We start from the raw sequence: 72,089 nt of genomic DNA, 5'->3' as shown, positions 1-72,089 counted from the left end.
GCCAAACGCAAGCAGTCTCGTTGGTCACCCACACAGTGAGAGTCAAAGGAAAAGAAAAAGAAAGTCCAACCAGTTGGGAATATTATCCTGAACTGCGGAGTCGGCAGATCATAATTTGGCTTCATTGATAATCTTACCGTGCGAAACGAAGGTTATGGAATTATTTTTTTTCCTTTCCCTCTCCAGGAGATCGGCTTCCTCGCTGGGAACCTGCGTGTGTGGTTCTCTGAACGGATCTCGTGACCAGTGAATATTGTCGTATCCTGCAGCTTATCCTTCGTGCCCCCTGCGTGGTTCATTGTCAAAATATTTATCTTAGGAAATGGTAGGGCAATGCAAGCAGGAACGAGTCGGTGACTGGGTTCTAGTTTATTCCAGGATATGCACACACGAAAAGCAAGCTGAGTAATTTAAGAAAGAACATAGTGCATAAACTTTCGACTTTGGATATTTTACTTTGATTTTCAACATCTCTAGGTTAATCGCAAAGAAGAGATTCAATGATGACCTGGTCGAAGATGTGATGGGTCAAACACAAAACCTATGACTTCTGGCGTTCCAACTCCATAAACTACAGACATTTCGACAAAGAGTGTGAGATGAAAATTCTAGACTCAATCTAAATGTACTGTCAGAAAAAAAAATCCGTTGTTAGGAACTTATTGAAAAAGAGGATGAAATACTTGCACCCTATTCTGAGAAACAACCTTGAATTGAGTGTTGCCTTTTGATTGTTACCGTTATCTGGGTTGTTTGCCAACTAAAACACAAATTATAGGAATGTTAAGACTGATTCCATTACAATGGTAATTTTCTCCTGACTGCATTCATAACTGCATTTAATTCATAACAAAATACATCTAAGTTAAACCTGATATGAATTATTAGAATGCATAAATTATGTTGTAAAGAGTCAAATATTGTAATTATATGTCTATAAAAAGTACTTTTAGATAGTTGATTCCGTACACTCCTGTCCACATAAAGTGGCACATTTTATAAGGTTGGACAGTTGAAGTATGTGAAACATTATCTGAACAGAAGTATACATTATACGTACAAACACATACCTATTTTTGTCTTCCCGATATGTGTAGTGGTAACGCTGTGGCATTGTAATCAAGGGGTTCAGGGTTCTATCCGCGATGGAAGTTCGTTGCGCAGTGTAACAAAATGCCAGGCAAAGACATTTTCATTATGATTTGGCACACAACAATGTAGAGATTTTCAGTTTGAAAAATATGTATAGTCACGGATACTTCTTGGTTGAACCATTGATTTGCAATGCGGTTTTACAATCCAGAACTGTAGGTTACTGTACAGTCATGGCTGAAGTGAGAGCACCGAGAGGGTGGAAGAATTTTATTAGTATGACGTATTGAGCAAAACACCCCTCCCTCTCTCTCAAAAAAAATAGTCGAATTGGCAAGGCTGAGGAAGTGCAAGTTTCACTGGAGTAAGCTTGTTCGATTATAAATACTGCTATTGAAGATATAAATCAAGTGAAGAGTTCCTTGTCGTCACTTGCCATTAACTCAGGCAAGGCCAAGTGCATAGCAATGCCTTTGGAAGGTGACTATAAACTCAACTTGTCAATAAATAGGTATTCGACGACTAATCAGCGTAGTGAGAAGTTCCTTGCCTCACAGTTTTGATAGAGATTGTGATTGAAACGAGTTGAATCTAAACTGGCAATTATTCTTAAACCAAACATACATTGTATTTTTCGCGTGCTTTTACGTTCAATTACAGTGTTTACAAATGTAAGAAATAATTATCAACTTTATACCTTTGCGGGAATTTTATGACGATCTTGTTTTGCCATCTAGGAACAAAAATTACAATCTATATATCTTTCGAGCGTAATTTCACTGTCAGTGTGTGTCTTATGTTTATATGTATTAGATATAATAGTATAAACTAGGCTGTTCTAATTGCAAGGTATGACGTGAGTGTATCTTTTCAACGTCCTAACGGAATTAGGGTGAACATGGACAGAGGACGTACCGGGATTTTGTTCGGTCTGATGTACAGTACATTAAATATTCAAGAATTGATTGATTTATGCACTTTATGCACAGTAAGGCTAATCGGGACTGGACCTACAGTTTGAAGTGGGATCCGAACCACTTGTGCCTCCACCGGGTATCGAACCCGGGACCCCTTGATTACAAGGCAACAACGCTACCACTGCGCCATCGTGGAAGCCCTAAATATTCAAGTAAAATGACGGAATAAACTAATATATATTAAATCACCTGGAAATGTTTGTGCACGTTGATGAATTTGTTTGTAGCGATTGAAACCGTTTTTGTGTATTTTAAAATCGTAAAAATATGTTACGTTTTGCAAGCATGTCTTACGATGTGTTACAAATAAGACTAGAACATTTCGATTTGAAGAGAATGGACCCCTCGCAAAAATAATATGCCCCAAAAGGGGGGAACTGCAATCTTAAAATGTTTCGAAAATATTTAAAATGGAAGAAAACGTCCCAGTTCGTTGCAGCAATGGTCTCTCCTCAAAGCAAATATTTTCAAACGCTAAAGTGATAGATGCAGGTCATTTTCAAATGAACACTGGAGTTTCAAAATTACCAATCTGAAATCTAAGTAATGAATGGTGCACACACACAGATGGCAGAATAATTCACTGTGCAGATATGGCAACACTACGGAGGAGACAGAATTCATGTTTTCGTCATATTATCGCACCAAGTTTGCCGTTACCCTGATGACCCATCGCAAGGGGGTGGCATATGCACAAAGCCATCCCTTCTAAAAAAGAAATGACTGACTGTCTGGCGATTTTATACAGTAAGAAAAATCAATGAAGCAGGAAAAATTTATGACACAAATCAGCGGTCTCTGCAGCAGACGTATGTGTGCGTCGAGTGTGTCTATTGTAATGTGTGATATGGTTTTGTAGGTGATGAATGAGCCTTCAATGACTTGGCAACATCAACCGATGTCGTTGTCGTTTGGGTTATTGATTCATTAATTGTATACGCTGCACGTCCTCACAGTGAAGAGAGGCAGATAAAAAATATAATACACGTAAAGTGATACTCATAGCTGTAGAAAAGCACAGCTGATTCACTGGAACTGCAATGTAATGATTGGAGAGGGTTCCTCCTTAGTATATCTTTGAGACCCTCAAGTGCTAAAAGAAAAGTATGCAGGAACTGAGGTTACTTTTGCGTCAATTGTTCACAATCATTGAAACTGCATTAACGACACGTAAATGATTGGCATTGGCTTATTCCAAATTTACATTTGAAATGGCGCAATGTATGTGCGCTTTTTCGGTAGGATCGGATAGTGGCTTCCTTGTACAATTCTAAGTTGATTTGATTGATTGGTTTGGATTATTTTATTTCGCTTTTCTGCCACGTTTGGCTAATCGCGAATATGAGGATGAGTGATGATATGATGAAATTGATAAAGGGACACTTACAAAGAACACCCATGACCAGGCCGGGATTCGAACCCAGGACTCCTGGCGTCGTAGCGCGCTGTGCTAAACATTTCGCCACGGAGGCCGGAGCGGAGTATAACATTCTAAGAAATGAAACAAATACGGATTACGAATAGGGATGATACCGAGACGAGATCTGACAGAGCCTCGGTTCCGTCTCGATTTATAAATATCCATCTAGTTCTCGTCTCCTTCCCGGTCTCGTCTCGTATCTTGAGTTATATAGTGTAAACAATATTTCCAATGTGTCACAGTACAAATTTTCGCAGCATATACATGTCATCAAGCCGCTGCAGTTCACAGCCAAACGAGTGCACGAGTGGCTCCAAAAGAGCTAAGTTGGCAACAGTGCTCCGAGCAGCCGCTGAGGAGAGAATCTCGCGGAAACCCTCCCTTATGCCCTTAACGGCGTTCTTCTCTTTGCTGCCTCGCTTGAAGGTTACTAAGCCTCAAAAAACTTAACTTCATCTTGGATATATACAACCCCGAAGCACAGGCACACAGTTGGCACTAATGGATTGACTTCGTAAATACTACAAGTATAAACAAATTAAACGACTTCCCCATATACCTATAATCAGGCAGATATCCGCTTGGCATGTCTGATGGAGTCTCATAGTAAAGTAAATTCAGTTTAGGATTTTTTATTTTTTATTTCAAATATCCTACGAAAGTCTCGGACACTAATTGTCAGCCGTGTCTCGATTTTACAGAGGTTAGTCTCATTCTCGATCTTGACAGGTCTGAAAGGGATGGAAACGTAAAGCGGAGATCTATACTCTGTCCCAAGATTGTGTGGAGCAAGCGAAAGAAAACAGGTCCTCTGCGCAGGTAGTGACTTGTGAGGACTCGACCCGTGAACGCGCGAGAGGAGGCACTGCGACTGCATCACCCTGCTCTATCGTTATTCACGGTTTTCACAGACTGTCAGGGCTTTTTTTTATTTTCTTATTTTACGTCGCTTCTATATCACCAGGTTAACCGCGATGATGAGTGTGAATGATGAATGATGTGTGAGACAGACGAGGGGAAAGAGAAAATGAAACGTTCCTGCTTTACCAAGGACTTGTACATAGGCCCTCCGGTTTCATAGTGCGCTACGCTAACCACTCTGCCAAGGAGACTGGAATGAAAAAATAAATTAAATATTAAAATAATTAGGATGAACTTGTTGAAGAGTAATAGAATCACTTTTTATAAATTTATAAATTATCTGGCCTCCAAAACCTTAATATAATAACAACCTATAACAAATGGAATCTCCATTAAAAACCTAGAAGATAGATAAGATTGATTGATTGATTTGCTTTATTTTACGTCGCTTTTTGTGCCACTTTTGGCTAATTTGCAACGATGGGGATGATATGATGAAATTGATGAATGGACGTTCACAAACATCCATGCCCAGACCAGGATTCGAACCATCCCTGGCGTCGTAGCGCGTTGTGCTTAGCACTCAGCGACTGGGGCCGACGGAAGATAGATAAGAAAGGAATCACATTGATACTAATATATTATAAACATGTAAAAAATGAGTAAGTACTAAATAAAAATTTTGTGATGTTATATCCTAATCACACTCTAATATAAAATACCAACCGCTGCTCCCATCTTCAAATGTAACGGAAGAACATAGATAGAAAAAATTAATAATCTTAAAAGTGAATTTGTTTTAAAAATTACACGAATATGGAAATAGAACAGATACAATAAAATGTCCTGGGCTGAATTTCCATTCCGCAGAAATACTCTTCCCCCTCACCCCCCCCCCCCTCTGTGTGTATCAGGTTTGATCGTTCCTGTATTTCTTTTGTTTCCAGGGTTAATAAAAACAAAAGCCGCCCGTTCATGAATCATCTAAACTGGATGCTTTGTTTTTATGCGTTCCAGCATTTTGTGCAATAGGCGACCGTATGAGGTTACCAACAGCGGAAGTAGACGGGGGACAGGGTAATGTTTCACCGAATATCTAACTGGAATTTCGGCAACTGTACAACATTTAGCACGTGAAATGGTGAGGCAGGATTTGTCTCTCCGGGGCCGTATTTCTTCCTCCATTGAGTAAGCCTTGCCTGGATGAGGCTACTGGGACGATACAGGCTGAACTTTTGGGTAATACCACATCTGGATCTGTTCATCTTCCCCAGAAATGGCCCTAGTGCGAAAATACGTAGATGGTTTTGTCACTGGCTTTGATCTGGAGATTTTTCCACGCTTTCCTTTCCTCCTTTTATATTCGCATCATTTTGAAAGGAAGGCAGAAAACTAACTCAATGTGGTTTCCCTGGCCCTGATCTCAGAAAGCAACTATCGTCAATAAGAATTTGGAGGAGCCTTTTCTCTATACTGCAGAAAAATGGGAAAACAATATCAATTCAAAAGAAGATTGTGCACAGCACGCCTCTTTTCTCTTCAGATTTTTTTGGAGCCACAAAGATAGATAGGACTGGATCGTACTTCGTCTTGAAAGCAAGTACTTTGAATTTACTTTAAGGCTTGTTTCATGAAATGTTTACAGTATCTGCCAACGTAGATACACATAAAAGTATAGAAATACTCTTATACAGAAATATAAATCTTACTCCAGTCTTTCTACTTTAAAAGAGTGTAAACCATACAGTTTTTGGAGCCTCTCGGTGTAGAAGGATTGAGTGTTACATAGCACGAGTTTTACAGCTCATATTCCTTGAATTTACTTGAGTATAAGGACAATCCAGAGGATAATTGAGTCACTGAACTACATTCTCACTACTTATTAACCTGAAAATTCGCACATAAAATCACAAAATCGCGAGTAAAAACCTGAATTTTTAAAAATCAAAAGCGCCATTATATTTTTAAAGGTTTAATTTACAGCAAAAAACATGAAATTCATAAAATCTGTATTAAAGTTTCATATTACTTCTTATAAACACATCTAAGATGTATGACACTTGTTCATCCATTGTCATATACATAGTATTTGGGTCTTTAAGCTTCCATAGTTATATTTGCATCAAGATTGTTCTTTTTTCCTTGGAAGCGTTTATAAACAATGCACAATCGAATCCTATTTTGAGGAATACCTTTTTGGTTGTTTTTTTGTGTACTTGAATTGATACTTTTACGGAGGAATAGCAACAATCTGTTGTAACATGACAATTACAATAATTCCACAACATACTTTGATTACCTGTGCCAAAAAAAAATACTGAAATCACTTACGCCATCTTTGAGTCCCCGTTTCCAACCTTCGGATGCACCTTTCAAAAATAACTTCAAATAGATTGATTGATTTGTTGTTTTAAGTCCACTTTATGCACAGGAAGGCTAATCGGGACTGGACCTACAGTTTTAAGTGGGATCCGAACGACTGTGCCATGTGCCTCCACCGGGTATCGAACCCGGGATTGATTACAAGGCGACGACGTTACCTCTACGCAATGGAGGAGGCCCACAACTTCAGATAGGAACGAAGATTAACATTCATGTAAGGAACAAGAGAACAAGCACTGATTCGCAAGTCCGTTAAGTCGTGTGCTTGTACATATTTTGAACTGGAATCACCAAAAATGTACTGGATGCAGTTTGTTATATCTATTTATGCACAACAGCAGCAACTATTATTTTCGACATGCTTGCAGACTAGAGAGGTTTTACCATCTAGTCTCTCATCCCTGTGTGGGGACAGTGTTGTGTTTGTCCATGTGTGTTTGTGATATTCCCTTCATCCATGTTTTCTTATCACAATTCATCTTCACCTTCGCAATTAGACCAAAGTGGCAGAAAAGCAAAGCAAAATAAACCACATCTATCAATCAATTTTTGCCAGGCTTTGTAGGTTGTTCGCTTCAAAATAATCTACACAGGAAATAAATACTTCCAACAATTTCATTGAATACACGTTTCAATTACTTATTTATCCGTTTCCCATTACATTATTGTACAGTCATTATTATGATGCATCAAGTCGATATGGAACTCTCTACCTAGACACAGGTGTTCCTTTGTCAACTCCATATAATAATGATTCATCCACATTGTTTACTTTTCTATCAAGGCAGAAAATGGCAAGAATTAATGTTATACAAATTCAAATTTAACAAGGATTGATGCACACAACGACATTTCACATTCAATTTCAGATTACAATGTTATCATTTTAACTAGTCATTTTACGGTAGTAAATTTGTTGGAAATAAACAAGAAAGTTTAATTAATAACATCATTTGTGATGCTTATAAAAGTACTTTTCCTGAAAATATGTTTATGAATGCATATGATTCTAATTGGTTGGTTTGTTTTACTTTACATCGCCTTTCTGCCACTCTTGGCTAATTGCGAAGATGAGGATGAATGGTGAAGATGAAATTGATGAAGGGACAATTGCAAATACAAAATGACAGAACACGAGGCCCGCCCGAGTCCAGACGCCAGAGCCTCACTAGACTGCAAAATGTAGTCCAGGGTGTACTATGTGTTAAGGAAAAGTCCCCGCATATGATTATAATAAATCCATGTTTTCAAATGATCCATTCTAAAGCACATCAACAAGTGAAATATAAAAAAAGTAAACAAAATAATAACGTAAACATCATGAAGTTCAAGACACTCTGTTTAATTTAGAGGTCAGGTTCCCTTTTGCAGAAACGTCAAAACATGAAGATGACAAACATAGTTTTGAACTGGTGCCATTTATCTCATTTGGTATATTTTACTTAAACGAAAATCGATTTTCATAAACTTCAAACTCTCCTGCACACTTATCACGAACGCACACGCACGAAAACGCGAAACGTGATAGAGTTGTGTAGTGCTCCTAATATCACGTTTTATCGTTTCGAAGCTTACGTATTTTTCAAATGAGGAACAGCATCGCTTCTTCGACGCTGAAGTGCTTACCAGTCAGCCTGTAACATCAGCAGTAGAAGAAGGGGAAGAAGAGAAATGTAATGTGGTAGAAGACTCTGCATTGCATGCCAGCCCCCACCCTCGCAAAGCATCCCCTTCTCAGTCTGTGCTGGAACGTCAATCTCGTCCATCAGCCTTGGTGGGAGTTTGGTCTAGTGTTGCTAACCCTCGAATGTTACCTACAGATCTTGCTCTTCCTCTTGTTATTTATCATAGTAATTTTAGGCTGGTCGTTGGTTCTTGTACAATGCTACGCCATTGTAAAATATGCCAGAAAGAGAATGTTGCCCCCCCAAATAGAAGCTACAACTGACTAGTGAAGTGTCTTTTCTATAATGTAGCGGTTAACACTGCTGCCTTGTAATCAAGGGGTCCAGGGTTCATGGGTATTCTGAAGGGATGATTTGGGAGATGGGCCCTGTGATCTTTCCTTTAAGGTGCTCCAGGCTCTTAATCATCTTAGCGTAAGCGATGGCCTTACATGTGCCACAAGTAAAAATCCAAGGGCGTTAGGTCTGGCGACCGTGGTGGTCATTCAACAAACGAACAATATCACCTACGTAACCTGACTTTTGCCTCTCCCTGTGATCTTTCCTTTAAGGTGCTCCAGGATCTTAATTGTCTTAGCGTAAGCGATGGCCTTACATGTGCCACAAGTAAAAATCCAAGGGCGTTAGGTCTGGCGACCGTGGTGGTCATTCAACAAACGAACAATATCACCTACGTAACCTGACTTTTGCCTCACCCTGTGATCTTTCCATTAAGGTGCTCTAGGCTCTTAATTATCTTAGCGTAAGCGATGGCCTTACATGTGCCCACAAGGAAAAATTAAAGGGAGTTAGGTCTGGCGACCGTGGTGGTCATTCAACAAACGAACAATATCACCTACGTAACCTGGCTTTTGCCTCACCCTGTAGAGAAATGACAGCCTAAAATTATGTTTCACTCATGTACCTTCATTTCAGTCACAGTAAGTACAAGTAAGAATGGTCATAGGTCGTCTCAGGAACGCGATGTCTCCCAACGGGAACAGTGTGTTTTTGAGATCCCAAATATGCCTAGATTGACGTCCATTGGAATATGTCCTTGCAAGTCCACTTTGGAAAAATATCCTGCGGACGTCCAGGTATACAAGACTTGCAACCTTTTTTATAGTAATTAAATAATAACGAATCAGAGCCCATAGTGATGCAGACATTCAAAATAATTTTGGTTTGTTTTACCTAGCTGCAGGCTAACAAATTTATTATTTTGTTTTCCATAGAGTGTTATAGTTTGTTTCATTTTGCCTAGTTGTAAAATGCTACACTTAGATATATATTTTTTAATAAATATTAGTTGGTTCTATCTTTTGTTTGTTTTGTGTACGTGTACTTATATATTTTCCCCTGTATCCTAAAAGAACCATGCAGAAACGTATTGTATTTCTTTATAGGTAGCCTAACTGTTAATAATAACCCGTGTCCGACAGCCCTCGAAGTGAAGGGCCTTTGCATATCTCACGACCGCCAGTCTCCCTCCCACAATCCTAATTAAAGGTGTGGAGATCTTCAACCAGTAATGGGGTGACGTGGGGTCAGCACGTCGAACCCGCAGCCGTTATAGGAGATATCCGTGACGGGGTTACGCTACTCACTCATAGCTCCCCAATTTCCTCACGATGGTGATTGCCACCGGTCCTATACACAGGCCGAAAACCCAGAGACTGAACCCAGACGGACTCGAATCCATGCCGTCCCGCAGTCGGAGTCCAAAGTACAATGCCTTAGACCGCATGGCACGGAGGACAGCTGTTAATAATATTTCTTGCAAATCATAAGGTCAATTCAACTGCCTACATGTCAGATGATGAGTATTTAATGCTTCAACTACTTGCAACTAGATAATAAAAATGTACCAAAAAAATTTTGTACATTAACGTTATTGAAATTATGCATATTTTTTGTTCAGCGATTTGCATCCTAAAAAGGTTGCTGCACGGGAACTGTAATTAAGTGCGATTTACTGATTTATCAGGGCATATTAATTGGCCACTTACACCACATGTGTTTACTATTATTAAAAATAATAAATACGAAATGTTATAAGTGGTTAATATTTTTTACCATGATCAGAAAAACAAAGTTTCCAAGAAAGTATGAATAAAAAATCTTTACTTACGCAGATTTAACCAATAGTTAACTAAGGTTACTTAATTGGATGCTTTGTTAATTACTGATAAGAAATATAATAGATGTGTCAGCACAGACAATTTTGCACCCCACTTCGAAATCACATGTAGAACAAAAGCCACTGTGCCATTGATAAAGTAGCACTCAGCATACACATTGACAAGACATAAGACAACACAAAACCCAACAGCAAATTATGCATTGCATGCCAGGCGCCAGAGCCTCATTAGCTTGCAAATGGTGGAATACGTGGACTTTTGAGCGCCTTCTCATTTGATTCTTGAATGTCCAGCAATATTTAGGTGCAGTACTTGAATGTAAATCGTTGTTCTGAAGCAGCTATAAGTAATCATGTAATTAATATGCATGATGTCCTTGTAATCAAGGGGTCCCGGGTTCGATACCCGGTGGAGGCACAAGTTGTTCGGATCCCACTTTATACTGTAGGTCCAGTCCCGATTAGCCTTACTGTGCATAAAGTGGACTTAAAACACCAACTCAAAATTCAATATGCATGATGTGGAACTAAAATGATATACCCATGCAAAAAATTAATAAATGAAATGAAATGTTGCAACAATGGCTGTTACAGTTACTCTAATATTCTACGAATAAAATCCAGTCATAAAATAGGTAATTCAGTAAGTCTTAAGCCTGGCGTTTTTAACCCTAACAAATTGGAAACACTGCTCGGTAAGGATGCGGAATAGTAGTACTAGGTTTAATATTGCGGGATCAAATTGGGATTTCTTTTCATGCCATTTTTTACAGGGAGGGAGGGGGAGGATGCCAAAACGCTTGTCCCCTGCCTTATCTGGTTATTTCCATTTCAATTCATCACAAGCTCAGTCCAGTGATGTACGACGTGCTTTATTTCTGAACAGCATCAAATGGAATGGGTTGGTGGGCTCGCCCGCACGTCACTCAGAGACTAGCAAGGGGAACGACGCAACCCAGCATTACACTTCCCGGACTCAAATAGTGTGCGCCGCATGCTTCCACGGTGGGCTCTCTGCAGTTGAAGAGAAGAATGGCGCACCCAAAATGAATCCAGTCTCTGATAGCACGGGAGGGTGCCTTGCTGGAATTTCATCGTTTGCAAAGTTCAGTGTGATTTTATATTCAGCGTGTGCAGGGGTTAATGAAAAATGTGTAAACAACAGTTTAGCATCAGCAACAGGAAACACAATAACAATCAATATCGCAAATGATGGAGCAAGTTAAAGTAAGCTGTGCCCAGTCGAAATGGGGTCACAGGACACCTTCTTCCAAATCCATATATGTGCACACACACACACACGCACACACACACACTGAGTCAGTCTATTCGCCGATCAAAATTCAAATTCAGGCCTGAGCATTGGTGTTCTTTGCGAGTGGTTGATTGAGTTGTTGTTTTAAGTCCACTTTATACACATATAGGCTAATTGGGACTGGAAATACAGTTTAAAGTTGGATCGGAACCAATGTGTAATGTGCTTCCACCTGGTATCGAACCCGGGACCCCTTGATTACAAGGCGACGACGTCACCATTACGCCATCAGGGAGGCTCTGTTCTTTGCGAGTGTCCTTCATCAATTTCATCATACCATCACTCATCCTCATATTCGGGTTTAGCCAAAAGTGACACAAATGAGAAGTAATATATACCAAACCAATGAGTCAATCAAATCATCGGTATTCTGAACGTCACGGGTTGAATCCCGTCACCTACCTTTCTTCAAACATTATGACTAAATGTACCTTAACAGTATACCTTAAACCAACGTATACTCCTATTAAGAGGCAAAAGGTGTAACTGTACCGTCTTCACGCAAAAAGAGCATACGTTAATTAGTCAATTAAGTTCACTTCATGCACACATAGACTAATTGGGACTGAACCTAAGCGAGATCCGAACTGCCTGAAAAGGCTCCTGTTATTACATGTCCAGCATTTCTCAAGAGTTTTTTAATATTACATAATTTCTCATTGCCATTCTATTCTATAGTGCATATGTGAAATAACTTTTATCTGTTATATAAATAATAAATAAGGGATTCATGCGTGGTACTACTTAGAGTTATATTGCTAGTCCAGTGAAAGTATAGAAATATTACTCTCAAAGAATGTTATACCTATCCTCTCATATAACATGGTATGGTCAAGTAGCGTGCTACAATGCCAAGGGTCCAGGGTTGTAATATGGGTAAGACATGGATGTATTATTGTGTTTGTCCGATCAACATCATCGTTCATCCTCACATCACGATTAACCCAGGTGGTAGAAAAGTGACACAAAATTACCGAAATAGGCATAGATCAAGAAATTGTTGAATATAAGTTATTCCAAGGTAAGCTAATCAGTCTTGATAAGAAAAACAAAGTGTGTTTTTGTAGATTCAGAAGTTACTTCTACTTATACATTTAAATTCTATCATTTGTGACATAATTTGAGTCCATTTGACTTTACAATACAGTGTGTGATAAAATTTCAGTGTTCGTTAAATTCTTATTTGGAACTTTTGTATTGGATTGCCATTGTATTTTGGTATTTATCGTCACATTTTGCCACTTTGGGCTACTCGCGACGATGAGAATGAGTGATTACTAGTTGAATTGATCAAGGGGCATTTACAAGTAACACAACGGCCCAGGCTGGGACTCCTATCAAGGAACGTCCATGGACAGAAATTCGACCGTATATACACTGTGTGGCAATTGAATTATGACCACCGGTGTTTAAAGTGAAAGTCAATTGTTGACAATGTGTTTGGCGAGAGGGCGCTGCTAGACGATGTGTGGTGCAGAGATAAGATGTCGCAAGTTCAGTACGTAGTGTGGTTCGAAATGGAGAAACGGAAGGACCTGACAGAGTTTGCCAAAAGTCAGATCGTCGGGGCCAGAATGGCCGGTGCATCCATTTCACAATCTCCTGTGATGGCCGTAGGCCGGGAGCGCACAAACAAACGGCTGCGTTCGCTTGTGGTTAAAAATGTATACCACGAGCGTACAAAATCCATGGCGATGTTGCCACGTTTTGTCAACTGTTTTTGCCTTTCAACCTAATATAACCAGTAATTTCATCATTTTTCAAATACTTAACTTAATTAAATCTTTTCAGCGCTAACAAATAAGTTACAAACAAAGTCATTCATTGTATTTATGAAAGTTTTGTTATAATAAACATGTGTAATACTTCTTGATATTTGACTTTTTAAGCAATTAAATGATCCTCTACACAGGCCAGCCATTACACAATCATAGATGTGGCAACGCAGCATTGGATGTTGTGCGCTCGTGGCACCTTTCATGGACCACGAGCGCACACTTTCACATTTTTGTGCGCTAGTGGACTGCACCCGCTGTAATGGTGGGGTGTTACAGATCGGCGGTAGTGAAAGTGTTCCAAAAGTGGTGTGAACAGGGTCAAGTAATGTCCCACTGACAGAAATGTACTGGGCAGTGGATGATTAATGCCAGAGAGGAGTGGAGGATACAACGACTCATCCAAGGCAACAGACGCACCACAGTGCAACCACTGACATCCGAATACAACACAAATCAACTAGAGACAGTATCTATCACAACCATATGTCGCACACTGTCGGGTATGGGGTACGACAGCAGATGACCCCGTCGCCAGCCACTCCTGATTCGAGAGCATAAGTGCAAACGGCACTTGTGGTGCAAAGAACAGGTGATTTGGAGTGTGGAAGTCTGGAAGGTCCGACAAGTCTCGGTTATTAGTGCAGGCCGGTGGCAATGACTGTATGGTGTTGGGAATGTTCACATGGAAAGAACTTGGACCCATGGAACATGTAGAGTATTGCTGCTCTGGCAGTCCTATCATCGTCTCCTAGCAGACAAGGTAAATCCCACTATGTTGCATTTACCCCCTGATGGTTCTGGTATCTTCCAGGATGATAATGCAACATGTCATCGGGCACGTGTGGTACAGAATTAGAATGAGGAACACTCATCTGACTTCCAACACATGGAATGGCCTCCGAATTCGCCCGATTCAAATCCGATAGAGCATATCTGAGATTATATGGAGCGACACATTAGACGCCAGGATATATCAATCACGTCAATCTAAGCACTGAAGGTTGCATTGGACTCAGTATGGCTATCAATACCTGTGAACTACTCCAGACATCTTGTGGAATCCATTCAACGTAGGATATCTACTGTCATAAAAGCAAAATATGGTTTAAAACACTAGTAGGTGGTTGGTCATAATTCAGTGGCCACACAGTGTATATATCAACAAATAATCATACACTTGTTATTTGATTATCTGCAATAATTGATTGATTGATTTGGTTTATTTTACTTCGCTTCTCTGTCACTTTTGGCTAATCGCGAAGATGAAGATGAGTGATGATATGATGAAATTGATGAAGGAACAAAGAACAACCACTCCCAGGCCGGGATTTGAACCCGGGTCTTAGCTCGCTGTGCTAACCAATGCGCCACTGAGATCGGCTGAATAGCTGCAATGAATATTCGATTTTTATGTAAGTAATTAATGCATCTTACGTAGTGAAATATTAAAAGTGACGGCATTGCGAACGGTGACTCAAAGCAGCCAATTAAATGTGTACCTTTCAAAATATATTTTTCTTACTCAATGAAAATCCGAATACCATGATTAAAAGTCGATAACATAAAAATGCTGATCTATCAGGAACTCCAGATTCTTAATAAGTTGGTGAATCAAAATGTCAAATGTTCTAAAGGTCAAAAAAGTTAATTTTTTTTTGCTTTTTTTTGTCCTCTTGTTTGAATCATTTTCATTTATTGAATTTGGTCTATACCAAGGTGGTTATTGTTTTCAAAAATGTGGCCTAGTGTTATCTGTAATTAGATATCCAAATATAAATTACTTGAAGACACTTCAAGCTTATCCAATGACTTTTCTTTGCAATATGTCATTGAAACCTCATCTGTCTGGGTGGATTTGCTTCATTGTTACGTCAACCGCTCCCACAATACAGAGCCTCTGGCAAACACGAAAGATAGTCGAATATGCTCCCCGTACACAAATCCGTGGGAATGTTTACCCTTGCTTCCGTGCAATCTGGTCATGAATTTTTTTCGGCAATTTTCATCAATTGCAAAGAGAGAATAGTGGCGAGGTACATTTAACAAAGACCGCAGGGATTTGCCTCTAGTGTTTACCGTCATGGTTCATCAATTTTGAACCACTGTATCTGTGTTGTTTGGTTCGTTGTTGAGGGGAGGGAGGGAGAGGCGATATGAGAGGAAACGGACAGTTACAAATCAATGCCACGATATACGTTGTGCGGCGAAGTATGGCAAACTTATTGATTGGTGAGGCTGACAACCAACTCATTAGCAACCTGTCGATAGAGCTCTTATCTCCTGCTCTGGAGGTGCGCGATTCGGGTTTCCGTTGTGTCACGTGCGATGTATGCCACCATAATCCAGAATTACTTACTCATATTACAAAACTTAATTGTAAACCTATGAAATTAAGTTCTACTTTTCTTTCTTCCTTCTTTTTTATTTTTTTTTATTTTCGCTACTTTTTCATATTAACAATTTGGTTGTTCCTGCCCAGAGTAATAGTTAACACTGTCTCTTACAATCAAAGTACTCCATGTTCGACTTGATTGTCAATGTTTAAGGTTTAAATTTTTGAATTTTGAGAGAGAAATAAAGGCTTTTGCAAACTTTGAAAATGCTCAAGCGAAGGGTTCAGAGCACAATATTCAAGAAAATTAGTATAACTTAGAACTGTGAAATAACTACATTTCAGTGCAAGAAGTAGGTTTCAAATTCTTGCTCATAGAGGCACCATTATGTTTGTGCTCCAACAGCTAAACATAGTACTTACTATGTTTATTTATTTATTTGTTTATTTTATTTTCACCTATAACAGAGGTTTGGCTCCAATTACAATAGGCTTACATAGATTAAAAGCAATTCAAAAATTACAATTTCAACAAGACAAGACAAAAGAAGAAGAAAGAAAGAGAAAGCAAAACTACACTAATCATTGGGTAAAGAATACTAGCACAAATTTTATATAAAGCATAAATCTAAAAATGATATTTACAGAAGTACAACAAGATACATATCAATATGCAGACATTCAAAACTATACACAAGTATATATTCATATATAAACAAATATACACACATACGGACATAATTATATTTACAATCATACCCATGTACACAGAAACATTTATAATTCTTTAGGAGCTTAATTTGTTTATAATGTTCTTTGAAGGACAGACAGGAACTGCTTGAATGGCATAGCGAAATCCAAGTCTTCACAGTTTCTGACTATTTCGTTGTGTTTAATACATAGTTTTAGAATGGGCGAATTCTGTTGAGTTGGATTTGCCGTAATAAAAAGGCTGTTATTTATATGTACCTTTTTCTCAAAACCGTATTGAGTGGAGTTACGCCACTTGTGCTCTAAACCTCTGAAATGTCATAACAGTGTGTTTCGAGTACTTTGTAAACACATTTGAATTCAACCATGTTTGTTCAATTAGAAAAATAATGCCTGGATTCAGCTATCATATCATATGTAGCAAACAGCTAAAGCCACGAATTTATTAAAGTTGCAAATAGTACAAAATGGTGTAGCGCCTATTATTGAATACATTCTGTAGATTCTATAGGATCCAGGGGTTAGACCCTTGACACGAACACCTCAAGACAGCATAGAGAACTTCCTTGATGAAAGTTCGAGAACATCAAAATCCACTCGTCACCTAAACGGGGACTGATAATGGAGTTAACTTTCGTTATAGTTAATGGAATGGGTTTTAAATTATTATTGTTGTTACTGTTGCGTTTCTGTTAGCATGGATTTTCTTGGAAAATGTGTGTATTGTTACATATAAGTTCTTTTCCGACGGTGATGAATAAAGTGGATAATGAAATTTTAAAGTATTATCAAAAATATATGTGTAAAAATAGAATATTAATATGCATATAATACAAATGAGCCCAGGGTTGGAAGAGGTGACCCTTTCTGACCCCACTTTTACACAGTACTCCTGGACTTCGTTTAGCAGACAAATGAGTCTCTGGCGTCTAGACTCATAGCCAAGATAATCCTCTGTGGAGCTTGTATCTTGTGCTGTCCGTATGTGTTTGTCCTTTCATCAATTTCATTTTATCATTATTATCATCATCATCATCTTCACCTTCGCAATTAGCCAAAAGTGGCAAATAGGCGACGTAAAATAAAACAAATCAAATCATCAAATGAGCCTGTTATTCCTGTACATATGCATAAAATTTTCAAGTATAATAATTCTTGAGAAATATGGCCATCATTTATGCAATAATATGCACTTACTACTGAGTATAAAAGCAGCAATAGTTATGTAGGGAGAAAGTGGATAAAAAATAAAAAAAATAAAAACAAGTGAACTCTGCATTTTATTTCCATGTATTTATTGTTCTATGATATCTTCGGGTTATGCTCCCTGGACGTGCTTGCCATGACAAAATGCATATGCTGTCTGCCACATGGGAGTTACTCAATGATGAATTACACGTCACATAGTATATGACTGATGGCCGGTATGAAGTTAAATATTCCACCGTACACGGGGGTGGAAGGCTCCTTCAAAGCAGCTGTATGACGAGTAAGTTTATTTTGCTGTTTTCGTTGTTCATCCTGTCACTCATTATTACAGACAAGTGACCCACTAGGCAGTTTGTGAGGCCCGCCAGACACCAGCAACAAACACAGCCTCAACCAAAGCAGAGGGTACGCATTCTTACGTGCGTGAATGACAAATTGTTCATCTGCCATAAATCACAGAGCTCCTATGTGTAAATGAACGGGCTTTAAACGCTGTGGAATTGCATTTTAAAAAGTCACATGCAGATGAACGCAGATATGAATCGAACAAAAACGTTATTCGTTCGCTGAAAAAGTGGTCTTTGTTCCAAACGTATACATTAACTGCGAAGCAAAAGAGGAATTTGTGTAGTTAAAATTTTGACAGAAATATAATCTTGTCATTGGAAAAGTTATTTTAAATGTAGGCGATTACTTTAACTTTATACTATAACGTGCATGATATAATGCATTAATTGGGTCCAGAATAACTATATTATCAAACCTTTACAACAGCCCACTATCCTCTTGTAAGGGTAGCTAAATCTTGGGTTTTAAATACTTTTGGTGTGTAATTTAAGATAAATATTTACAGCCAGTTTAGAAAAATTTTGAAGATTGTAGATTTAAATAATTGGTGATTTTTTTAAAAATGTTTTAAATGTATCCAAAATTAATAAAATTTTGAACTAAAAATAATTTGAGCTACAATTATTAAATTATATTTTAAATGGGATCAACAAAATCATATCAAAATGAAATATGGAAAAATAGTTATCAATATTTTGCTTTCACCACAAAGAAAACTTTTAAAAGTAGTTTCTTTGCAAGGGTGATGATAGTAATAAAAAAGGTAAAAAAAAAAAAGGTAAAGTGTTCCCCTGTGCTTAGCACCACGCCATGAAGGCGTATAGGGGGTGTGGGGGTAACGCCCCACACTTTCTTGATCCGGTCGTGAGTGGGGGTGATGTGATCAGCATCACGCCCCTGACCGCCTTTACCCCCCAGGGTTTCCCCCAGGTACCCATGTTATTCGACGCTGGGTGTGCGCCGGGGCCGCTTCCACCGTTAGAAAAGTTCCCGGATTTGAACCGGCCGGGGATCGAACCCGGGACCTTTAGCATGGTAGTCAGACGCGTTACCGACTGAGCCACCGCGGCCACATAGTAATTTTTGTGCAAATTCAGTGTATTACGAACTCACGATTTTATTACAGGCATACAAAGAGAAACTTCTGTTGCTCCAACAGGTACAATATCCATTTCTTACACGATCCCATGCAATCTCCCACAGTTAAGAACTTATTGTTCAGATTTTCTGCTCATAACACGCATGGGAAGCCTTTGTTAGGAAAAACAACAGCCTGGACGAAACCTTCTCGTGGGGAATAGATATTTCATGGAAGGTCATCGATGCAACACTTAACGATTTTCTCTGCTCCTTCCTCCCCCCCCTCTCTCTTTGTCTCTCCATATACTTTCGGTAAGCTTCCAGGTGCAAATAATTATTGGAAAACCTCAACAATGTTAATACCTTTGTCGATATTCTGGATCCGTTAAACGACTTGAGTTTTTTATTATCTTATTAAAGATTTTTCGCTTCATCACTATTAAATCGTAATGGTTGTACGCAATAATCTTCAACTGTATCAAACAAAATGTATCCCATGTTTTCATGTTGTTGTTTTATTCATAGTTTAACATAATCAACGGTACAAAAGGGCTTCCCCGATTGATTAGTTGGGACTCGCCGATAGCGTAGTGGTAACGCCGCCACCTTGTAATCAAGGGATCCCGGGTTCGATACCCGGTGGAGGCACATGGCACAGTAGTTCGGATCCCACTTTAAACTGTAGGTCCAGTCCCGATTAGCCTTTCTGTGCATAAAGTGGACTTAAAACAACAGTTCAACGTATTGATTAGTTGTATCACTGTCAATTTGTAATCAGGGATCCTGGGTTAGATACCCGGTGGAGGTATATAGTGGTTCGGATTCTACTTTAAAGTGTAGGTCAAGCGTCGATTAGCCTATCTGTGCATAAAGTGGATTTTAATAGAGTACAAAAATACATAAATTATTCAGTGTAGTTTTTCTCAATTGTTACATTCGAATTTCGAAATCAAGTTCAAGATCAGGTTGAATGATTTTCTATGATTCTATTTTTTCTCGATCAATTGTCAAAATGGTTATTGCAGTTCGATGTTTACGTGTGATATTCATAAACACCTTTTTTAAGCTACACATTTTGAAAATGTCAGAATTACAGCAACCATGTTTCCTGGTAGCTCCATAATACTGAAATAAAAAGCTTATTTCCAGTCCTGTATGTAATTTCCAACATACTGATACTTGAATAAGTTTTATGAGCTATCAGATCTAAATGCAACGTAAGAGAATATAAATATGTCACAACTACACTCGTGTCCAAAATTAAGGTGACAAATGAAAAATGCAAGAGAACAACAAAATGATGTATAGAACGGGGTTGTGGGTGATAGAGGAGACAGAAAACAATAAAGAATAGAGAGGATGCACCAAATGAACAGAAAAGAAAGAGCATTTAAGGAAAAAAAAACTGTATTACTGGATTGGGTACAAAACTCATACAAAGGAATACAACGATTTAATTCAATCCTGGGCATTCTGGTGACCAGGCACTGCCCCTTAATAAGGAATATGGTCACCACGAACAGCAATACATGCCGCAGAACGGTTTCCCATGCTGTTCATGAGGGTGTCAATAAGTTCCTGGGGCAAGGCATCCCATTCTTCCAAGAGACCACATCGAAGCTCGTTGAGGGTTTGTGGAGAGATAGGACGTGCTGCAAGCCGCCTTCCCAATGCATCTCACACATGTTCGATCGGATTTAGGTCGGGTGAACGTTCGGGCCATGAAATCCGTCGAATATCCTCACCTTCCAGGAACTCATCCACAAGTTGAGCACGATGTGGACGGGCGTTATCGTCCATGAACAAGAATTCTGGGCCAACAGCCCCTAGGAAAAGTCGCACTATTGGTTCCAGAATGTCATCCCTGTACCTCTGGGCAGTGAGTGTGCCGCGGTTTAGCACATACAGGGGCGTACGTTCACCACTCATTATCCCTCCCTAGACCATGATGCCTGCCACCACCGCGGTATTGGTCAACCTCGTGGATGCGAGATCGATGAAAACGCGTCCCAGGCTCTCGCCATACACACATTCGCCGCGAGTCACTGTGGAGACTGAAGCGCGATTCATCTGTGAAGACCACTGTTCTTGGGTCCATTGTCCGTGTTCGCGACACCACATGTATCGTTCGCGTCGGTGATGGGGGTAAGGGGGATGCACACCACTGGTCGTCTTGCAAAGAGTCCTGCCGCATTGAGTCGTCTGTACACAGTTTGACGCGACATTGAGGCTCCAGTCGCAGCATACAGGTCCTGGGAGAGCTGAGTTGCAGTTCTGCTTCTATAGCGACGGGCCGTAATTGTCAAATAACGGTCATCGGCTGGTGTTGTCCGTCGTGGCCTCCCTTGCCCTGGTCGTCTTGTTATGGTTCCTGTCCTCGGGAACTGGTTCCACATTCTGGAGACCACTTGGCGTGACACATTCAACCACCCTGCCACGTCGGCCTGTGACTGCCCTGCTTCAATTCGACCGATTGCTCGCCATCGCATTGCATCGTGCAGACGTTGGTGATGAGCCATCACGCTCGTTCGCTCACCTACAGCTGTCTACTGACGAGGTTTCTGCCGTCTGCAAATTGCTCACCTGCGGCGCAGCTGTTCCCTTTCCAAAATTGTGCAATGACGTCTCGCACTATCCTTCCCTGGAGTGTTTCGATAGAAGTGTTGCGACGTGTTGCATATTTCCCGAAAGTGTTGTCCATTTTCATGCACGTATTTGCGACTTTTCCCACTTTCTCCCTTTGTCACCTTAATTTTGGACACCAGTGTAGTTGCATACAATATACAGGATCACACTAACCGTTAAAGAGGTTATGAACCATATTCCTTAACATAACATAAACGGTAATTGTTAAGGTTTAAGTCCACCTTTATACTGAAATAAGCTAATCGAAACTGTGAACAACTCTAAATTACTGTACTTTAAGTACGTTTTCATGGTTACTGTAATCTTATTTCGGTGTTTTATAATGTAATTTTTAATGCTGAAAGTAGTAGTAATGGATATACAGGGTGTTTCCGGGCTGATGATACAAACTTTCAGGGATGATGGAGAAGGACACATGTATCAATTTAAGAAAAGGAACCCTGGTCCGGAAACGACTTAGTCGAAAGTAATAAGCGAAAATCGGTGTATGAAGATGTAATACTTTTATTACCTGCACAAGTTTCACAAGCTTCTACATTCACAACAGTTGTTCAAAGTGGCTTCGCTGCAGGCATGACATCGTCACACAAAGTTCTGGCGTACCCGTTGGAACAACTCCGGGGTCGTTCGAACAATGCCACAGGAAGCGAGAATCCTCCAGGAGATCCTCTTCAGTCTCGACAGGCGTCTCGTACACAATCATGAGGGGTGGGGACAGGAAACTCCACTACTGCACTGCAGATGGCGTGATGTGTACGTCTCAGACATGGCCAGTCCCGATGTGAAGGTCGGTTGACTGCAGTCTGTGTTGAAAGGAACAGATATCATGAGGGGGTCCTGTTCCGCGGCCAGCTCGGTCACCTGATCTGACCCCACTTGATTTCTTCTTGTGGGGTCATGTGAAAAGTCTTCATACACCGATTTTCGCTTATAACTTTCGACTAAGTCGTTTCCGGATCGGGGTTGCTCATCTCAAATTGATACATGTACCCTTCATAATCCCTGAAAGTTTGCCCGGAAACACCCTTTAATTTTGTGTGTTGGCCTAAGTATCCTAAGGATCCTCACCATATCGGGAGAGAAAATAACACTTCATCTGAAGATTAGAGAAAAGATGTTTTCTCGAAACGAGGAGTATGAAAAGAAAATATTACACACACTCACTGACATATATAGTATATGACCCCCTTGGAATAAGGTAAAAATGCATAGTCCTCCTTCCTCCCTCATTTTTATTTGTAATTCTTTTGTCTCTTTCTTAACTTGTATCTTCTTCCTATCTTTCGACCCCTTATCAGTTTTAGTACCTATTCGTTCCTGTTTACTTCCTCTCTTGACCATTTCTTCTTCTGTTTTCCCTCTCATTTTCTGTCGCTTTCTTCTTAATTCTTTCTCATTATCGATCTTCTGATACTCCTCTCTCTCTCTCTCTCTCTCTCTTTGCCTTTCTTTTCTAAATTCTCTTTGTTTTCGATCTCTTTTCCTTTCTCTTTAAATTTCACTTTTCTTTTTTCTCAGCCTCATTTCTTTGTCTTTCTCTCTCGCTTCTCTTTTTCTTTATCTTTTCTCTCTCTGGCTACTGTATTTCTTTCCCTCTCCCTCCTCTCTCTTTCTATCTCTGTCTGTCTTTTTAGTTTCTCTATATCCTTCTCTCTCTCTCTCTCTCTCTCTCTCTCTCTCTCTCTCTCTCTCTCTTTCGTTTCTTCCTTCTTTATGTCCCCACTTTCTCTCCATCCCTGCGCGCGTGTGTTGTCCGTTTCTTTATTTCTCCATTATCTGTCTCTCATTTATGTTTTCTGCTCCTTCCTTTTAGAAGGATTATCTTCCTTTCTCCCATCCTCTACAGCTTCTTTAATCTCTTATTTTAATTCCATCAAAATACTTCTCTCTTATCATGACATGTGAGCATGATGTCAATATATCTAACTTGAGGATGGAAAGTTTATGCGACGATTATGTAAGAAGTACTCAAAATATTATAGTGTGTTCATAAATGATCGTGCATTCATGTAGCTACACGCACACACACATATTTATTTTGTAAAAACGTGATTAGTTTTATTCTCAAATATGAAAAGGTTTCGGTACGACGTACCGTAACGTACGGCCAGAAAAAAGCACAGTGGGGATAATTTTTCTGTTCATTTTTTTCTATTCATACATCTCGTTTCGGGACATCATTTCTCATTTTTCTCCAGAACTTTGGGAATAAATTCGCAATTCGATGTTTACATGTAACTGATTTATAAATTCCTTTTTAAAGCGGGTCTTGGAAGATATCTATACCTACTGTAGAATGCCTACAGCATATATAGACAATGGGTATTCATGCTAATCACAGTGACGTCAAAGGCTTTCCAGAAAGGAAAACTAAAATACTGCCGAGTAGTCGTTCGGGCCGTTAAGCAGTTCAAGTCTGGAAACTAGTTTGATTACGAACCGTAGCACCTAATGAGAGTTTATGAGGGACGGATTGTTAAGACGCCTTAGTTAAATCTCCTGACGATACCTTCCGGCGAGATGCGACGGTCAAGACGTAGAGAGAGGGAGAGAAAGATGCTCGGACCCCGCCTCCGGTGACTGGAAGATTTCTGGAGTCTGGCCTGCCTGGAAACACAGTGATGTGAGACCCACGCTTCCCTCCCTCCAGCCCTCTTCCCTCCGCTGCTCACTGCTCCCCAAGTAACAATAGGCCAAACCCCCAGTATTGATCGTAGGGGTGGAAAACGAGGGGGAAAGTGGCAGGAATGGTAGGACGTTGAGTGGAGAAAAGGGGTGGTCGGAAGAAGGGCTGCTGCCACGGGAATTAGAGTAGTGAAGTTGAGGCAGGTGTTTCCAGAAAGAAACTTTGAGTTGAGATGTGAACAAGGATGCTCCTGAGCGCCAGAAGAGACGAGATAGACCTTGCCATTCCTCTGACGGGTCGCCAAAGATGGAAAGCAATAATACAAGTAAATAATGGAATCCGCCTACTTAACTGCAATTAGCAAATTATGAGCTTCCTGTGTCGAGTGTTTCCAAATATGCTGCGTTAATGAGGTATATAGTTTGTTCAATGAATGAATGAATCACACCCAGCACAATAGTTTCGTGTGTACGTAAGCTTATTACACTATTGATGATGTCTAGACAACAGCGAAAGAAAACCACGCGAAGATTCACGTGAATGCTCTAGAAGGGATTTTAATGTATTTTTAATTTTTTAGATTTTGGAATATGGTAGCGGTTCGAAAGGAGAGGAAAACTCGAAAACAGCTGCCCTGGCGTCGGCCAAAGAGCCAGCTGAGCCTTAACTAACCTTAGTTTATGATTGATTGATTGATTGATTGATTTTGTTTATTTTACTTCGCGTTTCTTCCGCTTTTGGCTAATTGCGAAGATGAGGATGAATGGTGTTAAGATTAAATAGATGAAGGGACACTTATGGACCGCACACAACACAAGTCCCATAGAGGATTATATTGGCTATGAGTCCAGACGCCAAAGTTTCGTTAGTCTTAAAAATGGAATCAAGTAAGTGCTACGTGCAAGTGAGAATGACATTTGGGTGCTTAAACCCCCTTAGTTTTTTAATAGTTCCAGCTATATATGTAGCCAAGTCCTTGCAATAGTTTATTAAAAATTATCATCCGATCAGGGATTTATCCACACACCCCCAAAACCCTTCTAACTCCACCCCCGACAAAATATTCCTCAACAATCCCCTAAAACTTTTCCCAAAGGTCCAATTTATGCTCATTTTGGCTCTAAATATACCCTTTCATCCCCCTAAACACGAACTTACATCCCCCAATTGAAAAACTCTGGATAAACCCATGTATGCAAGTCTTAGAAACGGTTGAACATGTCTGTAATGAAAGATCAAAAAGAGGACCACCACAAATGTAAATAAAACAGACACAGAGGAGAGACAAAGTAGGAGCCATTGGGAATTATTATTCTGATAATATTCTACTTCTCAGTGTCCATTTAATCTACAATGGCGCTGTTACCCCTAGAAAAGCACTTGGTTTTTAAGTGCCCTTTGCAAGTAGCGCTCTTTGGAGCTCTTGTTCACTGGATGTCACAAAACGAATCTGCAGTGCAATTGTTAAATTAACACGTTCTCTCAAACAAATTACCACGCATCCTAGAATCAACACACACACACATACACACATTAATAATTTTGCCAAAAGGCAAAATTAGCATGTGATACAATACGAACTGATTTGATGTAATTCGCACATTCATATTAGCTGTCATGAATATCGATATATTTTTTCTACCTGTGAATCAGCCTAACATATGTAAAGATATAATCAGAGACTAGAAAATAGGCAAAATCCAATTTACTTCATCAGAAAAGCAAAAAGATTTCAGCGTAAAATTAAATAAAGTTATTCAAGAACTGTTTTAAAATATAACATATATTTCAGCCAAAAATGCCAGTTAATCAAGAACATGCTCCAAATTCGCAAACCTCTGATATAATAATGCACAATTCTCCACGGGGATGTAGTAGAGAAGTACGTAACATTCAGTTTTTATATTCAAAAGACAAATCAAACTATCTAAACAATTGTATTTCCGCCGTCGAGCAACCTTTCTTATAATTTTCAGAGACTAGATTTTTTTCTTCTACCTAGGTATAATAGTAAACAGCTTCTTACTTCCGTTTCCATAAATCGTTGCTAGTGTTTGTCTCATCAGAACTCTTTAATAAATATTAATATTATTCAGCAAATGTCATTCATAACATAGTAATAAATCATAAAATAAAATCTCTTTATAATTTTATAAGCAAAAATTGCCTTGTCCGGAGGTGCATTGAAGAATTCATTTCGGGGTGCTATTATTATTATTATTATTATTATTATTATTATTATTATTATTATTATTATTATTTTATTTTTAATTATTTTTTTGTAGCCATGTCTGCAGTTCGCAAAAAGTACGATTGTATTCCAGTTATCCCTCATGACACTAAATATGTGCTTCATGAAACGAATACTATAGTCAACAAGTTTTTAATGAAAACCACATATTTTTCTGTTCGATGGAATTTTGGTGGGGAAAGCTAGATAGTCTCCTTAAATACGCTACTGGGCTTGTCTCCAAGGCAAAGGTTAATTCTGGTAATGCCTAACTACCTGCGTTTTTTATTTAATTAAATTTATCTTTGCATACGTAAAACATTATATCCTCCGAATATAGTAGCTCTTATAAGCACTCGTACCTGCTCACAATAGAGAAACCACAATATAACAATTATGCTTCTTTCTACTCGAGCATGTAATTCTTCACTCCAGTGTAGTGTGAACGCTTCCATTGGTTTCTGCAGTTTTTAAAATGAACATCATTCGGTGTACACTAGTGGAAAAAATATTTCCCCCATAGGACGAAATGGGAAATATTTTTTCACCACTGTACGTCCATATTGCACGCAACATGCTGTATGCTACTCTAGTCTACGTGGCCAGTTTACGAAGAAAAACAAGAACAAAGGGAGTAAATAAGGGTACAGTGCTTAATTATTGTTTCGAGGTATCCCCTTTTCTGTCTTTTGGCAGTGCTGTACAATTTGGCAACGCATGAACACGGGAGCAATGCAAGCAGATGATTGCATCCCCAAAGATTCCTCCGCTCGCTTACGGTTGAAAATACAGTCCCACAGGAGCATTCGTATCTTGGTCAAGCTGATCAATCTCAGCTATCTCATGCGAGCTTGGATAAAGCTCATTCAGGATTGTCAGGATTCTAACCGACGACCTGCAGAATACGAATCCGCCGCCGTTACCAGCCAGATTTGTTATTCATTACAATACATTCAGTACATTTCTTCTGGAAAGAAAGGTTCAGGTATTCTTCAAGTTCGTTTGTTTTTATGGTCATCAGAACTACTTACACCATTGTGGTATGTTCATAAATAATCACCTATAAAAAGGTGCCGGTAGGACGTACAGCCAGAAAGAAAGCCCTGATTGTATCACTTCATCATTTATCCCCATCGTTGCGATTAACATAAAACGTGAAAAACGAGACGAAAAAGTAGCTGAAGTACAATACAATATACATAACTAAACGGTCGTATACTTTGTGTGTGTGTGTGTTCAAAATAAAATCATCCTTAAAAAAATATTTGGACCTAGAGATTACATAATTTAGAAGTGCATAATTTGTATTCATGTCCAGATATTATTAGAATAATTAAATCAAGACTTAGGGAGGCAGGCCATGTGGCACTAATGGAAGAGGAAAGAAGAGTTTGCAGGATTCTTGTTGGGAAACCTGATGGTAAGAGACCTGTAGGAAGGCCAAGACGAAAATGGAGGGATAACGTTGAGATGGACCTAAAGGAAATCGGTAAGAATGGAAAAGATTTGATTGATTTTGCCCAGGATAGGGACAGATGGAAGGCTTGTGCTCCTGCAGCCATAAACCTTCGGGTTTGGGAAGGCTAGAGAGTTAGTTAATGTGTGTGTGTGTACGCGCACATGCTTCTATGTCTGCAAATTTAGTTCGTATGTGTATGTGTATGCCAAGCGTAGACGGACGACGCTGCGAGCATAATGGCAGGACCTAAGCCCCACGTCACGTTTTGACGTTCCAAGGTTTCAACGAATGCCATTTCATAAATCACCACCCGTCAACCCAGTAAAACATTTAAAGCGTTAACTCATCCATTTAAAGCTAAAAATAAATAGGAGGGTCAAAAAGAAGGAAATGGGAGTTTGAGGGTAGGGGGAGTCTACTATTGCATTGTGTTTATAGCCTGGAAAGACTCTTTCAAAACTTGTGAACACGGCTGCGCATTTAATGCTAAATGAGTGATTAATCGCCACTCCAGCACAGTGTTCTTGTTACGTGTAAATGACATTGATTTGGCAAGTGTTCCGATCGGTGGTGTACAGCACGGGAACGACCCTTCCAAGGGCTGCGCGGTTTTGTGGCATCAAAGGCTTTTAGTTTCTCTATGCATGATTCACTGTGTCTGGGTGCGGTAGAAGGTTCTCGCTAAGCCGCCTTGTGCGCCAAACAGAACACACAAGGAATAAGATTGATTGATTTGGTTCTTTTCACATCACTTTCTTTGTTTTTATTAGGTTATTTTAGCTCGCGTTTCTGCCACTTTGGGCTAATTGCGAAGATGTGGATGAATGATGAAAAGATGAAGTAGATGAACGGACAGTCACAAACAGATATGGACAGCACAAAACACAAGTCCCATGGAGGATTATACTGGCCATGCAGCTAGACGCCAGAGCCTCGCTAGTTTGCAAATGCAGTCAACGGTGTACTACGTGGAAGCAAGGTTGACGCTTGGGTGTCTTGAGAAAGGATCATTCCATTTTACATCACTTAGCTGCCACTTTTGGCTAATCGCGGATATATAAGGATGAGTGTTGGTATGATGAAATTCATGAAGTGACACAAAGAAGACCCATACCAAGAACTGAATTAGAACCAGAGACCCCTGGTGTCATGGCGCGCTGTGCTAACCACTCCGCCACGGAGGTCGGCACAAACAATAAGACTTGCAACTTCCCCGATGTCGTATTGGTAACGTCGTAGCCTTATAATCAAGGGGTCCCGTGTTCGATACTCGGTGGAAACACATAGTGGTTCGGATATATACATGTATTCATTGTTATTGCAATGTTTTCATAAGTATGTGGTGCAGTTTTTTAGTAGAAATATAAGAATAAATACAGGGTTGAGATCTAGAGTGGGTGATGTCATTTTTGTACTACAATAACGCTGTGAATTTTATTCAGCTGAGCGCTCAGAAATGTTTGCTGTTCCCGCCATTAACTTTGTGCGCTCTCTCTCTCTCTCTCTCTCTCTCTCTCTCTTTCTCTCTCTCTCTCTCTTAACCCCTTGTGGGGATGTATAGGATGTATAAAAAACATACACGAAAAACAAAGATGAAAATATCGGGAGATACGGTGGTCCGTGCTTGGTTCTAAATCTGGGGGGAATATTCCCAGTTCATATTTCATTCCTGTTATTTGTGGTCCGGAGGGTTATTTCCACCAAGCAGATTGAGGCGATAAGGTGCTAAATATGTGCAACGACGTGAATGAAATGAGGCAAAATCAGAAACATAAACAGGGGGAGGAAGTGAAGTTAGCAGAGAGATTGAGAAGGGTTTACACAGTCCCTTGTCCGCACCACAATCTTAATTTATGGGTTTGGTCAAGACTGACCCGACACAACCCAACCGATCCCTATACGCAACTCCAAAGCATACTGGGTCCAAGTCGCCAATTTTGGAAATCCAACTGCTAGGTGTTTATAATACACCTGGTCCCAGAGAGAACATGTAGTTAATTAACCTCGTGAGTTACTTCGTTAATTACAGAGAAAATAATGAATACAGAGAAGCTATTCTGGGTTAGACTTCCTGGCATGGGTTTCGTCGTATTTCTTCTGTCTTTGCAGAAGTGATGAGACGGTAACAATTAAGTGTAATCGACTTCATGGCTTACTTCAAACCAAATGACGTATTGTAAACACAGAAAAGACAAACATGCTCACATGTTGAAATCAAGTGTTACGTGATTATCAAAACCTAATTATAGGTAACACCCTTTTTGGTATGATTTGATTATTGTTATTTAGCACAGCTTTTCTGCCACTTTTGGCTAATCGCAACGATGGGAATGAGTGATGATATGATGTAATTGATATAGGGACACAAGCAAAGAATACCCTCCGCCATGGAGATTGAAATTGCAAAATTTAGTTTTTTATACGAAAAAAATACGTAGTCATAACATTAACAAACGAAACAATATTGAAGATGGAATGCAAAGTAGACTTAATTTGGGTAATACATACTGCTTTTCAATTCACACGCTTTCCTCTCATTTAATATCTAAAGGTTAAATATACAAAATAGTAATTTGCCAGTAGTTTTGTCTGGATGTGGTCCGTGGTTTTTCACATTAAAGAAGGGAGTTTTTGAAGTTTAAGATAGATATTTGGATCTAATAAGGATGAGAAGGGTACCTGACACTGAACTGCACAAATTATATTTATCCCCTGATATTAGAATAACTAAATCAAGAAGAATTGGGTGGGTACATCATGTAGCATGTATGAGAGAGGATAGAAAAGATTACATGATCCTTGTTGGGACAGCTGATGATAAGAGACCTGTAGGAAAGCAGAGACAGTGTTTGGAAGTAACTAGTTACAAGTAACAGTTACTTTTTATGAGAAAATGTAACTGTCACTAGTTACTTTTAAAAGTGAGTAACTGTAACTGAGTTACTTTTTACGATAGAAGTAACGTTTTAACAGTTACTTTTACAGTTACTTTGCGATAGTTAAATTGTTATGTAAGTGACATAAAGTATTGGCGATTTTGGACTCAAAGTGAGATGGAATATAGTTTTTGCTGTGATATAAAAGCCCATTCTTTGATACATTAATTCTTGCAAACAATAGATGAAGAGGAAAAGAGAAAGTTGTTGTACTAAATTTATTTCCTGGCGGTGGTCAGTCGGTAGGCTCCAGCCAGGTGCTAGAAATTTCAAGGTTTATCGTATGTTTCATCTTTTGTTTGGCAGACCTAAATTCCAAAGCGATGTACAGTCAGAGAAAGAATTACCTGGGCCACGTGACCTAGAATTTCGTAACGTCTTAAAGCCTGCTTTTATGCAACCCAAATATCTGAGTTCTCGGGAAGGATTGGGCATTGGTCATGCCCCAGCCACAACAAACAACAGCTTGGTGCTACGTGGCCTCAAGAAGAAAATTTCAGCAATTGGTTTCTTAACAAGAGCTTCTCGTAAGGAAACATTCTTTCGAGTGATACTAGAGTCACTGTCAAGAAGGTTCACTGAAATGATGGTTCTCATCACCGACCACATGCCACACGTTAATTGTTTAAGTCTAGTATATGCAATGGACCTAAAGGAAATCGGTAGGGATGGAAAAGAGTATATAGATCTTGCTCAAGATAGGGACAGATGGAAGGCCTGTGTTGCTGCAGCCATGAACCTTCGGGTTTAAGAAGGCTAGAGAGTTAGTTAGTTTTAGTTATATGCACTGGACCTACAGATTAAAGTGGGATCCGAACCAAATGTTTCTCTATCTAGTATTGAATTCGGAAGCCTTTGATTACATGTCGAAGACGTTATAACTACGCCATCGGAGAGGCAATGGAACGCGTTGAGAAAGAGACGAGTGAATCCATATTTGGCGTAAATTTTAAAAATAAGACAATATTTTGTGGACACTGTTTCGAACCGTGGTAGAGGCATAGATTTTTTGTCCCATCGTCCAATTCACGAGTGGTAGAAGAAAAGCGAAGTAAAATAACTGAAACAGATATAAAGGGAGAAAGCGAAACAAATTTTATCCATGATATTCTGCAGTCACTTCAGTCGTATTCACGGAATGTTACCTTTAAAGAGAGCCGTGGTCTTTAACTTGTCTTTTCCCCTTCCTTTGTGTTCTTGATTTCCTCTGTAACGATTGGTCTAAAACTAATTAATGCGACGTTAATTAAACAACAAAACAATGCACAATCAACTGCACAAAACAACATTCCATTTGTTTTCGAACCGGAAAACAATTGAAATGCTGTAAAATTAAGCAAGATGCAGTAATAAAGTGGGAATTTGGTACGGTATAGAATTAAATCGGTAAAGATGTTCGATTTGATTGGATGTTTGTTATTTAGTGTCGCTATTCTTTCACTTTTGACAAATAGCCACGATGAAGATGAGTAGTGGGTGATGATATGATGACATTGATTAAGGGACACTCACCAAGAACACCCATGGCCAAGCCGAGATTCCAACCAGGGGCCCATGCTGTTGTAGTGCTCTGTTCTAACCACTCCGCCACGGAGGTCGGTTAGGAGTGGACATTATACCATATTCTGTGTGCGCAATCGGAATCAATCAATGGAATGACTAGGCATATTATATTATTAATATATTCACATCATAATATCACGTCATATTATTCGGCACGAAGTAACATCAGAGACATTCAATCTTGCATTTTTGCCTTTCAACTAATTCTTCGACTTCAGGTTAATCACATCAATAAGATAAATTATGAAACATGAATGTGGAATATTGACAGTTATTACGAATTACCTGACACAAGCAACATTGAGCAGACTTGGTGGGCAAGCTCATTAAGTGGTCGACATTCGATCTCGTCACCAAAGTTCCCGGGTTTGAATACCGTCCTTGTCACAGGTGTTTGAGTATTTCGTCATTAATTTCATGTAATGGTCACTCGTCCACGGCTGGGAAGAAAATAGATGTTACGTAACAAAAATAATAAAAATAAACATGATCGAAGAGTACTTATTTCATCTCTCACGAAATCTCCCACAAAACCGGGATATATGAAATATATGTATCTTCACATACGTTTTCGATTTCTATATTTAACTAGCCGAGACCGAGAACGGGAGAGCAATTTTCAATTCGAGAAACCGAGAGACGGAGACACTGTCAAGCCTTGTTTCTTTCTTGACATCTCCCTAATTGAGTTGTTGTTCTCTTTGTCATTGGTTTTGTATTGGCAATTATTGTCATTATTCTTTTCCTGTAGGTAAACCATTACGACGATTTATGATGAAATAGAGCAGATAAAAGGGCAAGAACAAGAGAGTCATGCGTGCCCGGGACTTCAACCCAGAACCTTACATAACGAGATTTGAAATTCTGGAGAAGGCATCCGTGTTTCGCTTGCTTTCACTTTCCTCTACTTCTGTTATTTTATCATACACATATAATTAAAATGGATCTGAGAAAATATGTTGCGATCCATTATTGTGTTGTTTAGATTATACAGATGTGAATTCCATATGGAATAAATTATTTTTTTTTCTTATTTTTTTGAACATGAAATTTTCTTACACCGTGACAATATTATTTTAGTTTTTGTTTTGTGCACAGATAAGCTAATCGGGACTGGACCTTTAGTTTAAAATGGGATACAAACCACTACGTGCCTTCACCGTGTATTGAACCCTGGATCCCTTGATTACAAGGTGACTACGTTATCATTACGCCATCGAGGAGGCCCCGTGACAGAATGTTATTCACTCGATCTATACAATAATTTATTTCTTCTTTCTTTTTGTTAACTACTCTTATATGACTCTTTTTGCTTCTTCGATTTTTTTTTTGTTAAAGGAGATAAAATAATAAGTCCACTTTATGCACAGTACTAATGCTAATTGGGACTAGACCTACAGTTTAAAGTAGGATCCGAACAACTATGTGCCTCCACCGAGTATCGAACCCGGGACCCCTTGATTACAAGGCGACAACACTGCCACTGCGCCATCGGGGAGGCCACCCTACGGAACTTGGAAGAACGTTCACGTAGAGATTAGAAAGTTCTGTTCCGACAAAGTGTGACGTATAGTAAATGAAAAAACAAAGTGCTAACTTGTGCTTTGCACCAAGTCATGAAGGCGTGTAGGGGGGGTGTGGAGTTAGGGCCCCACACTTTCTTGTTACGGCCGAAGGATAATGTGATCAGTACCACGCTCCTGGCCGCCTTTACCCCCCCCCCCCTGAGTTTCCTACAGGTACCCACTTTGTACGACGCTGGGTGGGCACCGGAGCAACTTGAACAGGTGGACAAAATTCCAATTCTCCCCAGTCGGGGATCGAATTCAGCTCTCTCGCATGGTAATCAAACGCCCTAACGACCAAGCTACCGCGGCACATATAGTATAGTAGCCTTTGTAATTAAGGCAATAATTATTTTAGCGTTTCGTTCAACGCTTTTAGACGAATCATTTTCGGACATGTAACGTGTAGCTCTTGTCGGTTCTGCGACTTGCTTTGAGAACAGGCGATTTTCTGACGAACAACATTCCACCTGAAAAGTCACGTGACTTTCCAAAATTTCCTGTGTCTGTTGGCTATTGCATGAAAGACGAGTTGCTCTTGAGACAGACAGAATCACTCGATCACCTAAAGGTGCAATGTGTGTTGCCTACGCTTCCGGCATTATTTACTGCCATTAAAGTCTTATGGGGAAGAACTTTTTCCCACGACTGTACACGCCTCGGAAGAGGAAGATCTCTCTGTTTCTATACAGTTTCTAGAATTCCCCCCACTCCAATGGACATTCCTTAAGAACAACAATGATAATTTATACAAATGTTTAAGTTGCAGTAGCTCAGGTCAACCTCCGTGGCGTAGTGGTTAGCACAACGCACTATATGTCAGGAGTCCCGGATTCTAGTTCGTTTCGGACATGGGTGTTTGTATTTGTTCCAATGAGAATACAGAAAACAGAAAATTGACATACGAGAAAACTGAGAAAATGTTAATAACGGGGGATAATACCGCATAGTGGTATTCCTTAAAAAAAAAAGTGTTAAAAAGTAGTTTGGGTGCCTGACTACCATGCGAGAGACCCCGGGTTCGATCCTCGGTGTGGGAGAACCGAGATTTTTCCACCTGTTGAAGCGGCTCCAGCACCCACCCAGCGTCGTATAAAGTGGGTATCTGGAGGAAACTCTGGGGGGTAAAGAATGCCAGAGACGTTGTGCTCATCACATCACCCCCACCTTCGGCCATGATCAAGAAAGTGTGAGGGTCTAACTCCACACCCCCTATACGCCTTCATGGCGTCGCGCAAAGCACAGGAGAGCATTTATTTTATAACACCATTAAGCCTTGTTTCCATGATATAAAAACTAAATATGCTGACCAAGGTACAGAGTCTGAAGAAGACCTTGCTAAAAGGTTGAAACGTTACTTTTAGTTTGTTTTATAATAAAATAAATTTCTGCCTTGGTCATCATATTTAGTTTTTACATTTACTTTGTAATAAATATAAATATACGAAGACTTAAAACGTATTATGTACCAGTAACGTAAGTAAAAGACATGTTAGTCTTCACAAAATATTTTATTACAATTAATGATCGATTTGCGTTATTTGGTTGCAAGACAATTTTCAGCAGAAAGTAACTGTAAAAGTAAATTTCAGTTACTTTTTAAGTACATGTAACTGTACCTGTTACTTTTTTTAAAAAATGTAACTAGTTACCATTTTAAAAGTAACTTTCCGAACACTGAGCAGAGATAAAGATGGAATGACATATTAAGGTAGACCTGAATGGAATTGGTAAGGATGGTCAAGAATGGATTGATATTACCCAGAATGGGCACAGATGGAAGATTACCTTGGAGTTCAGGAATGGCAGTATGTGTTAGTTGGGCACTTCTATGCATTTTTGGTTATGAAACAACATATTTGTACTTCTTGTGACTCAAAACAAAAATAAAGTAGGGATCGCTATTAGGGAGTGACATGTCGCTAATGGGAATATTTCAGCACAATAATGTGTTAAGAAAATATCGTTAAAAGATTCAACACTATTCATATTAATAATTTGTAAAGTAATCCATTTAATTTTATAAACAGCAGCCGAAATACATCCTGAGGGAAGTATAATAAAGAGACATATGAATCTATTTAGACTTGCGATTTGTGTTTGTCGGTTCACATATTCACATCAACACAATCATCGCGTTTATTCACACACACACGCAAACAACAAATGAAGGCCAGACTCTCTATCTCTCTCCCTCTGTGTGTGTGTGTGTGTGCCTCCCATTGTCTTTTTACTTACTATACTAACGAAGATAAAACTTCAAAATTTCCGATAATATCACTTTTCTAGATCGCATTTTTTATTTGTATTTTCGTTTTGTACGTAGTTTTTCTTCAGTTTTTGACCAATCGCGACGATGAAGACGACGTAGGCCAGGACATGAACTCGAGAAATTCGGTGGCGGGATCTAAAGTGGACAAATTAAAGCGCTCAGCAACGGAGCCGATATTTTCAGATTGACGCGATTAACCTAGCTGAATAAAAAATAGGTTTAAGCTGGCCTGGATTTATGGGATGTAGAAGTCCAGTGCAAACAAAATCTTGACCCCCTCCCCCCCCCCCCCACACACACCTTATACACTTTCAGTTATACCTCTTAGGCCAAGTTTATATTTTTGGATCTTTACCACATTTCAAATTTCTTTTCTTTTTTGTTACAATTTTCAAACTGTTTTCCTAGTGGAGGTTGTAACCTCCCATCCAATGTCTATCTTAAACCCGGTACTTGGTTTAAGTAATGATCATCTGCTTTCTGTTGTGTAGCGGTTAGTGCAACACACTGGCTAGTAGATGGATCCTTAAGTTTTTTTCTCTCATTAATTCCACTAAGCCCCGCGACAGGTTAAGTTTGCAGCAGGTTGTATGTATTAATCCGCGCGAGAACGGCGCTCAGAATCTTCCGTGCGAGTCTTACCTCAACCGCCGAGCTGTCCATATCACCGACAGTGAGAAAATCGGCAGTATTGCAGCGGAACTATATTCTGCGCGCACGTTTGGGTCTGTATATACGAAAAGTTGCTGCAAACTTAACCTGTCGCGGGGCTTAGCTCGTCATCTAATCTTATATTTTCACGTCAAAACTAGGAATATAAAAAGAGCGAGTAAGTTAAGTGAAATACAAATGCAAGAAAATGTTTTTAACAATTGAAAACATTTATTGTGCGATTTTAATCACTACCTATACAACTTTAAGATATACCATTACGGTCTTTTAAGATATTAAATATGTTTTCTTTTCACCGAACCCATCTTTTTGATGTTTCAGGACGTGGCAGTTATTTTTTCCCGTCTTTTTGTTTTCTCTGTGGTAGTCCCGCGTTTTCTTTTCACAAGGAACTATCTGATTTAGATCAAATCAGACCTCCCCGGTGCTAAGAGAAGACGCTGTTAAAAAATTCACCAAATGAGAAGTGGGACAGGGGATGGAGCGGAAGTTGCCATCGTCTACCTTTTTGTCTTCTTCTCTCTTTCCCTTTTTCACCTTCTGCCTCTTCGTTTTGCCTTACCGCACCTCTACTGAAGCATCTTTGTCTTTTCATGTCAGCAACTGCTCTGCTATCTATTATGGAGCAGATACTTGAAGACACTTGCTTGAAACGAACCTCTGTCGTAATTTCTCTGTGTTAATCCTGAGAGACAACTTCCTGGCTTTTGTAAAAGAACAGTATTTAAATACGAAATATTCTGTCATTGTTTCCTTTCAGCGAACAACAGCTGTTCTTGCGGTGCATTATCATCATCCGACACGCACCTGAAGAGAGTTCTGTATGGAATACAATGAGTACCCAAATATTTACTCCGCATTATGTTTCAATGATGCATGACTATTAATTTGTCCCGTCTCTCTAATCTACATTAAAAGTGAAGTAGGGTCTATAATGGAATTAATGGACTGACAAGGTTGCGACTGAAGTTGTAAGAAGTGGGTGACGTGCAATTAGTGACATCGTTAGGTGGATCGAGGGATGGATTGGCACTACGAGGCTAGGGGTCCAGGGTTCGAATCCCGGCATGGGTGTTCTTTGTGAGTGTCCCCTCACCAATTATATCATATTATCAGTCGTCCTCATCTTCGCAATTAGCCAAAAGTGGCAAAAAGCAAAGTAAAATAAACCAAATCAATCAATCATATCTTCATTGCGAGGTATTTTTCGTTATCTTGATCTCTGCAGAAGTAGCAGTTTTTTTTTTTACATTCTTTTATGTTATTTATGTAGAGTCTTATAATCTTCATGTATAATAATGTACCTAGGTACTCTGCTACGTCTTTCTTTATCGGGTTAGGTGTAGGGGCGCCAAAACGGGGTGACCGGAGGGGCCCGGGCCCCCCATACCTCGCTTGGGTCCTCCCTATAAGAGACCCAAAGTATAACTTTCAACAAAGTTTCATTGTGGAACAACATATTATTTGTGTGATGAAAATTTCATAAAATAATTGAGGCTTCTGTGTGTGAATATTTTTGGTTATTATTTCCTAAGTTTTCTAATTCGAATTGTTTATTCTATTTACGATTTATGAAACTTTAAAACACATGAACTTTGCATGGGAAGTGTCTGTAAATTTTGCACGATTCTCTTCTGAAATGGGCATATCAACAATGAGTCTCTATAGTGTCCAGCATGCCTGTACGTTTAAGCCTCTCTTTTTCTGTATTTCATGTTTCGAGTACACAGTTAATTTATTAGAGACAATAGTAATATGGACTTGTTCTCTATTTTCTTGAACTTACGAAGAAAGAGGACAACAGAACGGCTTCTGGCCTATTTGTGTGTTTCACAAAAGAAAACACTGTTCTCACCCTGGAAAATTATTTGTATATTAAACTTCAAAAAAAATAATGGGATCTATTATAAACAGAACCTTTAGTGTCAATCAAAAGTTATATATTGTGTTGTGGAATAATTACTATATAATAAAAATGCATTTCATTTTTGTCGAGCTAATAAAGTTTTCCTGCCACCGTGGCGGAGTGGTTGATTGATTGATTGATTTAGTTTATTTTACTTCGCGTTTTGTGCCTCTTGGCTAATTTGCGAAGATGGGGATGAGTGATGAAATGATGAAATTGATGAATGGACATTCACAAACAACCAAGCCCGACCGGGATTCGAACCCGGGACCCTTGGCGTCGCAGCGCGATGTGCTAACCACTCGGCCACAGGGTCGGGCCGTGGCGGAGTGGTTAGCATATCGCGCTACGATACCAGGGGTCCTGGGTTCGAATCCTGGCCTGGGCATGGATGTTTGTGAGTGTCCATTCATCAATTTCATCATATCATCACTCATCCCCATCTTCGAAAATTAGTCAAAAGTGGCACAAAAAGCCAAGTAAAATTAAGCAAGTCAACAACAAATCAACAACAGCTAATAAAATTTGATCCTGATATATATGGTTTTGTTTTCAGGGCTATTGTAATTGCAATTTTTGAAAACTTTTTCTCGTGTGTGTCCCTACTAGTAAAACAACCCCTCTCCCCCGCCAGCAACCGGAAAAAGTCTGAATTTATGCTTTGCTTACCTTTGCCCCCCCCCCCCCAAATATCGAAAGAAATCGGCGCCTATGTTAGGTGGTAGATCAGCATTTGCTGAACCTCGTCCATGAATAAAGACCATTGAATTGAATCATCGAGAGAACCAGAGTCACTCCTTTGAATATCATATCAAATGTGCATGTCAGGCAAGTATCTAGAAATATGTTTCGGCAGGGGTGTCCGAACCAAGTGTCTCAGGAATAATAATTATTATAATAGTAATAAAAATAATAATGTTTAAATTAAAATAATTATATTAAATCAAATTAATACTAATTATAATACATAAATATTATATTATTATTACACACATAGGTTAAAATACTGTATAAGAATAGAGATATAACAGCGCATATTTATTACGTAGCTTACCTGTAGTTACGATCGAAATAATTTACATAAAATCAAAGGCCCTGGCAATGAAATTAATGTCAAATAATTAATAATTGAATATTTATCGAATAACAAAAAATATGTTACATGTAGTTGGAGAAAAGTAAGTTTCTGATTAATATTTTATGCATATTATTTTGAGTAGTAGTGTACATAAATCTTCTTTGTAATGTAATTCAAAGCCGTATGATCCCAATACAATCCTTCCCTTCTAAAAAGTTCAGAGGAAATTAATAACCATCGATTATGCAAGAAACGCTAATATTTTCATTACTTAATTTTAGTACTCGGTACGTCTTTCGGTGGGTCCGGACCTTTTAGACCCCTCGCCTAAATACGTCCTTCCTATCCTTCAAAGCCGTATGATCCCAATATAATCCTTGTCTTACAATAAGTTCAGAGGAATTTATACAACAAAGGCTAAACGAATATATTTTTCATTATTTAATTTTAGTACTTGATACGTCTTTCGGGGGAGTCCGGATCCGCTAGAACCCCCCCCCCCCTAAATACGTCCTTGCTAACAGTATAGTGCGCAAAACAACATGAACTTATTCGAAACCGAAAGATGAAGTGGTTGATACTATCGAATTAAAACATTTAACAATGCCACATGCTGGTCTATGCGTCTTTTTGATCCCGGATTCGGTACCCGATCGAGGCACATAGTGGTTCGGATCCCACATTAAACTGTAGGTCCAGCCCCAATTAGCCTTACTGTGCGACAAACGATACAAATACTTGTTGTGTCTTCTTGTCGTCATGAAATCGTACTAGAATAAAACTCTACTATTTAAGCAGGAAATAAGAATGAGGGCAATGTGATTATTTTTAATTAGAAGTAAGTTACAGCTCTCGCATGACGATACGATCAAAGTGTATCCACAATAATCACTGGAGTATTGGCTGGAATTCCAAGCGGACTTTAATTCCACTTTTAATTAATTATGCGAATACAGCACCCATTGTTTAAAGAGGATTAGAAGGCTTTGTGTGATCACATTAAAAATCTCTTAATTTGGAATTAATACCGCCGCGCGTTTTGCAGGCTGTATGTAATCCTAAAGTTGTAAGCTGGAGTACGCAGATGGTGCTAATGGACTACAGAGATCCTAGCGGTTTGTTATAAATGCTTTGTGTTGTGGTGGGATGTCACACGCACTCCTAACCTTGAATCCAGATTGCTGTTCATGTGGTACATTCAGCCATAAATCTTCTCTACCCCTTCTCAAGAACAGAGAAAAAAGCAACTTCCAACCACAGTCTGAAGTCCTACCCGATGATACATGGGTTGGAAGCATTGGCTCTCCGAAAAGGCCAGGATTCAGAACAGTTTTCTCTTATGGTCCCTGATTATTAATCCATATCCTCTTCCAAACCAATATATTGTAGCCAGATTATCATACTCTTAATACGCACCAGACACATTTATGTTATACATGAAGTGAAGAATTCCGAATTACAAATACAAATAAGGCAATACCCAACTCTACCATAAATAACAGAAACATCAACATTTTAAGATTGTAGGGATGTATGCATGCATCCTTGGTTTCCCTTCATCAATTTCATAAAATCATTATTTATCCTCATCGTCACAATTAGTCTAAAAATACAGAAAAGTGACATATTAAAATACAAATATATCATTCAACTTCATAGTCACCATTAACACAGGAGGTCGAACAACGATGTAAGAAATTTAAATTTGAAAGTGAATAATGGAATTGTTAAAATTCAAACTCACACATAGTAAGTACTGTGTTATATTACAACAATGTACTTAATACCGTTCAAAATCGCTTAAAGTGAGCAACATACATGGAGATTGTTTAAACCCATCGAAAGCCTCGACTTCTAATGGTTCAAAAATATAAATATGTAATGCACACTTAAAACTGGAAAGTAAAATAAAAGTTGGACCCCCCTCCCCCACACATACATATACAGAAATACAACACACTGATATAGAGTAATATAATGATAGGTTATTGTGAAAATGTCACAACAAATTCAAAAACAGACATGACGAAATGTCCGTTCAATACTGACCACTGCACATGCTACCATTACATACTATTGTTTTCTTCTGTTACTGTTTCAGTATAAAATGGTCATTCAGTATTGTATCTGAATGTTTAGATAAAATAAATAAAAAATAAAAATGGTACTGAATTTTACTTGAAATATATGTGAAATATTTTGTGGTACACGATACATAATTGTTAAAAGCAAATTTGTTGTGAAGAGATAATCAGTTGTACCAAAAATATTTAAAAAAGAAATCTGTGATTTTAAAAGATAAGAAAAGAGGGAATTTTTGCAAAAGAAAATATGTAAACCCTACTAATCTGAATTTCCGTTTTATGTAGCATACGATATACTAGAAACTATGACTTGGCATTTGTCTACATCGCCTATCATTTTGAATTAATAAATAAATGCATCTGCTGATGTAGAGTAGTTTCGGCTTTTCCAGAGGTAACAAAGATCTGCGTTACGTTAGAATGCGTATATATGTATTCTGCCTTCATCTGAAGCAGTTTGTGACTCTGTCCATTTGAAATCAGTTTGCTTTCCCTTTTTGTTGCTGAAGCGACGAAGCCTAATCGCTCCATATAAATGACGCCGTTGCTCCATTACACATTCCCGTACAGCAACTATATTTTCCATCTCACCCTAGTTCTGTCTGTCAGTCTCCATCTCCCTCATACATTCTTCTCGCTTCTTGAAGGCATCTCTAGGGGGAGCTCGAGTCGTCACACCAACCGTGGAAGTCAATAAAGTACAAACTAATTGCCGCTGGAGTGGTTTCGCGCGTTATCTGGAACTCCAATAAATCGTGTCGACTTCAATAAACCGGTATCATATTGACCTCGGCAGTATTTTTGTACATCAGTCCCATTTTCCAAGTGAGCCCCATTCTGAAATATGGCGGCTGCTATACTGCAGAGAGAGAGAGAGAGAGAGAGAGAGAGAGAGAGAGAGAGAGAGAGGAGAGAGGAGAGAGACGGACATGGGGATATCATTTCCATTCCTTGTTCTTGAACCTTTTAGGATCCCGTCTCCTGCATCATGATATACCGCAGTTCCCTTCAAGGTGACCAGACCTCGTCTCACCATATCAGTTCCAGAATATCCACCGCTGTCTCTGTTGAGGAAAGATCTGGAGAAGCCACATCAACAAATAGCGGGGAGCGATGATATCAGCATGGGGGTGTGGGGAATGACGTTGAATTGGCTGGCCACGGAGGGTTCCAGCTCACAACCGCAATCGCTGGAACGCTGACATTTTATGAGTACAGGGAATACCAATCAAAAGCGTGCAATTTGGCGGTTGTAGTTTTGCTGCTGGAACAAGCTCATTACATCAAGCTGGAACCGCATTCCTCTCCCCACATCACTTCTGTCCATTCTCATCTCTGGGGATAGATTTATCGCAGATCTCTTATTGCTTTCGACGATTTGTGAGTAGAGCATTGTTTGGAAATTTTATGCACTACTTCTACGATTTTTATGATTATAGTGGCAGAAAGTATGAAAACTACCAGGTAATATTTTTTACAAGAGAAATATCCAGATATCAAGTAACCTTTTTGTAACACGTTCTTTCCATTATTGATTTAAGAACATCAAATTGTCCTTTGCGAGTGTAGTACTGTGAGATCCAATTCTCTGTTGACAATCCGTGGGTTCGCCCATGTAAAAGTAATGGCACACAATTACACTCACCCCTTTTGCGAGAGAGAATCTTTACCCCTATTAAATCAGCTTATTAACCAGTGCTTCTCAACAATGTAAAGAACAACCACGAATAAGATAATACAGCCTTTCAAATTATCTTCCGACTATCTGAATAAATGAATCGACCATTTTCTTCAATCTTTCCTTGTTATTATAAGTTAGCTACTGATTCATAGTCGCCATTCTCATTGACAAGATAGATTATAGAGGGAGAATGGAGAAAGAGAGAGAGAGAGAGAGTAATTCTAAATTGTAACACATAAATGAGCTTCGCTGACCTCCGTGGCGGAGTGGTTAACACAGCACGCTAGGATTCCAGAGGTCCTGGGTTCGAATCCCGACCCGGGCTTGGATGTTCTTTTCGAGTGCCCTTCATCAATGTCTCATCGTCACTTATCCTCATATTCGCGATTAGCCAAATTCGGCAGAAAAGTGAAATAAAATAAACAAAATAATAACTGTTCAGCTTTAAGGATCTTCATATCGATGGAGAAAATTCTAAATGAAGCGAAACAAAGCAAAGGAGTGTCTATTGTACGAAACATTTGCAAATTTTTCCTCGGCTGTCTGTGACGGGTCAGTGTAATGCGCCACTAAGACAGAAGTCTCAGATTCGAACCCTGTGTAAGGCATGTGCGTATCACTGCATTTGACCCATCACCTATTTCATCGGCTCATCATTCTTCCCCATCGTCGCGATTAACCAAAGGACGAAACAATAGAAATAGAAACAAAGAAAGTAATTCCCCCCCCCCCTCTTTGTTATGTCTTCACCTGTAAACTCTCTTCTTAAACTTCCCGCGGACAATCGGAGCTTCCATCTGTCTCCAGACAGTGCATTAGATTTCGAAGCACTCGAGCAAAATAATTGTTGAAAGGCCTTGTTTTGTTTTGCTCCCACGCCAATGAGAAGCCAGCATCTTCCTCTTAATGGACCTATACCGTAGAAATGTGTTCGGGTAATTGAACTTTGTGCGAACATGGGCAGCAACGGAGAGCAACTTGAGTAGTTTCCGAAAAGAACGAAGAAAATTGTAGATCTCTGGGCCATTGGACTCCCCCCCTCATCTCTTCGAACCATCACTCCGAACCCTAAAGAAAGAGAACCTTGTCAGTTCCTTTTTCTAAGATCTTAAGGGGGTTCCTTTCCACCGCCAGAGTTCGGGATGCCCGGAATGTCTGAGGAATTCAAGAAACAGGAGCTAAGCATTATTCACGTGTTCCCCTTCACTCCGTTTCCGCCACTTTTCCTTCATCATCTTCTCCCTTCTTCTTCCTCTGATCTTTACCTTTTTATTTGGTTTCATTTTCCTCCTCTTATTAACTGCAACCCAAAGAAATTCAATTTTCATTCAATAGAACCCGGAAGGAAGGCCGACTCAACAGTGTTTCCTTGATAAACACACAACAGCCTCACGCTTCTCCGATCAAAACTCCTGGCATTCCTTGGCATTGTTTAAGCACTACCTTAGCTACTAAATTTTCAAAGACTTCTTCAAAGGAGACCAAAGAGCCACGAGGTGAAGGGAACCTTAAGAGAATATCATGCAAAGCTTGGAGTAAGCCAATATTATCACATTGCATTCCACGCAGATTGTTTTGCAGAAGAGGCTTTCAAATTAATTCTTCACCTGCTTAACGTCTTTCATCAAAACGCCTCTGGAAAGTTTCCGGAACTAGACAAAGCAACGGAAATCAATTGCATTCTCCAATAAAGAGTTTAAAATTGTTATTATGTTGACTTTAACGGGGATTAATTTAATTCGCGGTGGATGTTGATTGGCATGGCTCTTTCAAAGTCTGCAACAATTGAGTGGAAATATTCAAAGAAATTGCACTCTTGTGTAAGTGTTAAATTAAGTTTCGTTTATCGATCCTCCCTGGGAACAGGATATTTTCTTGTTTCATTTTAGCAAGCAAAGAAAAACATGCCACATGTGAAAGATATGATAAGATATATTGATTGATTTGGTGTTTTAAGTCCACTTTATGCACAGTAAGGCTAATCGGGACTGGACCTACAGTTTAAAGTGGAATCCGAACCACTTGTGCCTCCACCGGGTATCGAACCCGGGACCCCTTGATTACTAAGCAGCGACACTACCACTGCGCCATCGGGGAGGCCCTCACATGTGAAAGATGTAAACAAGAAAATGAATACCATGTGCAATAACTTCGCGGCTCAGCAGACGGAACACGAATTTAAAGTTTTCATTAGGAAATAATTTAATATTTGGACTACAAGAACCATATTTCCAGTAACATGGAAATCGCAACTGTGTCGTCGTTGTCAATAGTGATATACAAGCCCGTTTTTTCACGCGTGCAGAACTCCTCTTTGGACATTACCCTAAACCGACTTGCTAAAAATACTTTATCAATTTTTCTGCATAAGCTGCTCATTAAAAAATTCATTATTAAGGTGCTCTGGATATTCACGTTAAAATAACAACAAACGTAATTTCTACCCAAATTGTCCGAAAACAAACCCATTTAAACAAAGAACCAAATGGTCACCCCTAGGATTTTAGTTGTACTATGCGCTTTCTAGTACCAGGTTATATCAAATGTTATTTATTTATAATTCTCACATTAATCCGTAACTCTGTAAAGTTCCATCCTCCAGAGTTGACACTGATTAAAGAAAAAAGAGGAAAGGAAGTGTCTAAAGTGCCTGAACCCTTCGTGTTAAAATATGCACTTAAATGGAATCACCCGCTCATCGACGTATCTTTCTCACGTTTCTATCCGAAGAAGGAAGATGGTATCTCTGGAAATATATTGGATTCAAACGAGAAGACGTGCTATGGCAATGGCACGTGTACAGACAGGCATTTCTCTCTGCTGCGCTCTTGTTTTGTTGCCTGAAGAAACGACATGCACCAATGTTCTTTCAATTCTCTAATCCATAGCTTGTCGCAGTAGAGCAGGGGTTTTCAACTCGTCAGACATTGCGGGCCACATTAACAATTTCAATGATGCTCGCGGGCCACGAAGCTACATTACGGTATTGAGAACTGTAAGATGCTTCCATCTACCATTTACTTAATCAGGTTTTTATGTTAAGTACTTAATTTTTCAAACAGGCACGGGCCACGGCAAAGGACTGTGCGGGCCACCTCTGGCCCAAGGGCCATGGGTTGAAGACCACTGCAGTAGAGTATACGTACAGTCGGTAAAAGCAAATTAGTAGTAGCAACAATTGGTGTATTGTTATTAGTTCTTTACTTCAAAGCCGGAAACAGAAAAAAAAATAACAACTAAAGAGTCAGGTGAAATGGACACAGTATAAAATTGTGCAGAAGGGATTGGTTTCATTTGATTGATTTTTCTTAACTTTTCTGACAATTTTGGCTAATCGCAAAATGAGTATGTATGGTAATAAGATGAAAGGGATCAAAGGTCAATCACAAACACAAATGGACAGCACCCATCTAAAAAGAAACAGGCTCCACAGAGAATTATACTAGGTATGGGTCCAGACGCCAGAGCCTCGTTAGTCTTGTGTAGAGGAGTACGATAATGTTTATACTAATATCAATAAAATAGTAAATTAATAAATTATTGAACGAAACACGCGTGGATTGGTGTAATATTACGACATGCTACAAAATAAAAACAACATGCATATTTTCAAAATTTAAAGTTTTGTGAATGCATGAGTTCTGAGTTCGAATCTTTGCTTTTGCATTTCATTAGTTTATCATCTATCCTCATCCTCGCACTTGTATTAAGGAAATAAACGACACGAAAAAAGTCTGCCGTCGAGGTGTAGCCTAGTTATAAAGATTTTGCTACATATAGGAATGAAAAGCTGCAATCCTGAGTTCGAATTCCGGGCAAGACATGGTTATATTGTCGTCATTTCCTAACTTTCATAATCACTGTCACGATTTGAAATGTAGAAAAATATACGTCTAGTCTTAGAATAATCATCAAGCATTGGAAGAAATCTGTATAATATTCGAATGCAAATCTAATTAATAGTTAATACGAAAAATAAGTTATTGTTAGAAAGTCTGAATCAAAATAATATAGGGGTGCAGGTGTGATCTCCTTTCAAGACCCCAATTGTCAACCTCTTTTCCACGTTGTACACCTTGGACTGCAATTTGCAGACTAACAATGGTCCGGCGTCTGGAGTCGCAGCCAACATAATCCTTTGTGGGACTTTTATCTTGTGCTGTCCCTGTGTTTTTATGATTGTCCTTTCGACAAGTTCATTTTATGACCACTTATCATCATCTTCGCGATTAAACAAAAGTGGCAGAAAAGCTAAGTGATTTGCTTTTTACTTCGCTTTTTGTGCCACTCTTGGCTAATTTGCGAAGATGAGGATGAGTGATGACATGATGAAATTGATGAATGGACACTAACAAACATCCAAGCCCAGGCCGGGATTCGAACCCGGGAGAGCGATGTGTTAACCACTCCGCCACGGGGGCCGGCAGAAAAGCTAAGTAAAATATCAAATCAATCAATGAATCAAATAATATGAGTGTATTGTTGATTTAGTTATTTCCTCACTAGCAAGGACACAATACTTCAGCTCAAGTCAGGGTCTTCCTTGACAACATAGTAGTTAACTCTGTCGCCTTGTAATCAAGATCTCGGGGGTTTTATTGTCAGTGTGGGCACACAGTAGTTCGTATCATACTGTGACTCCAGTCCTAATTGGCAGGGGACCCCTAGGGCTGTGACAATGCAGGGCTGTAGTATACGCCGTATAACCTCTGGTTAACCCTACTCATTAGAGTATACAAAGCGTATACCTCCTACTTTCGTTTAGTTTGTACCTGTTTATGTAATTTGACCATGAATCCAATGAAGTTAATACTGGATTTACGTGAACGGGAACGTAATGTCGAGAGACCCCACCGATTGATGAATTTTTAAGCCTCAGACATATGTGAAGATATGCCTCAAAATCACCATGGTGCAAATGACACAAATTGAAGAGTTTGTGCAAGGTTGATGTATCAAAAGAGGCACTTTGGAGTGTTTTTTTTTTTTTGTACACTGGCAGAAACAGCTGAAGAATACAGTATTGTTCAGTCTCAGTGTAAATAGCGCTGTCTTCAAAGTGCTCCCCTCCCCCAAGTTTTTCATTCTTGCTATTATTAGCAGTATTATTAAAGTTTATTAAAAATATACAAACTCACAATTCACAAAAACAATATCAAGACGAGAATAAAATACTATAACATGCTGTACTGTAGCCTGTAAAATACTATTGTACAAATCCTTACATTTAAATACCATCGTTAAAATAATATTTTTTTATTTAATATGCCTTCCCTATTGTAATATGCCTTTGTATGCCAATTATGAGCATATTCTACAATCAATTGAATATTTTTGTAGAAGTTAAATGATTTTATTCATGTAGAAGTTTAATGATTTGGAAATATATCCTATGTTAATGGACACAAGACTTCCGCTCAACGTTTCACCAAAATTTTGTGACTACAACACTTCATACATGTGCACATAAAAAGGACTTACCAAACTATTTCAGCTTCAGTACCGATAACAATCAGTGTGTACAGTAACTGAAACACACTAGTTTCAAAACCATAAACTTTCTGATGCGGAATGTTACGGCTATATCAGTAAACAACACACGTAACGTTAGCGAAAAGACGAAAAAACATATAAAAAAAATATTTCAGGCATGCGGGCGACAGCATAGTTTCTCCACAAAGATATAGTCATATGCATATGACTTGGGTAGCCAATGTAATGAATACGGGAGGACACGCATGGTTAACTGAAGGGGGTGCGATAGGACGAATATTTATGCAGAGGCTGCGCGACACCAGTATAACATGCTCACGTCCATGCTATATACGTCAAGGGGGATTAGGGCCGCGTCGGGCCGTTGGAATTACATGCGAGGGGGCGCGTCCCTTCTGGCCTTACGGGGCAAATGGGTGGAAAGGGACTTGGCATTTCTCTCCGTCCACTGGACAGAGTCGAGATAATTATCGTTCTCCCTAGGAAATAGTTTCCAAGATAGACGAGCTGGTCCTGGGACACTTTCCTCTTGTGACGTACGGTCTGTCAGCAAGGAGTGCAGGCCTGCATCCGTTACACAAATGGAACAACTGACTCCTGTAATGGGCATAGTCCAGGACAGGCTGTTTTAAAATTAAAAATACAAATAATAAAAAAGAGGGACATGGAGGCAATTCGTAATCTCTCGTTAATTTCTATTATTCTGAACTTCTTCGTCTAGTGGTAAATAGACTAACAGATTCTTCAACTTCCCTTCTTGATATTAGATTAATGTGAACAACTCAATATCAAATGCATATGGACACGCCTAATTTGGCACGTATAATATAGACTTGAATATTTGACTTTGGATTGCAATAATAGATGGAAGAAACGTGACTTGCATATATTTTCTGTTAATGCTGTCGCAGTCGCCGCAACATATCAAATGCATGACTTGCATATATTTTCTGTTAATGCTGTCGCAGTCGCCGCAACATGTTCCCCCCAAAATTGATTATTACATTGAACTTACATGTTAGTGTTCTTCGAAAGAGATTATCTTGAGGGAAAGGCTTATATACTATCTGATGCATTCATCGGTATTACATGCAGCTTTGGTCTTCCCAGCCAAATTTGTCTCCATAATAAACTTCATATAAGGAAAAAGAAAAAGTATTCATTTTTGCATGCACGTGGGGGGATCTCTCTCTCTCTCTCTCTCTATCTCTCTCTCTCTCTCTCTCTCTCTCTCTCTCTCTCCATATTTTATATACAGCGTGTATCATAATAGAGTAAACAAATTATCAGGTTTATTATAAAAAATAATTCTGAAACACAACAATGAGGTTTGTTGTATAACAATGAGTAAATCCTCAAGTTTTGATTTCATGCACAAGGCTTATGTACGCACGGTCATTATGGCGCTGGTGTAGTGTTAAAGAAAATGGCGACTTTCACAGGAGCAGAGAAAGCAGACTGTGCCTTAAATGTCCCAGACCTTACACCCCTAGACTTCTACATTTGCGGCTTTGTGAAAGACAAAGTCTATGTGCCACCTATGACGCAGAATGTGCAACAGCTGAAGGAGAAAATAAGAAACGCCCTTGCTTTGGTGCACCAGCAGTTATTGGGAAAAGTATGGCAAAGAACTAGAATTTCGATGGGATGTGTGTCGCATGCATGACTGGTGGAAGCCACATTGAACACTTGTAGCCATTTGTAGAAACTTGAAGTGTTACTGATTGATACACAACAAATATCATTGGCGTATTCCATATACTTTCATCGAAATAATTGTTTACTATATTCTGATACATTCTATATTATATATGGATGGATGGAGAGAGAGAAAGAGAATCCAAAAAGGACTGAATGCATACGTAATATACATGGTGATGAGAGGTGAGTGAACCATGTCGCAGCCTATCGGTAGTGGTACAGGCACAAAATCATTATCTTGAACCTACGCACCTATCCACTTAGAGATGTTCTGAAAATATCTTCAACCTCTTGTGTCTCTGTAACAAATATAGATATCGAGGAAAATACATAACGTATATTTTTTCCCCGGTCGATGCCGGGAAGTATGTACTTAGGAATGTAAATTTCGCTTGAATTTTGCTTAGCTCTGCTCCCTGCTATTCCCAGGCCTCGAGAAGAGAATGGGTTTCCTCAAACAAGGAAGACGGTCGGCAGCGTGCCTCCGAAAGGAAGAGAACGTGCTGTTGAATATTTGGAAAGGGAGAAGAAAACTGAAAACCTGAAACAGAGCGATTCTTGAGTGATGGGGGGCAGCCAATCACATTATCCCGCCTACTCGGCAGTTGTGCGCTTCCCTGGCCGACACAGATAACGAAAATGGAAACTCTGCAGAGTGAGACGACGCATGATAGCAGCCAGTTAACTATTCTCGAAAAGCATTTTTTTTCTGCGTGTGCGTGTGTGTTTCGATTCGAAATTTAAAGGTGATCTTTCATCCTTCTCCCGGCAGAGTGAAAAACACAGCAAGTGGATGAAACCTGGAAAAATTGTGGTTCTTTCCATTTCTGTTATTTTTCGTTACCTTTCTTGGTTTAATCGCGACGTGGTGAAATCTATGCTTCATGAATGCATGTATCCTTACACTATGTTCCGAGAATCTCTGGAGCGAGCGAACGAAAACAAGTCTTCGCAAGTACACACCTAGGGGTCCCGGGTTCGATACCCGGTGGAGGCACAAGTGGTTCGGATCCCACTTTAAACTGTAGGTCCAGTCCCGATTAGCCTTACTGTGCATAAAGTGGACTTAAAACACCAAATCAAAAAATCAAATCAAGCAAGTACACACCATCCCGGGTATCTCTGGAGCGAGCGAAAACATATCTCTGCGCAAGTACACTCTATCCCGGGTATCTCTGGAGCGAGCGAACGAAAACAAGTCTCTCCGCAAGTACACTCTATCCCGGGTATCTCTGCAGCGAGCGAACGAAAACAAGTCTCTCCGCAAGTACACACTATACCGGGTATCTCTGGAGCGAGCGAACGAAAACAAGTCTCTCCGCAAGTACACTCTATCCAGGGTATCTCTGCAGCGAGCGAACGAAAACAAGTCTCTCCGCAAGTACACACTATCCCGGGTATCTCTGGAGCGAGCGAACGAAAACAGTTATCTGCGCAAGTACACACTATCCCGGGTATCTCTGGAGCGAGTGAAAACAGTTCCCTGCGCAAGTACACTCTATCCAGGGTATCTCTGCAGCGAGCGAACGAAAACAAGTCTCTCCGCAAGTACACTCTATCCAGGGTATCTCTGCAGCGAGCGAACGAAAACAAGTCTCCCCGCAAGTACACACTATCCCGGGTATCTCTGGAGCGAGCGAACGAAAACAGTTATCTGCGCAAGTACACACTATCCCGGGTATCTCTGGAGCGAGCGAACGGAAACAGTTATCTGCGCAAGTAAACACTATCCTGGGTATCTCTGGAGCGAGCGAACGAAAACAAGTCTCTCCGCAAGTACACACTATCCCGGGTATCTCTGGAGCGAGCGAACGAAAACAAGTCTCTCCGCAAGTACACACTATCCCGGGTATCTCTGGAGCGAGCGAACGAAAACAGTTATCTGCGCAAGTAAACACTATCCTGGGTATCTCTGGAGCGAGCGAACGAAAACAAGTCTCTCCGCAAGTACACACTATCCCGGGTATCTCTGGAGCGAGCGAACGAAAACAAGTCTCTCCGCAAGTACACACTATCCCGGGTATCTCTGGAGCGAGCGAACGAAAACAGTTATCTGCGCAAGTACACACTATCCCGGGTATCTCTGGAGCGAGCGAACGAAAACAAGTCTCTCCGCAAGTACACACTATCCCGGGTATCTCTGGAGCGAGCGAACGAAAACAGTTATCTGCGCAAGTACACTCTATCCCGGGTATCTCTGGAGCGAGCGAACGAAAACAAGTCTCTCCGCAAGTACACACTATCCCGGGTATCTCTGGAGCGAGCGAACGAAAACAAGTCTCTGCGCAAGTACACTCTATCCCGGGTATCTCTGGAGCAACCGAACGAAAACAAGTCTCTGCGCAAGTACACACTATCCCGGGTATATCTGGAGCGAGCGAACGAAAACAAGTCTCTCCGCAAGTACACACTATCCCGGGTATCTTTGGAGCGAGCGAACGTAAACAAGTCTCTGCGCAAGTACACACTATCCCGGGTATATCTGGAGCGAGCGAACGAAAACAAGTCTCTCCGCAAGTACACTCTATCCCGGGTATCTCTGGAGCGAGCGAACGAAAACAAGTCTCTCCGCAAGTACACACTATCCCGGGTATCTCTGGAGCGAGCGAACGAAAACAGTTATCTGCGCAAGTACACACTATCCCGGGTATCTCTGGAGCGAGTGAATGTAAACAAGTCTCTGCGCAAGTACACACTATCCGGGGTATCTCTGGAGCGAGCGAACGAAAACAAGTCTCTCCGCAAGTACACTCTATCCCGGGTATCTCTGGAGCGAGCGAACGAAAACAAGTCTCTCCGCAAGTACACACTATCCCGGGTATCTCTGGAGCGAGCGAACGAAAACAAGTCTCTGTGCAAGTACACTCTATCCCGGGTATATCTGGGGCGAGTGAACGTAAACAAGTCTCTGCGCAAGTGGTGACTCGAGAGGGCTTGGTCAATGAACTCGTGAGAGGGGAAGTGAGTGCGGCTACCAGCCATTTGTAGAAGCGCGCACTGCTTCTCTTCGCCAACTGGCAGTCTCCCCTTCTCTAACAATATGTGCAACCATGCTCCACAGATTCCCGGGACAGAATATAGTGACTCGAGAGAGTTCAACCAATGAACAAGGTCGAGAGAATGAAATTGCGTGGAGGGAGAAAGCGACTTTAGTTACCAGCCTTTGCAGGAATGTGTACTGATTCGATCAGCCACTCGCTTTCTTCCCTTCTCTGCGTTTATGCGCGGCCTTGCTTTAGAGATTCCTGAGATAGAGTTATAATCTATGTTCCATGCTTTACCCATACTTCAACTCGGGTTCGAACACGGGGTACCGTGTTATTGATCAGAAATGTAAATAAACATAAAACACGTCAACGCACAGTTAAATGTGTATACAATAGTTAACAAAGCGAGTTATAATAATAATACATGTTAATTGAAGAGAGTGGAATAAAATATCTGACTATTATGTACAAAAATAGCCTACATGAATATAATATTTCAATTATTACTATGCACAACGTATTTATCTTTATACTCAGTATTTCAGATCTTTACCACCATGTACAAAAAATATATATAAGGATATACTAATATAATACATTATACAGGTAAATTACATAAGATATGGAAATAAAATAAACAAAGTAAAAATCAAGGATAGAAGTTATTTACTTTCTAAACTGCAGTGAATTAAAATTGAAACTTTTGAGACTGAAACCCATATTCTTCCTGAGTATTATTTAGAAGAAAAGCCTTAGGTAAATTATTAATTAACTATAGGATAATTTTACAGTGCCTGTTTATTCATTTGCATATCGACATATGCAACAAGTGTGAGACCATGAAGAAATACATTAATTATGTATGTAATAAAAACCTGTGAATAATTGACACACTAAAAAGTACGTACATATATGTAATTGAGTATAAACTACGAAAGAAATATATATTTCCAAAAATTGCTTTCATGTTTACATTGTTGACATTTATTCTTCCATACTTAGAATAGCTTTTTTGAAGGTCTCAATAAGCATTTGCAATATATCTAATTTTGGTTCCATTTGTACATCTGTTGTACAGTTCACATATTCTCCTGACAGGTGATTTATTTATGATGTTCGATCTTCTGTTACTACAGTAAAAGAGGCCCCCTTTGGATCGTGTCTTGGAGATAGGAACACGTATGTGTATATGTTCTAGTAGATGATGCACCTGAATATTATTGTTCCTAAAATCTTTACTCATTCTAATTGCGTACCCTAGGTTCCTAGAACATAAAAATTAACACACATTTCAACTCCCTTCCATGTAGGAATGTTCAGTGTACAATATCCATAGGCATTTCTCATAAAAGCTCATTTTATTTTTCCAATGCCTGACTTTTTATGATAGCTCTACATTAATTGCAGTTTCAATTTCCTCACAAGAAAGACAACATTGGTCATGGGTGACTTTTGGGAAGTACGCGATATGACTGTTTCAAAGCTATAAAAAAAATTGATGATCAAAGTGCGCTGTTTGATCAAGATATTATGAACCGAATACAAGTAATATGAACCGATAGTATGAACATGTGTGCCACAAACAGGTTTAGAGTTCAACAATGTAGCATGAAGAAATTTCCGGAGGGCATTTTGAATATGAATTCTTCTCATGAGCACTCATTAACCTCTATGGATAATATTGAACGACATTAATTCGTTATTATTGAATCAAATTCAATCGTTAAAATTGTATTACATATTTCAGGAGTATTCATGATTGTATAAAGTTGAGGCATGCAAGTAACACATGAAGAAAATATGAAATTCTTGTTTCTCTTCTTTATGGTGTAAGCTTGATTTATACATTCCCTTAAGAAGAGAACATATGAATTCAAAGACGTTATAAGAAAAAATATATTGTGTACAATCACACAGAATAGGGCGTCGTATATTCATACGAAATATCAACAACTTTTCTGACGTTGAAGTAGAAATGAGACTTTACAAGACAAACTTAGTTGTCTTGATATACACTTGACGCTCAGCCAACAGCTAGTGCGCAGACCTGCCACACTCTAAAGAGGTGTTTTGTTACCGACATCCGGTAATCAACTCTGTGCCAACTGCATGTTAATGTAAGAGACTCTAGACTTCAAAAACTCCACTAACCTCTGCAAGAGATGAAGATTGTACACAATTCTTATCACTACAAGCATGCGCCCAGAATTGGTAATGGAGTCGCTGTTCTTTACCATTGCCGACTGGTTTTGTGACAGCATATTTTCTTTTACAACCAGAATAATTACACAGAGAGCATCACAGTTTATCTTCTTCAACTTCACTTCTACACACAAGGAGAATAGTCCAAGAAGAGTAAATGTCACCTTGTCTTTAGTCAAAACAATCCTCTACTTTCCATGGGCGCAGAAGAAAATATCGTTATTGTCATAATTCCATATCATCTCCTGCCCTCCACAAACATACACACACACATATATATATATATATATATGTGGGGAACTTTCCTTCTATTAGACACTGCCCGACCCTGTGGCCGAGTGGTTAGCACATCGCGCTGCGACGCCAAGGGTCCCGGGTTCGAATCCCGGTCGGGCTTGGTTGTTTGTGAATGTCCATTCATCCATTTCATCATTTCATCACTCATCCCCATCTTCGCAAATTAGCCAAGAGGCACAAAACGCGAAGTAAAATAAACTAAATCAATCAATCAATCAATTCTATTAGACATATTACACAAATAACTTCTTAAGCAAAATGGATTTCGCAGATCCTTTTTAAAATTCTATTTTTTCCGTTGTTATACGCCTTATTATATATGTAGTGATTAGTGATTTATATTTCATGTAGCTTTCATTCTGGAATTTTTATTTTAATTTATATTGTAATTTGTAATGCTGTAGGAAATTATTTTTTCAGGATTACAGGCACAGGGTCGCATCTTGTAATACTGACGACGGGACTTCATAACTTATACTTAAATCATTCCTCATTTTCGCACTATCTTGGCATGAAGGAGCTCATCTTCTACGAGCTTGATAGTTATGAAGTCTAGTTCTCTGTTCTCTCCTGTGTCTCCAGATTTTTCTTCGAGTGTGCTTTTGTATCTTCTGAATTATCATCACGACTTTAGTAACAATTGGGAAATTTATTGGTTCGGCGTACCCGCAATATCGTGCTAACGAGAGAGTGGTGTCAGCTATTGTTCAGAGATCGGGCATGATCCTTAATTTTCACGCGGAAAATTACTCGAAGCGTCATGAAATATGTGCTACTGGATCGAACCTGAATGCTACATGCTCCGTGCTATTCGACCCTATAGATCTCGCCAGATCACGCTTCCCTCGAATAATACCAGACCGGAGGGTGGAAAGGAAAAACGAAGATGAATGCGTTAAAAACAATGGTAGATCGTCTCTGATAGAGACAATGCTACAGCCACGATGCTCTTAGTGTGGATTTTCGCACGCCCCTTTTGGTTCTTGTTTTCTTAAGCTTTTGGATCGCGGAGAAAAAACAATCGGTTACAACAAAGGCGGCTGCTTGGATGGTTCCCAGTTGAAAACATTCGAATTTCTTCTTTCCTTTTTCTCCCACTCCTATTTCAGATGGTTTGCGGAGATTATACATGAACCTGAGCGTTAAAATCATAAAGTTAATTAATACCAAAATTTCGCAACATGTAGTTTCCGTGGATCATGCATTTATTGCTTTTCTTCTTTCCTCATGATAATTATTTCCTCACAAATACCCCTGGTAATATTGAGAGTATCTTGGGGAGGGGGGAGGGAGATAATTTCTTCCACTTTATAGACTCTTGTACTGCCTTTAAAACGTAGTGTTGTTCCGAACATTGGTATCATCCACTATTTGCAAACTCTCTTTTAAATTTAACAGAAATATCAGCTGATGTCTCATTGGAGAACTACATGGATATTCCATATTTCCCATGGGCTACGGGAATTCTCATCTCGTTGTGTGAGATGTAATACCGTATGTTCATATCTCACCACGCGAGAAAGTATAATTTCTTCAATTTAAAGTTCTACATGTAAAAAAAAAAATGCAAACAGTTCACATACAGTATTATATTTTCTTCAGAAACTTAAACGCTGCGTTGCTGCAGGTTGTGTCAAACTATAACGGCAATCATAACTTATGATCTTTCACACGTCACATGATTTCTTTCTCTCTCTTGTATCCGCTGGAAATATTCTAAAAATAATTATTTCATTCGAACAGTACGGTCAAACAACGGATATCAATCAACGTAATTAATTCATATTCCTTAACACAAATATTGTTTTGTATCAGCAAAAGATCGACTGGTTTGTTTGAATTGCTGTTTTAAGTTCACTTTATGCACAGAGAGGCTAATCTGGACTAGGCCTACAGTTTAAAGTGGAATCCGAACCACTATATGCCTCCGAACCCGGGACCACTTGATTATAAGGTGACGACGTTACCACTACGCCATCAAGGAGGCCCTAGGAAAGGATTGAGGCTAAAATTTTGTTATGGCTTTTCTGCCAATCTGACCCACAATCACAACACGATAAGATGGAGAAAGTAGTTACATATTGTTTTTCAGGATCACCAGCTGTCCTGAATATCTGCCTTTACAATGTTCATTCTGAAATAGCAACACGCACTCTTCGTATATCATTAGTTTACCAACATTCTTTAAAAATAAGAAAATCGGTAAATTCTCTGCCGGTCAGGGAAAATACATTTCTACATCTTATCGTGTTTTGTTCCATCAAGTGCATTTATTTTACGTGTGAAATAATATTTTAGAAGATACATGTAAAAGACAATTAGCCTATGCGAAAATGTCGGCGCATATCTGATAAATGTATATGTACGTGTAGAACATGTAGTAGCTATGGAGGACAGGATTTTCTGGTATTTGCCGTTTGTTCCATGTGACATGTAGAATTCTATATCAAGAGAACTTTAATCTTGCTAATAGACAACGACGAAAACTACAAATCGCAACAAAACAACACTACACTATTAAAACGAGATAAGGGCATTTATTAATGACAAGTAGGCAGTGGCACTTGGTGATCTGCATGTATAGGTATGCACCTTGGACCTTGGACCAGATGAAGTGTTGTTATTCCCACTCAATTATTCCTGCCCGTTTCTGCTAATCGCATTTGTAATCCAAGTTATGATGCACCTTTCCCTGATAATGAGACGATATCAAAGTTATATAGTCTATTTCATGAAAATGTAAAAAAAATAAGGTTTATTACAAAATCGAAATACCCTAGTGATCTTTTTAATCGATCGCGAGACAAGATGTGTAGAAAATTCAGCATTCGACGACATGACAAAATCACTCACAACGCTATACCGTAAACTGCTATGGTTTGAAGTGGAAAATAATATTGCCAGTATTTTGTATAATTGCCGTGTCTTAATAATGTATATTATCTTTCTTCAATGTAAATATGTCCCATCAGAAACCCACATAAACATTTCATCGTACACTTAAGTTAATTACCATTTTTAATGTACTTTATTTGTCATGTCATGAGGATCCTCGAATCCCTAATCAAATGCAACTAGTTCTTGCCAGCACCTCCACAAAAATTATCTCAAATCAGTGACATATAGTATAATTTACAGATTCTCGTATGCACTGAATAGAGAATTGGATTGACTGTTCTGTGACAAAAATACAAGATTAAACTCTGATTATTTGAAAATTTCGTTGAACTTCCAAATACAAGCCAGAGCGTCTAAATGCACCAATTCCTAGGACATTATGAATATTTTTAATTCAAAACGCTGACATTTTATAAAACTATTGGTAACAGTTTCATACATCGGAGACACATTTCTTCAATTTTACACAAGAAACTACTTACGGAAATGAGTTTCTCTAAGGTTTACAATGTTCGTCGTCGAGGTATTTTCTTTCATCGTGGAATATATTTGACCGGGAAATCATGTATTTTTCAAGAGAAATATCTCACCGACGCACAATTGCCATTACTTTCATTTGCTTGCCCTACGACAACCGGATGCTGCGTACGTTTGATGACGTAAGCCCCTGTCAGTGTTTCAACCCCCTTTTATTTACTATGCTTGCCTAACGTAACCAAACCTAACCTAATCTTATCGGAAATGGTTCGTGGGGCTATCAGTGTATGGTTTATGGGGCTATCCGTCAACTACCCGTGCATAATGTATAATTTCCACCGGTGACGAACACGTTAGTAGGTATTTTTCAGTGAAGAAGGTTGAAACACTGCATACCCACAACGTGAGTCAATATGTGCCCGTCATATTGTGTGTTCCGGAAGCGAAGAAAGGAATAAAAAAAAGCACTCAGAATGTGAAAAATTGCGTTTGTTTTAGTGTAAAAAGCATAATGGCACCTTGAACTATGTTCCGCAATACACAATTGGTAAGTACGAACCATGCGAAACACAAAATATGAGATTTTAATATGTCTCCGATCTATGAAACTGGTACCAAACTATTTTTCCAGCACCTGTATCAACGTATTCCACTCATCGCATCTGGCCTTGCATGGTTGAATACGCTTGTCACTACACGCCACGCCCTCTCCCCTTCCTTTCCCGTACTCCCCTCATTCGGATTTCAATGCTTTGCTCAGAACCGCGTGAGGTGAGAGACATCAAAATTTCCCTTGCTGAGAAAAAATCCCTCAATTTGCAATTATGCATGGGTTGTTCTCGACTCCGTCACACAGCAAGGATGGAAAGATTGCAACACTACATGACGAAGAGGGAACAGCGCATGCCCGTAGCTACTATGTCACAATTCTTTGTGCGAAGCGAGTCCGAAAGCCCTTCATCCAAGTCATAAGCGTCTTTCTGCTTCCTCTACCCACCGTCGAACACAGCGCCACTTCGGTGTGCAGCTGTGTGCACTTTCCAATTGTGTTCATGTCGCCCATTCGACGCGAGATACTCAGATAGAAAAGCTGACATAAGGAAGTAAATGGAAGGTGATGTGGCCCGGGAACATTTGCTGTTTTGAAGAAATGACATTCAATGAATAAATATAATAACAATTAATTACATTTCACATTTCTTTTTGGTGTGCACGTGCGTGTGCGTGAATAGGCAGCAGCCGCTACTGCAAGTAGGCTAAAATGGGTTGTTTTTTTCTGTACCAAAAGTTCAGTTTTCGCCTGGATGAAAAATAATGAAAAATCTGTCCCCAAGAGATGATTTGTGTTGTTGTAACGAGCACAGTAAATTTTATCCGAAGCAAATCAACCCATAGAGCGTATCATATATCCGAGATCTCAGTGAGTAAATTGACCACTCATTTACTTGACGTTACTCAGTAGGCATTGTCCTTGAGCGAACATTTTTACGCTCAGAAAAGAATCTGTATTGGTATTTTTGATAGTTAACGTCGCTTTTTTGCTACTTTTGGTTGACAGAAATAAATGGTTATCAATGAAACTCACCAGTTTGTGTGGCAGTTAGTATAGCAGAGTATTGCTCAAAATAACATGCTCTAATTCCATGTGTATAGCGTCAAGTCACCTAAACCTACTTCATAGGAATTTTGTCAAATGACTTACAGAATCGGATAAAGCAATTTGTAACAAATATGTATATAATTAAAAAAATACATTACATTGAGTAGACATGAAAGTTAAAATAACAAATACTATACCCTATTCCAGTATCTCTGGAGCAAGGCCGTGCATAGCGGCAGAGAAGGGGGGCGGAATCGAGTGTGCAGAGCGAAGCAGTACACGCTGCAGAGAAGGATGGTAACTCCATTTGCTTTCCCCCTCCACGCAATCCCGTTCCTCTTGCGTGTTCATTGGTGGAGCAGTTTCGCGTCACTACTTGCGCAGAGACTTGTTTTCGTTCGCCTGCTCCAGAGATAACTGGGACAGAGTGTAGCAAATCTACCCTAAGTTTCAGAACAAGGATCTGAGCTATAAATCTGCGAACGAGAAAGCGTTTTTTCCTCAATTTCACAAATAACGAAATTGATTGATTGATTTGCTACTTCGCATCTTATACCATTTTTGGCTAATTTGCAAAGATGGGGATGAGTGATGAAATTGATGAATGGACACTCACAAACATCCATTCCCAGACAAGGATTCGATCCTGGGACACCTGGCGTCATAGCGACAAATAACGACATGAAGTCTGTTCTAAATAATTAACATACAGATACATTTTGCCACTGTCTAATGTATTCCTTTAAGGCAGCCGATCACAGTACAGGCTGCTAATAAAAAATATATATATATATTTCTGCTCTTAATTTTGCACTCCTTGCTTGACTCATCTTTCATTTAAATAACGTAATACGTTTTGTGTTATGTCCTTATTTCGTAAACCAATCTCTCTTGGTTGAGAGAGTAGAGGATGTGTGTCTGCAGTCAGATCCCATGTTACATTTATGGAAGACTTCTGTACAATATGACTAGAACTAGGTCTTCTCGGAAGGACCGCACGTTCCCCCTTGAATTTTTCAAGAGCAGTGTGAAACGATGGTCGAGGCGTATGGAACCTCTATTTCCTACTAAATTCCACTCTTATAACTAGAGATCGCCGTTACAGAACCAGAAATAACCCAGAAGCCTAGGATGGTGTCATGAATACAGGTTGCCCTTATATTGATCCTGAGTCGCACGTGAATTTTTTAACTTCAAATATATTTTCCGTTCTTTCTTTCTCCTCTGACATTAGGAGCACGCATACTGATATGGTAGATAACAATTTTCAAGATGAAAAGTAAACATATGTTTTTAAAACTAATTGTTCACATGCGGTCCGTCATCGAGAGCATTGAAGGACGAAACAACGCATGTATTTATCTATTTCACTACAATATTACAAATATCACTAACTGCTTCTAAATTGTGTACGATTTTTCATTCATTATGTTGTGTACCACAAGAGTTACAAAAAAAGCCGGCTTCCTTGAATGGATGTTTTCTTTTTCGATAAAATAGGCCATGATGGCGCAGTGGTAGCGTCGTCGCCTGGTAATCAAGGGATCCCAGTTCGATATCCGGTGGAGGCACATAGTGGTTCCGATCCCAAATTAAACTGTAGGTATAGTCCCGATTATTCTTACTGTGCATAAAGTGGACTCGAAACACCAAATCAATCAACCAATCTTTTTCTATAAAATGTCGGCTGTTTTTTTTTAAAAAAAGGAGAGAAGTGACAAGAAACACAAACTTGTGTCCATCAGGGTTAGATGTGTAGTTACGGAGCAGGCAGGATAGGCTCATACCTGTTGGGTGCTCTCGTGAAGGAAACATTACTCTACCAAAGAATGCAATTCCTTTGGTTCGTTTGGATTGGGCCGATCTCTGTGATGTAGTGGTTACCACACCGCGCTACAACACCATGGGTCGTATGTTCGAATCCCGGCCTGGGAGTTCTTTGTGAGTGTCCCTTTGTCAATTTCATCATATGATCATTCATCCTCGTCGTCGCGATAAGCCAAAAGTGAGAGGAAACCGACGCTATGTAACAAAAATAAATTGTATGGATTGGCAGTGACTAAGGCAGGAGGGGAGAGGGACACAACATTGTGCTCGATTGATTGATTTGCTTCATTTTACTTCGCTTTTGTGCCATTTTTGGCTAATTTGCGAAGATGGGAATGAGTTATGATATGATGAAATTGAATCCAGGCCAGGATTCGAACCCGGGATCTCTGGCGTCGTAGCGCGATGTGATAACTACGCCGCCACGGGAGCCGGCCACACTGTGCTCGAATGAAAGTTGAGACTAAGGGTTGTTTCGTGGGAGGGACTGAAGCACCATACATGTTACTGCTCAGCAAAGAAGAGAAAACCCTCGGAAAATATGCGAACTAAAATCCACCCCCACTTGTTTCTGTCACAGTGACCGCCAGCAGTCCAGGAGCTCTATAGAGGAAATATTGTTCTGCCAAAGAATGTATATGTTTGGATTGGTGCACAGAAGTGTCAGAGAAATGACAGGTCGACAAGGGACGGGAGGTGGTGAAGGATTGGGCTGGTGTCAGGGAGTCATTTCTCTCCTTTCTCTCCCTTAATGCGTCTTCTTCCGTTTCTATCTCTTTCTGTCTCCCTGTATCTATCTTTCTCTCTCTCTCTCTCTCTTTCTCTTTCTCCCAATAGCAATGTTCTTGCCTCTTTCTACTTAATTCCTCTTTCTTTATCTTTCACTCTTCCTCTTTCTTCCCCTCAATAGTGATGTTCCTTCCTCTCTATCCTTCATTCCCCTTTCTTTATCTTTCTCTCACTCAGACAAAAGTGTCAGAGAAATGACAGGTCCACAAGGGACGGGAGGTGGGGAAGGAGTGGGCTGGTATCAGGGTGCAATTTTTCTCCTTTCTCTCCCTTTCTGCTTCTTCGTCCATTTCTATCTTCTTCTCTCCCCCTCTATCTATCTTTCTCTTTCCCTCTTTATCCCAATAGCAATGTTCTTGCCTCTTTCACCTTAATTCACTTTCTCTATCTTCCTCTCTCCCTCTTACTCTCTCTCAATAGCGATGTTCTTGCCTCTTTCTCATTCATTCCTCTTTCTCTCTTTTTCTCTCTCCCTCTTTCTCTCATTTTCTCTCTCCCTCTTTCTCTCTCTCCATAGCGATGTTCTTGCCTCTTTCTCTCTCTTTCACTCTCCTTCTATCTCTCTCTCTCAACAGTAATGTTCTTGCCTGTATCTCCTTCGTTCCTCTTTCTCTATCTTTCTCTTTCTCAATAGCGAAGTTCTTGCCTCTTTCTCCTTCATTCCTCCCTCTCCCTCATTCTTCCTCTCAATAGTGATGTTCTTGCTGGAATAAAATGTAGCACCCTTTTATTTTGCATACAGTTTTGGATATATTTACATGTAGGCCATATTGATTCTACCTTACACAGTGTTCGTTTTGTTCCTTGTTATAAACATGACTTTAGACTTAAGTCTGAGCTAAGCACATTGTAGTAAAGTTCAAATGATGAGCTACAATAATATGGACTAGAGATAAATATTCAAATCATTTGGAAGCTGATTAAGTAAATTTGAGTTTGAAATGCTATTGTATTTCGAGCGTGAGTATGTGAAATGGCAAATGTAAACTCCCCATCTTAAACTAAATACAGTAGAACGTCGTTTATCCGCATTAATTGGGACCGAAGGTTATGCGGATAACGATTTTTACGGATAATCAAACATGTATATCAGGGAATAAATTTATGCTCACCCTGTATTTTATTGAGGAAAATGTGTTGAGAAAATGTGAGACTCATAATTTTGTGCTTTAACAGCCATTACCTTAAAGGGGAACTGGGAATCTTACAGTCACCGTGCAAAGCCGCTATTTGTATTGGCTTTCCTCCTAATTAACAACATAAATATGGATGTAGATGTTACAAATGAGGATTAAGTTCACGTCGCCGCATGGAAGGAAATAAGATCGTAGCTGGCAGTGAATTTGAGCATGCTCTCTTGCTCTACAGGGCCTCCGTTCTTCATAAAACGCGGAGGATGGTGTAGAATAAAACTGTTCGTTTCTTTGCATCAGACTGCTTATCCAGTCGTGCACGTTTGTCTTGGATACCGACAGGGTCTTCAGATTTGGAATGTATGGAAGTGGATGTAAAATGACGTAGGTGTGACGGAGAAAGATTTACCAGGAACATAAACATTCATGTGCTAAATTTAGTGTTTCACTTCCTTACTCTTGTCGCTGTGGCATGTAGAAAGCACGGAGTATCCGAAAGAGCTGGGAGCACTTTTAGTAATAATTTTAATGTAATTATGTATTTAAAGCAACACACTATATAAACTTCGGTGCATGTCAGCCAGTAAATATGATGGATAAACTAGTACTAACATTGGTAAAATAATTTAATTTAATTATTATAAGTTTTAATTAATAACATTTAAACAGCTTTATACATTTATATAGCATTGAAATATTCAGTAAAACACTAAGCGAAGTAGTCTTGATAACTAAAGCTTAAAAATACATTTCTTTTAAACAATGCTCACGAGAAATCAAGCCATCACATTTCGAGGGTAGCCACTATGGTTGTTTATGTGATGGTATTATTCAGAAAAACCGAGGAACAAGAAATGTGAAAATGCTCTTTAGGGTCTACCCATGGAGTTTCTTGTGAGAGTTATAAAATCTTTGGACTTTATTTCAAGTTATCTAGGAGTGAAAGTGGCACAAAGAGACTAAGTAGGAAAGAACTCAAAGAGTTTTACGTGGGATGCAAACCGCAAACCTTTCGGGGGTTCAATCCAACATCATTTCACACCAATAGAGCATCAAAGTTTAAGCATAAAGTGGAGTTAGATCAAACTTGGTCAGACAGGCCAATTGGAATTGGGCCTACAGTTTAAAGTAAGATTCGAACCACTGAATAATGTGCTTCCACCGGGAATCGAACCTGGGACCTCTCGATCTAGGCGATAGTGTTATCACACAGGCATCGGGAAGGTCAACTGTTACAGTATCAGGAAAACCAAGAAGTTTGGGAGGCGATAGTGTTCAGTGGTGGACTCATGAGGTGTCCGAGCTCGAGTCCTGTCTGGGGCATGGGTGTTTCCATTTGAGTGCCCTTGCATCAATTTCATTTAATCATTATTCATCCTCAACGTTCCAATTTGCTGGAAGTGGCAGAAAAGCGACGTAAAATAACAAAATTGGTTCATTTGCTTTATTTTAATTCGCTTTTGTGCCACTTTTGGCTAATTTGCGAAGATATGGATGAAATTTATGAATGGACACTCACAAACATCCATGCCCTGGCCGGGATTCGAACCAGTGATCCCTGGCGTCGTAACGCGATGTGATAACCACTCTGCCACGGGGCCCGGCATAAAATGACAAAAATACAAGAAAGAAAACGTTAGTAAAATAACGGTTTTAGACATTATATGGCTTGTTGTGTACAATGAACAACTATATCAACTTACGAAAATGTTTCTACAACTCTTACTTACATGTACAATAAGATAAAAATAGTGCATATGTGACTTCTAAAGAAGAATATTTTTTCTGAGTGCTGAAGAGATTGACTCATTTTTTAAACTATGGCAAGACAACACATTAACTAATTGCTTATTTCAAATGATACGAGTTAAAATTCCCTATCAAAACAAAATTGTGGTAAGGGTTTTTACAATAAAATATATCCTTTCACTTGGATGATAGATTATATGTAGCCTGTCGCTTGTCACTTCCCTACAAAAGCTCCCAAATTAATCATGTGCATCCATGTACGTCAAAGTAATAATTTTATTCGAATTACATTCATTAAATTACTCTGATTGTAACAAAAATATTTACACGCATATGAGGAGTTCTGAACCTGTCTACAGGGTGTCTACCAAAATAACAAATCCAAAATTCTTGATTTTTTCATGACTTTTTCTTGACCTTTCTTCCCTTTAACTTGACCTTTTCCCCCCTTTCTCTTAACATTTATTTAATCGCCCTTATAGAGTACAGATTGAAATGAAGAAAAATGATATTTTTATTAAATGAAAAATCCTATCACAAGCCCGGTTGAGATTAAAACTGAAGTTGTACTTTAACGAGAGATGTAGACTTGCTTTAAGGCGAGGAGGGACAATTTCCCCTTGGTCTTTCTCGCTGGGGTAGCTGCTGATCACTGTTGCCAACTTCGGTCTTTTGGAGCCAAATCTGGCTCTTTCGTGCACTCGTTTGACTATGAACTGTGGCACCCGCCCTCTGCCCCACTATGATGCCACCACTGGCTCCGGCCCAAAAATACCAACTTTTGCCATGAGTGTACATTTTGCACGTGACGTGATATTCGTATAGCTGTAGGCTGCGTCGCCCACCTATTGTTTCCTCCCCATGTATTTTTATATATAGCGCTGTGGCTAAGATGAAGATGACAATTTTGTTATCCGGGAACCCTTTATTTTCGATTTTATATTAACATCATTGGATTATTGAGATGGGTGATGCCGCCAAATCTAGGCGGTGAAAACTAAGAAAGAATAAATTGCCATCACTTTAAAGCTAACGGTAATAGCAGCACCCCTACCCCTCTGACAACTAAAATTACCCTAGTAGTCACTTTATGCAGCCTTCGTTAATCTAGCTCCTTGAAAGTCCTCTTTAGCTATATTAATGGTGAAATTTAGCTCTATTATACACATCAGGTTTGGCAACACTGCCAGGATGGCCGTAGGAGGCAAGGAGAAATGCACTAGGCTTATGGGACCATTATTTTATTCGTTCTTTCGGGAATATCAAACATCCGATGACGTAGAAAAGTACATGGACGGAAAAAGGACACGTAGAACTATGTCATAGCAGTAGGAAAAGTCGAAACTCCCATTTGATGAGCCGTAACTTGAATTTGAAGTTGATGTCCCATAAGGAATACATGGGATTCGGTAAATACTAATTCATCATATTTTTCAAAAATCGTATAAGGCTTAATAATCAACTTAGGAAACCGCTTCAACTTGCCACATGGGGAGAAATTCATACTCTTCATTTCTGCCGGAGATCTTTTTAGTAGCATTGCTCATTCCGACAATATTGGAATAAATGCATGCCTGGTGCGTAATTGTCCCTCTTCGCCTTAATTACTAATGCATGTAAAAATTAATGCTTCATACTTCATCCTGGATGGGGAATGACCACATTACTTTAATATTTTTACAAAACTTTACGCATGCAAGAATGTAATTAAGAAACAAAGCGAATTTTTTTTTTTGCCAAAACTCAATACAATTTTAGATTTCCAAATGTTCAATTCTATTAAATCCCAGTACAGATATATAACAATGTAAATTCACTATACTGTAAAAAATAGCAAAAAATCTTGACCACGAGCATAATTTCTTGACTTTGTCTTGACCTACCTGTTGATTTCTTTACTTCTTCTTGACATTCCTGACTGGTATACACGCTGGTCTATTACCCGGTAAATAAATCAATTTACAGTATTCGTTTGTTAACTAAGCTAGCTCGGATGTAACGTTTAAAATTATTTGTATGGTGTAAAGTTTAAAAAAGGAATTAAACTCAAGAAAACTAATATAGGTAGACGTTATATTTTAAATAGACACTAATATTCTTTCGGGAAACGCTTAGTACTTGTAGCATTCGCCCTAACATCATCAACCGCAATACCCTCTCATCCCCATATCAGAGTTGATTTTTCGGGTGGTACATAATTTTGGTTGTCTCGTCCATCTACTTTAAATCTTCTTCTTCAACAGTTAAAAAAGTTATAATCAGATGAAACCCGTGTAAAACTTACGACGTTCTTTCCCCCCTACGTGGATTTGATTTATTTCTGTGAAGAAGGAAGTGAATTTTAGCTTCAGGAACTTCTGATGCATTACTTTGATACAGTAGCGAACGACTTGTTTAATTGGGTCCTGAGTGCCACAGAATCCACCGAAAAAGTTAATTCACGGCGATGTTTCTAAAATTGCTGATTTATTGAAAACAACTTTTAATGAGTCTTCATCCTCCGAGAATTATGGTTCACATTGTAGTTGGAAGGGAGAAGGTACCTTGTATAAATAACCTCACCAGGAATAGGACTTCTTAATAATTTTCGGCTTGTATAACACGCCAGGATGTTTACAAGGAACTCCTTGTTCAATATAGTATCTGTGGTGACCAAATGATCAACTGAAAAATTTATTCATGTTAATATTTTATGCTAATCCGACAATGTTTTCGTCAAGTCACTGAATAAGCAATTGATTACTAACACGTGTTCTAATGTTAGAACGTATGTGCATTATCCAGAATGATTACCAACTAACACCACTACATTGTTGGTAGTGTCAGGTAAGCAACGAAACAAACGTTAATCGTTATAATGTACGAAACTTTCCTGTTGTAATGAAAAAATTAAACAAAGAAATTTTCAAATACCTGTCGTATTCCCTACAATGCTAGGGGTCCCGGGTTCGAATCCCGCTCGGGCTTTGATGTTTGTGAATGTCCATTCATCAATTTCATCATTTCATTATTCATCCCCATCTTCGCAAATTAGCCAAGAGGCACAAAACGCGAAGTAAAATAAATCAAAATCAAATCAAAGCTGTCGTATTCCAAAAGCAAATAACGATAATATTCTTCTTAACGATTAATTTCATACATATGTTAAGGGATATAAATTATTTTGCGAAAATTACTGGAAACATACATAACAACAACAACATATAAACAGAAAGGTTGTGAATTATAACAGTTTTAATATCACTTTCTACAAAATAATTCGTATGTGTGTGAACGTTTGTTTAATACTTATACAATTCTTCAATTTGCAATTTCATTGTTAATATTCCCCATAATATGAATTTGATTAATTCATTTGGTTATTTTAAGGGACACTCACAAATAACACTTAGGCCTAGGACGGGATTCGAACCCGGGACCCCTGACGTCGTACCGCGTTGTGCTAACTACTCCGCCACGGAGATCGGCTCTCATGACATGAAATCTGAGTAGAGATCCAATGATATTACATGAAATATGAGACAATGTAAATTCGAGGTCGAACGCAAAATTTTGTTACAAAAACAATTTTGAGAGAACAAAAGTCAAGTTAATCATGAAAAGTACAATAAAATTATAAGGCAGGAAGTATTTTTAATGTTTTTTTTAACATCTACACTAACAAATAATCTATTATATTCAATTTAAATACTTAATAAACAACACAATATCACATATTTTAAAAAATGCAACAAAAACGACAAAAAATACTGAAAATAACCTAAAAGCCAAAAAAGGCCAGAAAATATAAAAAAGGCAATGCTTTGTGGTTCTAACTGAAGGGAAACTGGTTACTATTGGCTTTAGCATTGTCTTCAAGGCCAAGAAAAAAATATGATTTTTCATCAACTTCCGAGGCCTAGATCCACAACGAACATTTCTCACTCTCAGAGATCCTCAGAAAGTGTGCATGTGTGTGTGTGTGTGTGTGTGTAAATCGTTGCACTATCATTTCAGTGGAAACGAAATTTAAACTTGTAAATTAAACTAGATATCTAATTATGAAAGTTATCTTCCTTGTACTTAGGAATGCAAGTCATATTTTCACTTCCATCTTTTTGTGGAGCATCAAGGAATTTTGGCAAGATACTTTTAACTTCTTGCTTGGTGCCCTTGAGTGTACTAAGGCTCAATCGATGGACCTTTTCTTAATTCTCTCCGAATCTGCAAAATCCCGGGAGGAGCTTCCTTGAATTGGAATGCGAGCAAATAACTTTGATGTCAGTGTACCAAGAGAAACTCAATATTTCTCTTCCAGCGCGCTTTCTATGAAAAGGGGTTCACTTATGCTCAAAGCAAATAATATGCGTCTCCAGAACCTTTCTCTGATAAAACTCAAGAACGTCTGAGGACGTCTTTGCGAGGCAATATTTGGAATATGAAAGATGACCCGAAGGCAGGATTGAGCGCTGATGTGACATTCGTACTAACTCATCACTTCTGAGATATTAGCTGAGGCCTCCGGGAAATTTCGGACTTCTCTTACCCTTGGCTTTAGCATGCTATTTCCATAGCTCCAGCTGGGAGCGTTCATTTCGCAGTTGCTGGCTCAAATGGTCTTGAATGTTGATATTTCAACTTATTAGATGTTATGGAGTAAATACTATGAATGTTTACAATATTTAAAATCCCGTCGCAGAAGTTTGATACTGAGCTCTACAAGATAGCCATTCGTTTGGTAAGGTGTTCACCGTGCAAGATATCACCAATAACAACATTCCGTAGTTTTCTTGACAAACTACGATATATAAAGATGTATCGATTTTTTTTTTTTTTAGGTGAAGGGGTGATTCAAAACATACAGGGTGCAAAAGTTGTTTCTTGGTCCTTAATGTCTGTATCAAAAGGAGCAGGATTACTATTTTATTTG

Source organism: Lepisma saccharinum, chromosome 2, assembly GCF_977018435.1.
Source record: "Lepisma saccharinum chromosome 2, izLepSacc3.1, whole genome shotgun sequence".
Taxonomy (NCBI): Eukaryota; Metazoa; Arthropoda; class Insecta; order Zygentoma; family Lepismatidae; genus Lepisma; species Lepisma saccharinum.
The sequence above is the reverse complement of the archived record's forward strand: the minus strand, read 5'-3'. Positions refer to the sequence as shown.